Below are 72,089 nucleotides of genomic sequence, written 5' to 3'. Positions count from 1 at the left end.
GTGCGGATAAAATGACGAGCACTTCTGGATAAATTTTAGCAAGCAGAGAGATTCAGCGCCTAGGCTGGGGCGCTAAAGATTTCGGCGCCCAGCTGTGGGCGCTGAAAATTATTTCTTGGCGGATCTTTTTTGGTGCGCTAGATGCTTCTTTTCCTTTTTACACTAACTTTAGAGGCGCATTGCAAAGTTTCCTTTTGTATTATTTACATTTTTTGTACTTTTCATTTGTTTTTTTTTTTTTTTTATATTCGTGACTCAAGACGGTTTGAAAGATGGGTTGAATGAGATAGGATAATTTGTATAGGTATTGGTCAAGCATGAGGATTATATTTGCTAGGGCTCACAATTTGCAGCCTCGAACTAGTGTCATGAGTTTACATCAACTAAGGCCAATGAGTAGCATGGGGACGACTCAAGGGAATATCAACATGATGCATTCAAACAAGTTATATGGTCATTATGCTAACGGTGGTGTAATAATGGGTTTGAGCTTTGGAAATAACGGGTATGACGCATGTGTCAATGGCCGTGTGTGGTTTGCGGTTGACAACAAGTTCAAGAACAAGAGTCGAGGTAATGGTTTCTTGGGTTATGGCAATGAGAACATGGATGGGTTAAATGAGCTGAACAGGGACCCCAGAGCGAAGGCGTTTAAGAGCATAAGGATTGGAAAGGGTAGATATCGTAGAATCTTATGATTTGGATTGGTTGACTCGATTCTTTTCCTTCGTTTACTTGGGTAAATGTTGCACTTTGGGAGGTACGGGATAAGTATTCCATGGCTCGCTCTTTTCGCTCTCCCTTTTCTCTTTCTCTTTTTTCTTTCTTTGCACTTTGGGAGGTACGGGCTAAGTATTTCATGGATCGCTTTTTTCGTTCTCCCTTTTCTTTTTCTCTTTTTTCTTTTTGCTTGGGATTTCTTTGAAGGAAATAATGCCCTTGGTCCAAGTATGCATTCAATGTTAAGTCTAATAAATGCGGTTCAGTATTAATTAACAAGTTAATAATTCAGTGAGATCAAGTGAGCTGAATGCCTAGCTAGAGGCCGCTTCAGTTCAAGTGGAATTAATTATATTAATCCACAGCTTACTCTTGACTGAACCCGTAGGGTCACACAAATAGTACGTAAACGGATCAAGTATTTAATGGCATTAAATACTCCATCTATGGATATTCGGAATCGACGGATCTTGGTTTCAGTGGGAGGTGAGATCGTCACAGGTAAGAAATGAATACTCCGGAAACGATGATATTGCCGGAAACGGAAATATGGATCGTATCGGAAATATAAATATTATCCAAGTCGTAGATGTTGCCGGAAACGGAAACATGGTACGTATCGGAAAATATTATCGGAAATGGAAATATTGCCGGAATCGGAAATATTGCCGGAAACGGAAATATTGTCAGAATCGGAAATATTATCGGAATCGGAAAATAATTCCGGAAACGGAAATATTAAATATTTGTTCGAAACGGAAATTGATTCCGGAATCGGAAATATTGAATATTGTTCGTATCGGAAATGAATTCCGGAATCGGGAAATTAATCAGAAGCGTATCGTACGAATTAGCATCGGACGAGGCCTGCCAGACGAAGGCCCAGCACGAAGTCGGGCCATCGCCCAGCAAGCCAGCGCGCCACAAACGCACCAGCCAAGGCTGCGCCAGGCCCACCGCAAGGCAGGCCCAGCGCGCGCTAAGGCTACGTCAGCGTGTGGGCTTGCGGCAGTGGGCTGCGAGCTCGCGGGCTGCGCGCGCGCATGGCGCCCCTCGTGGGCTGCTGTGCGTGCGTGTGTGTTTGTGTGCTACTCGAATCCTAAAGCTACCGGGATTTGTCATATGATTAAATCTAATCCTAAAAGATTTAGTTTATTTAATTAGAGTCCTAGTAGGATTATAATTAAATAAATTAGTATCCTAATAGGATTCCAAATCCTTTTCCATAACTCTATAAATAGGTGCCTAGGGTCACATATTTACATCGAGCATTCAAGTATTCAAAGTGAGTTTTTAAGAGCAAAATTCAGTCATACAATTGCCTATAAAGTGCCGAAAATTCTAAGTACCTTAAGGGCGATTCTAGTTGGTCAATCTTAAGGCGGATCCGGACGTGCTGTGGACTATCTACGGAGGGACGACACTTGGAGTCCTAAAGACTTGTTCTTGTTCGGTTCAGGCGCAGCTAGGGAAGGCACGCAACAAAGAGTATGCATCTAAACTATGCTAAATGGTTATGTGTAAATAATATGTTTTCCTGGCTTTATGGTTTTTCCGCATGATTTATGAATTGTCATATGTATCATAACCTAACAGTGGTATCACGAGCCTCTTATTATTTTCATAATCTAAAATTGCATGAACATGGTTAAATATTACAAATTTGCAAGAATTAAAAGGGGTGATTAATTTTCGTAATTGTTAATTAATTGCAAATTGCGTTTATTTAATTATACGTACGCAGTTTTTCGGCAGTTTCTTCGTTACTCATCCAAATCGAGTGATTTTTGTGTCAATTCCGCATGTAAAGGGCATTCTAAAATTTTGACAAAATTAGTATTTTTCTGCCGAACCCAGAATTCTCAAATTCGAAGCCTAACTATGACTTTTCGGAGGTTTTAGTTTTTCGAATGCAAAATTTCGTAAATTTAAGATGTTAAATTAAATATTTGCGATTCTTGTTGATAAATCTTGAATTTTTGATTGACCTACTGTATATGTTTAACAAGTTTGAATGCCTAGCCTTGTTAATTATGCAATCTAATTTGTAATTATGATTAATTTGTTGAAAATTAGAATAATTTAGAATTAATTTGATTTTCATAATTAATTATAATTTAATTAGATACCTATGATTAAATACCACCATAAAAATTGTAAATTTATGTTAAATTTTAAATTTTTTATGACCTAGACTTGAATCCATGTTAATCGGAAATCAATTGAATAATAAATTTTCGATTTTTTCGCCCTAAAATTATGAAATTAATATTATTTATTAATTTGTCATTAATTTTAAATATAAATTTTTTAAATTTTATGCGATTCGCTCATATAACTTGCACGCACAAAGCAATGGACGCTACGTGTTACCCTTAAGGGGTGTTGTAAAGTGCGGCCATGTGACGACGAGCAAGGGAGCTCGTCGCCCATGCGGCACGAATGCAATGAGCAAGGCCATGGTGCACGAGCACAAGGCAGCAGCCCTGCCTTGTGTCGTGGGCTGTGAGCAATGGACGAATGGGCAAGGGCGAAAGCAAGGCACAGCAGTCGCGTGTGGGCAGCAAGCGAGCTGCGCCACAGCGCGCACTGCCTCGCGCAAGCGTGCGGAGCCTCGCGCGCAGCGAGCGCAAGCTCGCGTGCCACGAGTGCTACGCCCAGCGTCAATGCCTCGCGCAGCGAGCGATGGCTCGCAAGATCGAGCGCTGGCGAGCGCGCGCAGCGAGCAATGGCCCGCATATAGCGATCGCTGGCGAGCGCGCGCAGCGAGCGCTGGCTCGCATGAAGCGAGCGCAGCGAGCGATGGCTCGCGCGCAGCGAGCACCAGCTCGCGTGATGCCTTGCGAAGGAAAGCAGCAGCAGCGATGCGACGCAGCGCATGGGCTGCGCGCACATGGCCAGCGATGGCTGTGTGCGTGTGGCCCATGGGCGTACGTTGCGTGGGGTTGTTGCGTTGCGATTAGATCGTTTTGAAATTTTAATTTGAAATTTTCAGTTTACGTAATTTTAATTAATTTTAAAATTAATAATTTAAATTATTTTCTTGGATTTTAATTTTGAATATTGTAATTATAATAAATTTTACGGATTTTTCATGAAATACCCCCGAGTTTTGGCGAAATTCACCAAATGCCCCTCGACTTTCAGAAATTCATAAAATACCCCTATTTCAATACTTAATGTACCAAATACCCTTATTTCAAAACTTAATACAACAAATACCTTTAATGACGTCATCATACCTATAATCCACCAATTAACGCCTAATTAACTCAACTAATCCCTAATTAACACCCATAATCAACCCACCCATTAACAAACCTAATTAACCCACCCATTAACAAACCTAATTAACCCACCCATTAACCCACTAACCCACCCATTTTTCTTTTCTTTTCTCTCTCTCCTTCTTCCTTCCTCCTTCCTCCTTCCATCATCTCACCAGCAAATCATGACTACTTTTTTTTCATTGAACCCAAACCAAATTCCATCATATTTAATCACACAAAAAAGTCAAATCAATTGAATGAATTTAACAAATTTCATCAATTTAACAAAGCCCAGAGATTCGAAGATAAATTCGAAGATAAATTTGAAGAATTTTGAAGAAAATTCGAAGAATTGAAACAGAAATTTGAAGAGAAATTCGAAGAGATTCAGAGAAAATTGAAGAACGAAGAATATCAAACAGAACAAGGTTATTTCTCCCTTGAAATTCTCCCCCAAATTGAGCCTCTCTTGTATTGAAGAACGAAAATTGACAAGAAAATTGACAGGAAAATTGAAGAACAAAGAACATCAAACGAACAAGGTTGTTTGATCGATTTTTTTTCCAGATTTACAAAATTTTGCTTTGATTTCCCTAACTGTGTTTTGGTGTTTTGGTGTTTGTTGTTTTCCCGATCAAACGAACTTTGTTTTGGTGTTTGTTGTAGAATTTGAACCACTTACAATGTCGTGGCTTGTGCGGCAAGTAGTCAACAATGGCCGCCTTCAATCTTCTTCGGCAACTCCATCATTCTCTGTAACGAGATTTCACCATGGGGTTGATGGAGTTGGACTTGTCGCAACAGAAGGAGAGAAAATGAGTTGGTGGTGTAGCCGAATACCAAAGAAAATCAGTCGCCGGCCTGCTTCCACCGTCGCTACTGATGTTGTTATTGTTGCTTGGCGGCGATGGTGGCGGCTGGAAAGTCGACCATCCTGGTAGAGGTGGGAGATCCATGGAAGAAACAGGAAGAAAAGGTGGGGGAGAGAGAAAAGAAAAATATGGGTTAATTAGGAGTTTAGTTGATTAATTGGGAAAAAATGGGTTAATGGGTGAGTTAAATGGGTTAATTAGGATTGATGACGTCATAAGGGTACTTGGTGTATTATGTTTTGGAACAGGGGTATTTTATGAATTTCTGAAAGTCGAGGGGCATTTGGTGAATTTCGCCAAAATTCAGGGGTATTTCATGAAAAATCCGTAAATTTTATTTATTGTAATTATTTTACTAAAATTAAAATCATGAATTAATTTAAATACGACTGAAATTAAATTAAATTTTGGATTCAATTATAAATTTATATGAGCTTTAAATTTTAATTAAATTTGTATGTTTCCGGTTAGACTAGAAATACATTTTTATGTTTAAAATTAGTAAAGCATATGAATTTATTGGTTTAAGTGGGAGCTCTTTTTAGTCATATACTCTTGATTAGGTCTACAAATCCGTAAGGTTAAAACAACTTGATTAGAATTAATAAGGACTGAATAATTTGTAGATTATTGGTGCCCTTGATTAATTGCTGCAAATGTTTATGTGATGCATAATGTGTTTTACTAACCAGCTATGTGGGCCATTCATGATAATGAATGGGTGAATGGTATATATTGTATATGTACTGTTTTGCAGGTTATGAAGTGACTAGTATGGCCCAAATAGGATAGAAAATATGGTCTGCGTACCATTAATTTGAATGTAATTGGTCTAAAGTACCAAAGTTGTTTTTCAATTCAAATATGGTCTGCGTACCATCAAATAGTTGTAATTAGTTTTAATTATAGCTTATCCTATTTGAAGAAAATGGTGCCTCCCACGGAGTTTTTCAAGACGGACTTTGAAGTTAAAGCTTCAAGATGAAGTCGGGCCATACTAGATCACATTTATCTTATGCATGTTTTAAGTTATTTATTGCTTTTAAATATGTCTTAAAATGCATGAGATCAAAAGCTTGATTATGTTGCATGATTAAGGATTTTAGTTCACTTAAAATCTAACCAACATAGTAAGAGCCTTAAGTTCCAAACTTAAAAATTGAGTTAAAAGGTGCCATGCCAAAATATACACTTGCTTGGATATCCTTTACATCAATCTAGTAATAGTTTTCGCTCAGCGAGGTGTTACTTATTGGTCCTAAAGGGGCAAGGTACACAAATAATTGTGAGTACATGTTAGTTTTGGTGAAACTCAACGATATAAGTAAGGAGTCCTTTTATGTCGTGGCAAAATCGATAGGTTTACCTAATAAGTTCTTAGACGTACCTATCAACCAAGAATAGTTTCTAGACTATTAGCAAAAGGCTTTTGCTTACCTAAAATGTTTTAGAATTGAGTCGACAAACTGTGCTTAATTCTTCAATGGTTTTAGGATCTTGGAATCATTTTATTCGCACCTGCCGGAACAATAAATTCGAATAAAATGCTAATAACTTGTTTTAATTGCATGATTGCTTTAATTTTCAAGTTATTATTCATGATAAATGTTTAGACTTTGCATGCTTCAATGTATGTTTTAATTATTGTTTATAATTAAATATCTTGCACTGCGGTAAATCCTTTTAGAAAGGTAACAGTAAATTTCTTCGATTGGTAGTGAATCCAAGAAAGATTGACGGAAATGAGAGAAAATGAGCAATTTAAAATGTACGTTTCTTTTAGCGACTTTTATGGTTGTTTTCGAACATCAAAATCGAATGGCGAACCAATTGGTGCTTGTGAAATCAAAATACAATGTAGTTTTGAAATCATGAAGCATTGAGTTTAAACGCTCAGCCTTACCAATCGTTAACAACCTAATATCTTTGTCCATTTAATTCTCGAATGAGTCTAGTCCCTAGACATTCGAATAGATCGATGCTTAGAGAACTTTACAAGCTTCTGGTAAGATCATCTAGTTGAAGCAAAATATTCAACATAAATTAAATGGTAAGAACCTTGTTGGAGTGACATTGGACATGTCTAACAAAGTATAAAAGTCAACACTAAAGAAATCAATTCTTAAGACTATAAGAAATGGTACAAGAAATAGGAAAACGAGGAACAAATGAAAGGAATTTACGATTCCGTTTCTACCTATAAGTTTATGTTTAAAGAGAAGTGACCTAGCAATCAAACTTCCTTGGTATCATATACCGCTTGAGGTTCTTACTTCGATAATAACTCAAACAATGGAAGCTAGGATACACTAATGACCTACAAGTGGGAAATGAAGCATGGCAATGCTACATTAGTTGTAGGGTTATCTAGTTTGTTTTAAGTCCTTTCAAAGGCTGGAACTTAATGGCTATTTTGTTCCATAATCAGCATACCTAAATTTCTGCTTCAAACACAGAAAGACTCACATTTAGAAGAACGAAAACAATGCTTGTTTGTTTGTTTGTTTATTTGAATGAAATGGTCATTTACGGTTTGAGTCAATATGCTTGATTAAAACAAACAACTCTTTAAATAAAAACTTTACTAGGTTCAAATCAAAACCTTGATTTGAGTTCCATTAATCTTTGGCATTGTTGCTTAGACCATATCAACAAGTTAACATTCATAAGCTCTATTTTGATGGACTTTTTGAAAGTTGGTTGATTTCTAGATCAACTTAAGACAAGCTAGTCTTACTTGTTGAAAGTAACAAAGAATATGAACTATTGTTAGAACGCCTAGACGATAGAGTTCAAAGCTAAAGAAAGGTTTTATGACTTTATTTCACATGGATTTGAGTGAATATAGGTTTATTTACTCAAATGTGATATAAGTTGAATCTGTTTGGCTAGTTCAAAGATTCAGAAGTATAAAATCCACTTGGCAAGAAATCATAAAGATCTAGGTTAGATCATGTTGATGATTACTTGAGACCAAATATGATCATCAATGATTGTGTGTTGTAATTTCACAATCTAGGTCCATAAGATATGGCATATCTTAGTTGGAATAATCGAAGTCAATTAGTACTTGATTCGATCAATGATGGATCATAAAGACTTTTCCTATAATTTCTAAAACAAAATGCTCAACTACCACCAAACTAAACCAAATTCGTCAAAGCTATTGAAAAGTAATTTCAGAATAACTTTTCATAAAATATATCTAGAGAGTTGCAAAACTCAGTGGGAGCTTAGTGTTTGTCATTTGACAAACTAAGGCCCAAGTATAGATATATGTTTCATTGTGATTTAATCAAATGAGACACAAGGGTATTGTTTCTACCACGAATTTTTGAGAACATAATGTTTGTTTGCTCGAAATGATGTCCTTTTGGAGATTCGTTTCCAAAATGACAAGTGGGAGAAAATAGACCTCGAAAGTCTTCGAGGCGAACAACAAACATAAACGGACATTCAGGAGCCTTTTCGAAGTTCTTTAGAAAACCCGAACATGTATTCTTTAAGGACTTTAGAAGTGGCTTTAAAGAATAAGACATCTCTTAGAAGACTTTACAAGTGCTTCAAGGAGAACAGAATGTTTAAAGAACTTTCAAGTGGCTATTGATATTCTATTGTTTGATGTTCTATACCCAAGTAGGCATAGAGTTCAAGTCACTAAAACTATGAGATTCTTCTATTAGATAGTGAAGAAACCTACAACTTGCAGTCAAACTATTATCATATAGATTAATGAGTTTGTGACCTGTAAGAAAGCTATGACGAAACCCAAATTCCCTAAAATGGTTAGAGGCCATATATAGACTCAAATGTTTTAATGGTTAGAGGCCATAAAACATACTCAATGTTTTGATGACAAAATTAAAATTTTGTTGATTTGCAAGAATAGTTTCACACCTATTGGTTGCAAGTTTGTTTTAAGGATAAAAACTATCAAACATGAAATTGTGTTCACACACAAAGCTAGATTAGTTGCTAAAGGTTACAAGCAAATTCATGACATGGATTGTGTTGAAACCTCATGCATAATCGTAATGCTCAAGTCTATAAATCAAGCAATGATTGCATATTGGTACATATGGCAATTGGATGACAAAACAATTCCTCAATAAAATGTTGGAATAAACTATGTACATGGTATGTCATAGGATTTGTGGATCCAAATAAATGATTGAAAAGGAAAGCTAGCTTATGAAATCTAAGTACAGATTTAAGCAAGCAATTGGGAATTGGAACTGTATTTTAGTGAAGCTAATAAGCATTTTAGTTTCATAAAATGTACATGATTCTTATAGATATATAAGAAGTTTAGTGGGAGTACGTAAAACTTAATTGGTCCTATGTGTATCACACATATCTCTCTATTGTGAAATAACATTCAAATGCTAATGACTTAGATTTGAAATTATTCATCAATGATGGACCAAGGCGAAACTTAGTACATACTGGGTATTAAGATCTATTTACAAAGATCTTATGATATTGTTTAGTAATGGCATTTACTAAATCAAACACGAAAGACTCCATTGGAGATATTCGATCCATATGAATAAATCTAAGTAATGAATGTTTGAACTATGTATAAGCATTTACTAAGTTAAACATCAAAGAATCTAATGAGATTCTTCACCTATATTATATGTCAAAGAATTTTGTTGGATTCAGTATCTACTGTAACTGAATGAGCTAAAGTTACATGAATAGAATTCAATTGGGAATTATTCTGCAAAAGAATTTATCATGTATATAATATAATATGAGGATCGCCAAAAACGTATAGTATGACTTTAGGCATGACGAACATATACCAATCTCTATTGATCTAAGTGAAGATCAACTAGATTGAGATCAAGAACACTTATGGTACTTGAAAAGGTACATAGGAATAGTTCTTGATTCAAGGAAATAAAGATATGCTAAATATTGATGCTACACGCATAAACACTAGCAAAGGATCAAGCAAGACCCTTTGGAGTTAATCATTGACAAGGACGAGCTAAAGAGCATCGTGTTTTGAAATGGCAACATGGATTGAAGACCATGAGTTGTTGCGTGGGAAATTAAAATAATAATTTCTATGTTCTAAGATATAGTTGGAGAGTCTTCCACATATCTGTGAACTGCTTGGATAAGTAGATCCAAACAAAGCATCACTAGCAACCTATACAGTTGAAGTAAAAGTACTTATTGCCTAAGAAGCAATAAAATAGAGTTGTTTATATTAAAGAGTTCTTCATTGAACTTGGGAAGATCACATGTGTGTTGACTTAATGGTTCTTCATTGCAAAATGCGTAGAACCACTATTGTAGCAAGAAAGACTAGATCATAAAATAAACATACTCAAAAGATCTTATCATCTATCTCGAAGAACATTCGATGAAAAGGATATTAAGATTGGCAAAGAATGATAACTAAACCTATGCAACAAGTGAGAAGCAACACTCACATTGTAGCACTGGAAATCAAGCATAGCTTTGAATTCCATGAACTGTTTTAAAGATGGGTTTTGAGGCCCATGGTTCTTAAACAATGGGGTTGAACATTTATCATATATGAAATGTATTTTCATATTCCATTTAATCTTGGTTTAGTATTAAATGATGAGTCCCTTCAATTTGACGATATATTCAAGATAGACTGTCAGGACCAGTCCTGTGACTAAGAAATGTCTATCAAGTGAACTTGAATGTCAAAGGTTGAAATTGGTCCCTGGTCGGAGTTTTCTATAAAATTGGACGCATAGAAAACGTTAGACGACTAGAATGCAAGATGACTAGTAGTTCGGTTTCTTGAACTATGTGGACATGGCAATGTCATAATCATTTGCATAGATACTTTGGGAAGACTAGTATCGGACAAGACCTATGAAACTTTACTGTAATAGATGAAAATCTGTCATAAGTAAATTTCATTAAAATTATTAGACACTAAATCCTCAATACCTGAGTGATTTGAGATTACTTGTTTGAGAACTGGTTGCTTTGACGTTGACCAACCGTCGCACCGTAAAAGGAGGCTATAAAGGCAACGCTCAGGTAATCACCTATCAAACGAAGTCTAATCTCAAGATCGCAAGATTGGGATTGTCCTCCCATAAATCGGGATGAGATGCTTAAAAGTTGTACAAGGCCACTCGGAGAGCTAGAAACTGTGAAATGCATGGCCGTGCTCGGATGAATCATAGGCTATGATTATCTGTTTATTTGATCAGTTGAACTCTGAAACCGAGAAACACCTCTGGACATAATAAGGATGACAACTCTTACCTTATGTTCAAGAGCAAGCATCGAGCGACAAAGGAATTAGGAAATGCACACTTGTCCCTAAGGACAAGTGGGAGACTGAAGGAAATAATGCCCTTGGTCCAAGTATGCATTCAATGTTAAGTCTAATAAATGCGGTTCAGTATTAATTAACAAGTTAATAATTCAGTGAGATCAAGTGAGCTGATTGCCTAGCTAGAGGCCGCTTCAGTTCAAGTGGAATTAATGATATTAATCCACAGCTTACTCTTGACTGAACCCGTAGGGTCACACAAATAGTACGTAAACGGATCAAGTATTTAATGGCATTAAATACTCCATCTATGGATATTCGGAATCGACGGATCTTGGTTTCAGTGGGAGTTGAGATCGTCACAGGCAAGAAATGAATACTCCGGAAACGATGATATTGCCGGAAACGGAAATATGGATCGTATCGGAAATATAAATATTATCCAAGTCGTAGATGTTGCCGGAAACGGAAACATGGTACGTATCGGAAAATATTATCGGAAATGGAAATATTGCCGGAATCGGAAATATTGCCGGAAACGGAAATATTGTCGGAATGGGAAATATTATCGGAATCGGAAAATAATTCCGGAAACGGAAATATTAAATATTTGTTCGAAACGGAAATTGATTCCGGAATCGGAAATATTGAATATTGTTCGTATCGGAAATGAATTCCGGAATCGGAAAATTAATCGGAAGCGTATCGTACGAATTAGCATCGGACGAGGCCTGCCAGACGAAGGCCCAGCACGAAGCCGGGCCATCGCCCAGCAAGCCAGCGCGCCACAAACGCACCAGCCAAGGCTGCGCCAGGCCCACCGCAAGGCAGGCCCAGCGCGCGCCAAGGCTACGGCAGCGTGTGGGCTTGCGGCAGTGGGCTGCGAGCTCGCGGGCTGCGCGCGCGCATGGCGCCCCTCGTGGGCTGCTGTGCGTGCGTGTGTGTTTGTGTGCTACTCGAAACCTAAAGCTACCGGGATTTGTCATATGATTAAATCTAATCCTAAAAGATTTAGTTTATTTAATTAGAGTCCTAGTAGGATTATAATTAAATAAATTAGTATCCTAATAGGATTCCAAATCCTTTTCCATAACTCTATAAATAGGTGCCTAGGGTCACATATTTACATCGAGTATTCAAGTATTCAAAGTGAGTTTTTGAGAGCAAAATTCAGTCATACAATTGCCTATAAAGTGCCGAAAATTCTAAGTACCTTAAGGGCGAATCTAGTTGGTCAATCTTAAGGCGGATCCGGACGTGCTGTGGACTATCTACGGAGGGACGACACTTGGAGTCCTAAAGACTTGTTCTTGTTCGGTTCAGGCGCAGCTAGGGAAGGCACGCAACAAAGAGTATGCATCTAAACTATGCTAAATGGTTATGTGTAAATAATATGTCTTCCTGGCTTTATGGTTTTTCCGCATGATTTATGAATTGTCATATGTATCATAACCTAACATTCTCCCCAACATAAATCCTTCAAATTTTTTTATTTGGGCTAAAAGGTAGATGGTTGTGGTCTTTGAGTCACGAGGCGAGACTGAGTGAGCCTCGTTTGGTAGGCCTATAGTGGACCTTTAATTTTAGCGGGCCTAGGGTGGACCTTTAGCTTTAGTAGGCCTAGGGTGGACTTTTAAATTGTCTTACTTTGCAAGCGTATTTAGTCGTTTCTTAAAATGTGCAAATAGCGTAGATTCAAAATGTTGTTTTTACCTTATTGAAATTTAACGAAAGAATTACATCGAAAATAATTTTTTGTTTCTTTTCAGATTCCGGTTTTACGGGATTTAATTGGAAGTTGTGATTTAGACTCAAACTTTCATTAATCTTTCTGATTATAACCCGGGTATGAATATAAGGAGGTGGCCTAGACTCAAAATAATGACGTGGCGTAAGCCTATAATACTTGACCCAGCGACTCTAAGACTTAGGCTAATTGGACCATAACTTTCGTTGGTTGACACTTTAGATTTTAACCCTTGGGTGTTCATTTGTCATGCGCCATTTTGCTTAATGTTGGCAAGGTAGTTAGTTGGGGAGATCGAATTTTCATTTTTGCAAAACTAGAATCATTAGTGCGGCTTCCCTCTTAGTGTGTATTGCTTTACCCCCATGGTAGCTTTATGGCATGTCGATTTGGGTATTTTCATGGTTCGTCATGTTGTATTCATGGAAAATCCTTTTAGTCCGTATTTAGGGGTACTTCAAGGAGCGAGTGACTCGAGAGGACTATGATAGTCGTGACCCAATGTGATCTTGAGCCTTGAGGCCATTAATTTTTTGTGCTAATGGTATTGACACCTTAGGTTCACTTTGGGGGTTGTGCGACCATGAGGAATGATTTTCAGAATGTGACTGTTTCCATTTTGCAAATACTATAATATATTATTTTTATTGGTGAGAGAGCGTATTGAGGCCGTAGATTCTTAGCAAGGGATGACAATTACATATGGGTGCTTATTGATTTAAATGTTAGAAAGGGAGACTCAATATGGTTTAACCTTTTAACTTGCAGAACGACGCCAAGCATTAGGACCGATTCTATGGATAAGACAACTGAGACTTAGGATTTAGATTGTACTTTGGCATAGCCTAATCTAGACTCGGATTTATTTTTTTTCGAACATTATTTTTCTTGAAAACTTCATTTGAACATTATTTTTTTTTTGAATACTTTGCCCATGTGACATTCAAGGTTATTTCAATTAGCGTGCTCGATTTTGGTGCGGAACATCGTCGTCGTAGGAGGCCTAACAACGACACAAAGAGTTATTTATTTTTTATTTTTTACTCGCTTTTAGAATCGAGTGCCTTTTCATACGCCCTTGCAGCAATTTTTACGAAAAGTTTTTTTTCCTGCGTATTTTCTTTATGCGCGGGCATCGAGGCTGCTGTGCCTGACCAAAAGGCCAGGCAGCAACTTCAGCGCCCAGCGTAGGGCGTGAGAAATATCGGCGCCCAGCCAGGGGCGTTGAAAATGCGTCCCTGGCAGGTTCTCGTTTTCTGTTTTGTCTACTTTTGTTTTTGCGACTTCGATTTTGCGTGCTTGCCTAATAATGTCCTTTACGCGTTACAGCGTTTGTGGGATTCGTTACAGGCCATCCCGAGCGTCGCTTTATTTTTGTGGCGATCGTTCGGGTTTGCGGAACACGTATTTTGGTATAACTCTTTGGCCAATTGGTTTATGAATGTTTGGCCAATTTTTAAGGTCGTTGGTTTTCTAGCATTATTTGTCTAGCATTATTCGTACGTACAATCATAACATAGTCACATAGTTCGCTACACATAACTACATTATAAACATGGATTTGAAAATTAAATATGTCACGTAGTTTATGATAGGCTTCTATGGGTAGTTATTTGCGCCTGGCTTGCTACCGCTTCTATCGTAGATCCAACACATGCCCCGGTCGAGGTAGTGTCTTCAGCAGACGAATTTTGCTAAAGAGGCCAAGGGGGCATGCAGGCGAGAGGGACCTAATGAGCGAGCGATTGGGTTTGGGACGGGTGTACTACTAGCGAAAGTGCCGAGTGGACAACATTCGAAGCGTATGCACCCCCCGGTTGGCGATGGGTATCCTTAGTCCCAACTCCCAAGATGAAACACCAAGGGAGCCAAGATTCGTTTTGCGGTTCTGTCCGTTCACATTAATATGCTGATTTTTAGGACGTCCCAACTTGATTGGGAAATAAACGCGGGGTAGGATCGTTTCACCCTTCGGCTATTTTGATTACCTACAAGCACGAGTATTTCCTTCACTATCCCCAGTGGAGTCGCCACTGTGAGGGGGTCGAAAAAGCACGAGGCTAATGCGTGACCTCGTCCCTCGTGGGTGTGACGCGTCTTTTTGTCAAATCAAGTGTAATTGGATTTCCTGTGAGTTTACACCCAATTCACTAGTAATATAGGAGTCGTCATTCAGTTTTTAACGACAATGTGAAAAACTGACAAAACCCGGTTATCGTGACATAAAGGGAGTGCAATTATGTTTGACCACGACGGCCGTAGGTTCCCTTGTGATCCCTTGTGGTGGGGATCGCAAAACGTACACCCGCAAGGTAGAGATTGAGGGTTCGGGGGACTGTAACTACCGAGAGGAGTACTCGCTCTTCGATAACTCCAGAGGCAGGATATCCTTACTAGCTCAGCATAAATAATTGAAGGGACATGCGTTAACTATTAAACTAATCTGAGTTGATTTTATCAATATGCAACATATAGTACTAGATCGAGCGCGATTATCTGATTTAGATTGTTTTAAGGGACCTAGCATGATAATCCAATTTCCCAAAAATATCATATTTATTAAGCGTGATCGAACAATCAGATTTTATTTAGTTTAACAGTTCATAAAAGGGCGAGGAAAGCAATTAAACCATGGGAAAGGGACACATTACCACGCACCCTTGAGAGGTGCGTCACGGTTCTCAGAAAACTAACCACTTTGACTTTGCTATTTCTCCTTTTATTTAACGAATCTCAAATTAAGGGACGGGATACGTTCTGTTCGATTTATGGATCGATTGCGACAGAACGCGTGATCAGTTTTGCAGCGTGAGGCTTAGGCTTAGGGGTTTAGAGTCAATACTCAGAATATAATTGTGTGTTGTGTGTCCTTTTCACGTCGAACTTAAGGCCCTATTTATAGAAAAGAGTTCGTGGAAAGATAGAATTGCAGAACTCTAATCCACGAGGAATTAGGAAAAAACACGTACCAGGTATTTTCAGTGCCCAGGCCTGGGCGCCGAAGATTTCGGCGCCCAGAGCCAGGTGTTGAAAATAGGGTCTGGGCTGTTTGTCTTAGTCAGATTCGGATTCCTAGAATCTGGAGTATTTGAGATTTAATTGAGTCCTTTAATGCGTATTAACCTTGTGACGGGATGCGTCTGGGCCCGTTACGAACTCTAGGGTGGTTAGGATTTTAATTAATACGTGACTCTTACTTTCGAATCATATTAGGATTAGGATTCTCTCGCAATTTCTATCTCATTTAGGATTTATGTTGGAGTGCAACACCTAATTCTGACAGGTTTCTATCTTTTATGACTTGCCACTTTTAACAACTACCCATTACGGTAGTTACTATTTTTAGCAGGTTTCCATAAATAGCAGGTTTCCATAAATAGCAGGTTTCTATAAATAGCAGGTTTTCGGGTAAAATGAAAAGGGGTAATGAGATTCGTTATTTTATAGGAGATGCGTTGTCAAGTGGAGATTTACGTTTTCATCATCGAACCTTCCCTTTCGGGAATGGGGACAAAAGTAGGTGTCTACAATAGGTACGTCTAAGAACTTATTAGGTAAACCTATCGATTTTTCCACGACATAAAAGGACTCCTTACTTATATCGTTGAGTTTCACCAAAACTAACATGTACTCACAATTATTTGTGTACCTTACCCCTTTAGGATCAATAAGTAACACCTCGCTGAGCGTAATCTATTACTAGATTGATGTAAAGGTTATCCAAGTAAGTGTTATTTTGGCATGGCACCTTTTAACTCGATTTTTTTAAGTTTGAAACATAAGGCTCTTACTATGTTGGTTAGATTTTAAGTGAACTAAAATCCTTAATCATGCAACATAATCAAGCTTCAATCTCATGCATATTTAAGACATATTTAAAAGCAATAAATAACTTAAAGCATGCATAAGATAAATGTGATCTAGTATGGCCCGACTTCATCTTGAAGCTTCAACTTCAAAGTCCGTCTTGAAAATGGTTGGAAACTTCGTCTTGAATTTCACCGTGGGAGGCTCCATTTTCTTCAAACAGGATAAGCTATAATTAAACTAATTAAAACTATTTGATGGTACGCAGACCATATTTGAATTGAAAAAAAAAATTGGTGCATTAGACCAATTACAATCAAATTAATGGTACGCAGACCATATTTTCTATCCTATTTGGGCCATACTAGTCACTTCATAACCTGCAAAACAGTACATATACAATATATACCATTCACCCATTCATTATCATGAATGGCCCACATAGCTGGTTAGTAAAAACACATTGTATGCATCACATAAATATTTGCAGCAATTAATCAAGGGCACCAATAATCTACCAATTATTCAGTCCTTATTAATTCTAATCAAGTTGTTTAACCTTAAAGGGTTTGTACACCTAATCAAGAGTTTATGAATAAAATTGCTCCCACTTAAACCAATAACTTTTTATGCTTTACTAATTTTAAACATATAAATGTATTTCTAGTCTAACCGGAAACATACAAGTTTAATTAAAATTTAAAGCTCATATAAAATTATAATTGAATCCATTTATTTAATTTATTTTTCAGTTGAATTAAATGAATTTAAATTAATTCAAGGTATAATTTGAGTAAAATAATTAGTATAAATAAAAATTTATAAAAATTATAATATTCAAAATTAAATATGAGAAAAAAATTTAAATAATTAATTTTAAAATTAATTAAAATTATTCCCGAACTGAAAATTTCAAAATTAAAACGAAACGCATCAATAGTTTGCAAGACGAGGCACTTGGGCTTGCGCCCAAGCCCCATCAAGCTACGAGGCCCATGCCCCGCGCCATTGATCGTAGCACACGACCCGCACAACCATACGCACACACGCCCCATGCCACGAGCACAAGCAGCCTTGCGGGCTACGCTGCGCGCAACTTCGTGTTGCTTCGTGGCTGCGGCCCCTGGGCGAGCTTCGTGCGTCGTGGCGCAGCGCACTGCTGCCCACACGCATCGCGCTCGTGCTGTGTGCCTATGCCCTCGCCCATCGCCCTGCACGCACGCCTAGGCTCAGGGCCTTGCGTGCCGCATAGCCCGTTGCTCACTGCATTTGTACAGCACGGGCGACGAGCTCCCTTGCTCGTCGTCGCGTGCCCGCACTATACAACACCCCTTAAGGGTAACACGTAGCTTCCATTGCTTTGTGCGTGCAACATTTATGGGCGTTTTCATAAAAATTAATTTAAAATTAATGACAAATTAATAAATCATATTAATTTCATAATTTTAGGGCGAAAAATTGAAAATTTGTTAATTAATTAATTTCCGATTAACATGGATTCAAATCTAGGTCATAAAAATTAAAAATTTAACATAAATTAACAATTTTTATGGTGGATTTTAATCATGGATACCTAATTAAATTATTAATTAATTATGAAAAACAAATCAATTCTAAATTATTCGAATTTCAACAAATTCATCATAATTACAAATTAGGTTGTATAATTAACAAGTCTAGGCATTCATAATTGTTAAACATATACTGTAGGTCAATAAAAAACATAAGATTTATCAACAAGAATCGTAAATATTCAATTTAAAATCTTAAATTTAAAAACTTTTGCGTTCGAAAAACTTAAACCTCCGAAAAGTCATAGTTAGGCTTCGATTTTGGGAATTCAAAATTTTAGAATGCCTTTTACATGCGAAATTGACACAAAAATCACTTGATTTGGTTGAGTAACGAATATTCTGCCGAAAAACTGCGTACATATAATTAAATAAACGCAATTTGCAATTAATTACGAAAACAAATCACCCCTTTAATTCCTTGCAAATTTGTAAAATTTAACCATGTTATATGCAATTTAGATTATGAAAATATCTACTTCTTCTTAGTCCCTGTGAATTGGAAAATAAGTGTGAGCCACAACCTGTATCTAATACCCAAGAAGTTGAATTAGCAAGTATACAGTCTATAACGAAAATATCTGAAGATGGAACGACCGTTCCATTCTTCTGATCTTCCTTAAGCTTCAAGAAATCTCTCTTCCAATGCCCCTTCTTCTTACAGTAAAAGCATTCAGATTCAGAAGTGGGTTGGCTCACCTTCTTCTTTTCAGACTTGGTGCCGCCAGCTTGCTAAGTTGGGTTGGCCTTCTTGCCACCTTTCTTAGCATTCCTCTTCTTACCAGATTTCTTGAACTTGCCCCCACGCACCATAAGCACATCTTGCTTATCACTTTTGAGCGTCTTTTCAGCGGTCTTCAGCATACCGTGAAGCTCAGTGAGCGTTTTGTCCAGACTATTCATACTGTAGTTCAGTTTGAACTGATCATACCCGCTATGAAGAGAATGGAGGATGGTGTCTACAGCCATTTCCTGAGAGAACTGTTGATCCAGCCGACTCATATTCTCAATGAATCCAATCATTTTGAGAACATGTGGACTTACGGGCTCGCCTTTCTTAAGCTTGGTCTCAAGAATTTTCCTATGAGTCTCGAATCTTTCGACTCGAGCCAGATCTTGGAACATGTTATTTAACTCACTTATGATTGTGAAAGCATATGAGTTGATGAACGTTTTCTGTAGATCTGCACTCATGGTTGCAAGCATTAGACATTTTACATCCTTGTTGGCATCAATCCAACGATTGAGGGCTGCCTGAGTGACCCCGTCGCCACCGGCTTCGGGCATCGCCTCTTCCAGGACATACTCCTTTTCTTCCTGCATAAGAATTACTTGCAAGTTCCTTTGCCAGTCAAGGAAGTTTTTCCCGCTCAACTTCTCCTTTTCGAGAATTGATCGGATGTTGAAAGAATTGTTGTTTGCAATAGTTAAAACTACAATTGAAAAAGAATAAACAAATAAATAACCTATCACAGTTTCTCTTAATAAACTTAAATTCTAGCATGCATGCATAATTCAATATTTATTAAGCATTTTATTCAAGTTATGTGTTCGGACAGGTGTGAATAAAATGATTCCAAGATCCTTAAATCATTGAAGAATTAAGCACATTATGTATTTAGACTCAATTCTAAAATATTTTAGGTAAGCATAACCTTTGCTAATAGTCTAGAAACTACTCTTGGTTGATAGGTACGTCTAAGGTCTTATTAGGTAAACCTATCTGTTTTGCCACGACATAAATGGGCTAATTACTTATATCGTTGAGTTTCACCAAAACTAACATGTACTCACAATTATTTGTGTACCTTACCCCTTTAGGATCAATAAGTAACACCTCGCTATGGCGGAAAACTATAACTAAGATTGATGTAAAGGTTATCCAAGTAAGTGTTAGTTTGGCATGGCACCTTTTAACTCAATTTTAAAGTTTGGAACTTAAGGCTCTTACTATGTTGGTTAGATTTTAAGTGAACTAAAATTCTTAATCATGCAACATAATCAAGCCACAATCTCATGCATAATTAAGACATATTTAAAGCAATAAATAACTTAAAGCATGCATAAGATATAAATGTGATCTAGTATGGCCCGACTTAATTTTGAACCTTCAACTTCAAACTTCGTCTTGAAAATGGATTGGAAACTCCGTCTTGAATTTCACCATGGGGGGCGCCATTTTCTTTAAATAGGATAAGCTATAATTGAAACTAATTACAACTATTTGATGGTACGCATACCATATTTAAATTAAGAAACTTTGGTGCATTAGACCAATTTTACATTCAAATTAATAGTAAGCAGACAATATTTTCTATCCTATTTGGGTCATACTAGTCACTTTCCATAACTTGTAAAACAGTACATTTACAATATACCATTCACCCATTCATTTATCAATGAATGACCCACATAGCTGGTTAGTAGAACATATTATGCATCACATAAATATCTGCATCAATTAATCAAGGCTTCCAATAATCTATAAATTATTCAATCCTTATTAATTTTAATCGAGTTGTGTTAACCTTAAAGGAATGTAGACCTAATCAAGAGTTTATGACTAAAACACTCCCACCAAAACCAAGAATTTTACATGCTTTACGAATTTTAAACATAAAATTGTATTTCCTAGTCCAACCGGAAACCTACAAATTCAATTAAAATTTAAAGCTCAAATAAAATATTATTTAAATCCTTTAATTCATTTTTAGTTGATTAAATTAATTAATTTAAATTTAATCAAGGTTTTAATTTTATTAAAATAATTAGTATAAATAAATTTATAATAATTAAATTATTCAATAATAAATTACGAGAAAAAAATAAATTACGAATTTAAATTTACTTAAAATCGTTTTCAACCGAAAAATTAAAATTAAAACGGCCCCTACATACAAAGGCAAGGCCTTAGACCGAAGCCCAAGCCTCGCCCAAGCACAACACAGCCGCAGCGCCGTGGGCCGCATGCACGAAGCAGCGTCCAGGCCTGCAATGCGTGTGGCCGAGTGATGCCCATCGCTGCGGGCTGTGCTCGCTGCCCTTGCGGCTTCTTGCTTGCTCGCTGATGGCTGCCAGCGCTGGGCAGTGGCATGCGCAGCGCATGCGAGCTCCCTTGCTCGTATGCTGCTGCCTTGCCTCGTGCCTGGCGCTACGTTGCATCGATGCCCTTCATTGATCGACCCCACACGGTACACACGGCACATCACCCTTGCTGCCGCGCATGCCTCGTTTCTCGTCGCATTGTACCGCATGGGAGAAGAGCTCCCTTGCTCGTCGTCGCATGCCCGCACAATGCAACACCCTTAAGGGTAACATTTAGCTTCCATTGCTTCGTGCGTGCAACATTGGTGATCAATTTTATAAAAAATTAATAATTTTTATATTTTAATTTAATTGACGAATTAATAAACCATATTAATTTCATTAAATTCGGCCACAAATCGAAAATTTATTATTCAAATTAATTTCCGATTATTTTTATTTTCATGGATTCAAATCTAGGTCATAAACTTTTAAAACTTTTCAATTTTAATAAATTTTTTGGTGGTTTTTAATCATAGCATCCTAATTAAATTGCTAATTAATTATGAAAATCAAATCAAATTCTAAATTATTCGAATTTCAGCAAATTAATTACAATTACAAATTAGGTTATATAATTAACAAGCTTAGGCATTAAAATTGTTAAACATATACAGTAGGTCAATCATAGATTCAAGATTTACATACAAGATTCGCAAATATTTTATTTATCATCTTAAAAATTATAAATTTTGCGTTCGAAAAACTAAAACCTACGGAAAGTCATAGTTAGGCTTCGAATTTGGGAATTCTGGGTTCGGCATCAAATCTATGATTTTAGTCAAAATTTTAAAACGTCGTTTACATGCGAAATTCACTATAATATTATACGATTCAGACCATTATTGACTAAACTGCCGAAAATCCTGCGAACATATAATTAAATAATCGCACAAATTTGCAATTAATGACAAAAATCGAAATTAATCACCCCTTGAATTCATTACAAATTTATAAAATTTAACCATGTTAACTATAATTGATTATGGAATTAATTAGAGGCTCGTGATACCACTGTTAGGTTATGACAAATATAAAGCATATATTTCATGCGGAAAAACCATAAAGCCAGGAATCCAAATTAATTGCCACATAGTCAATTAGCATAATCTAGGATACATACATGTGACGCTTGCCTTCCCTAGCTGCTCCCGAACCGAACAAGAACAAGTTTAGGACTCCAAGTGTCGTCCTTCCGTAGATAGTTCACAGCACGTTCGGATCCGCCTTAGATTCAGTTAACTAGAATATAGTCTATGGTTTTAATGTTATTCGTACTTAATTATTTTGCAAATTAATAAGCTTAGTTTAATCTTAAAACTATATGAATACTGGATAATATGATGTATAAATTGTAATTATTCATCACCTATTTATAGGGTGGGATTATCGGACTTAGAAATCCACTAGGATTAAATTTATCTAATTCAATTAGAATTAGACTTAAATTAAACCTTTGTTTTTAGTGTTTAGTTAAACGACTAACTCTAGTGAATTTAGGAAAATAATCTAACCGGACAAATCCTAAGCGCCTAAGGATTCGAAGCATGCACGAACACAACGACACGCACGAACAACCCACAAGGGAAGCTGTCCGCGCGCGCGGCCCAGTTGCGCTGGCACGCGGCCCAACCGTGGGCGCTGCCAGCCTGCTACCTCGCCTTGGTTGGGCCTGGCCTCGCCATGCGCTTGGCAGGGCCTACCTTGGTGGGGCGCGGGCTTGCTTCTTCCTTTGCTCGCTTTGCGCGGGCTTTGCTAGGCGCGGGCCTAGTTTCGTGCCAGGCCTTGCGTCTAGCAAGCTCGTCCAACGTTTATTTCGTACGTCGCGCTTCTGATTCATTTTCCGATTCCGGAATTCATTTCCGATTCGAACAATATTTAATATATCCGATTCCGAAATTAATTTCCGTTTCGAACAAATATTTAATATTTCCGATTCCGTAATTTATTTCCGTTTCCGGCTATATTTCCGATTCCAGCAATATTTCCGTTTCCGATAATATTTTCCGATACGTACCATGTTTCCGTTTCCGGCAACATCTACGACTTGGACAATATTTATTTTTCCGATACGATCCATATTTCCGTTTCCGGCAATATCATCGTTTCCAGAGTATTCATAATTTGCCTTTTGAGGATTTCAGCTCCCACTGGAACCAAGATCCGTCGATTCCGAATATCCATAAATGGAGTATTTAATTCACTTAAATACTTGATCCGTTCACGTACTAGTTGTGTGACCCTACGGGTTCAGTCAAGAGTAAGCTGTGGATTAATATTATTAATTCCACTTGAACTGAAGCGGCCCTAGCTAGGCATACAATTCACTTGATCTCACTGAATTATTAACTTGCATAATTAATTAATACTGAACCGCATTTATTAGACTTAGCATTTAATGCATACTTGGACCAAGGGCATTATTTCCTTCAGATCGGACTTACGCAACCTTGCCCCTGCAATTGCAGAGAGGTTGTTTCCAATTGACCCAGAAGCGTCAACGGGACGACCATCTTCTACTTCATGGAAAGGAAGAGAAGAGGTTTTAAGAGATATTTTGATTTATTCCATTACATCCCACAACCAAAAGAACAAATGAATCATTGGCTCCATAGTAAATGGACATCAGAAAAAAAAAAGCATCGTAAGAAAAATAATTCATCCATCTAAGAAGACGCACGCTATTAATTGTCGTATGTGACCAGCGGCAATCATATTGATTGATTGACTTGCATTTGCGTCAATAAATGTACAAATAGACACAAATGAGAAGTATGCAAGTAAAAAAATGCCTAAAAACAAAGAAACACCAGCAAGTGACATTGCTACTTTATATCAGAAGTGTCAATTTTTAATGTTTACTTTATCAAAATTTGAGAAAGTTGATGTATTTTGGTGTTTTCTAATTATGAGATTCCTTTGTGAAAATCCAAAAATAAGGTAACATTTTTATTGTTTGATAATGAAAGAGGGGGTGAGGACTATGTTTAAACTAATTTGATCGTGAAAAAAATAGAGTTTGGTATGGACAATTTTCACTTCAGGATGACCTTAGCATTTATAAGGATTGATGATTTGGTATTGTAAAAATGGTCTTGCATTTGAGACCCATTACTTCTCTTGGAGGTCTGGGGTAAAGAGTTGTTCTGCATTCAGCATGGGATGCTTCAGATGCACTTTTTCCTGTGAGTAATAATGTCTTGGAATTTGTAAAGAATATGCCTACAACATATTGTTTTAATTTGTGCTTTTTTAATTCATCAAGCATCTAGCTGAACTATATCCTGCGGTTTTTCAGAGTTAGCCTCTCTAATAAGAGTAGGTTTTGGGACTTTGTACCTCTGAACATCTCCATACTCAATCTGGATCTTTTTATGGGATTTATGCTAGATATTTTTCTAGTTATCTAGTCGAGTAGTGGCTGAAACCGAAAGAGTCAGTCTTCTGTTTAATGTGTTTATTTGATTAATTGCTTTTGCATTTCAAACAAATGAGAGAGAGAGAAATGGCAGAGGTCAACAAGAAGAGACGCTCAAGCCTTAATCCACTATCTCCGTTCTTCTTATGCCGCCACTACGACTAATCTCAAGGTTATCCCTTTCGCTCTCTTCACTTGTAATTAACATTCTTTCTCTATTTTTATTTCCTGAATTTTTCTTTGCAGTGGTTGTTCTACAAATCATCGACCTATACAATGTTTATTAATTCTACTCTAGTACTCTAATTCAAGTACTTCTCTTGTAGATCTGCTTATTCTAATGCTTTGGTTGTTTTGAATTTTATTGCATTTTAATGGATTCGATGTACTTGTCAATCGAATTGGCAGTTTGTAATTTAAGGTTATATGGTTGATTGGAATGAAGTCATGAATTATGTAGTTTTACTTATGGTGTTTTGGGTTTTATTTATGTATGCAAGGGAGGAGGATTTTTCCTATGAGGTAGCTCAATCATTTCCGTGCATAAATTTAATGGAAGGTTTTGAAACATCCTCATGTAAATATGCAATGGCTCTTTTAGGTATTGTGCGTGTTAGAACTATAGAATTGAAACTTGTATATAGCATAGTATGTGTCCCTCTGTTGTGTCTAGAAAATGTTTACATATTTTATTTTTCCTTCAATTGCTTTCACCATATGCATATTAGTGTAGATATAATTATGCACTCCGAGTAGTTTAACTTCATTGGAGTTGACTTGTTCTTTTTTCACTTGTCAACTTTTCATTTATATTCTATATAAATTGTTGAATTCTGCACAGGATGTATGCACCTGCTGAAACTTCAGGCTCAAGTGAAAGTGGAAGCATTTAGCACCTCTTGGTATATATAATTCCACACCAAATTCGAGGATCACTCTCTCAATTTTCGCTGATGACACTTGTTGGTCATGCGTCAAACATCTGCACGGCCTGTAGTGGAACTATAAGTTATACTGACTATCACACAATGAATTTTATTCCCCTCATTTGTTTGGGTGGTTTGTTCTCTCCATTCGATACCTGAGGTTAGGACTGTCAACACATTTGCTAATAGATAGTCATTCCTTTAGATGATTACATCTACGTATTTAGTTGCATTTTTTCATGCGATATATTTTGAATGCTTGTAAATTTTGAGATGAACGAATTTAAATGTGAAAATCTCATATTTTGTGCAACAAAAACATTAATTAACAGCGCCTAATTAATAGCGCTTATCAAAAAGTGCAAATATTTAAATAAAATAACAACACTTTATTTTATACTGCTGATAAAATAAGTAGCCTTAATTTCCACCTTAATATAATACATCGCTTTTCTGTAAACACTGTGATTCATAGCTATAGTAATTTAAAAACAAACAAAAAACCTATAGTAATACATCTTTGACACCTGCCGCGCCAAAACCAAATTAAAGAAACAAAACCCTTCCCCGGATCAGCACCACCACCGCCTAAGTATTTCCCCACGTTCTCCATCCTTTTTCCTTCTCCCACCACGGCTTCCACAGTTAAGATTGAGTTCCCAATTGAACTCAAGAACTCAAGAGTTCAATCCCAATCTAAGTTGACTCAAATCGAAATTTCCCAAATCCAAAATTACAGAGTTCTCTTCAATCCAGATCTAGATATTTCCGTATGTATCTTCTTCTCCGGCGAACGTTGGCGGCATTTTCTGGCGAACATATTTCCCCGATGCGTGTGATTGAATTATCAATTGTGAGTTTCTTGAAAATTAGCTATTCAATTGGTTTTTCAAATTTTCAATTGTAAATTTGCAGTTTTATAGCAATTTGATATGGCTGTTTATCACCCAGTTATACTGGATGTTGGGGTTTATTAGAAATTTTTGATTCTGTGAATGTTAGAAACTTTCTGATTCTGGAAATTTTAAAAATATTGTTTTTGGAATTAGGAGTTACAGCGTCGTTATTGTTCTTTTTGATTCTCATGGTCTTCATCTGAAGTTGGAACATACTTTTGATATTTAAAGGTTGCAGGCTTATGATATTACTTGGGATTATTGGATGTATGAGTAGTTCAACACTGGTAGTTCATTCTTTCGTTTCATAGGTGTACTTTTAATGGACCATTAGATGTATGAGGTTGGGTTCTGTTGAGGATTTGCTGGACTTGAGTATTTGAAACTCCCACGAGACCTATCTGTTAAGCCTGTCTTCGTAGTCGCACCTTCTTGGCCTTGTGTTCCTGTCTTCCCTGTGAGCTTGTTAGCCCGCATAGTACTATTCGAACCCCTGGATTACTGCCCCATGTACTGTTGCTGCTAGTACTACTGCGACCACTTTGACTGCCATAGCCTCTACTACTTCCAGCCCGTAGAGATGCAAGAATACTCCGTAGCAAGCTCTTCTCCTTGCTTAGATTTTGGTTCCTCATCATCAATGGCCATGATTAACAGCCTGTTTTCTAATCTCAAGGGCCCTTGTTTAGATACAGAACAGAAGCTAAATTGAACCAAACCATGTCAGTTGCATTTTACTTATGAGATATCAGACCCTAATCAAATGCATACATCTTGTTTAGGTCAGAAATAGAATCCTCCATGCTACCCTCTAATTTATTTTTATCCAAATTTACTATCTACACTAATAAGAGTTATCTTTACAAACCATTTCCTGCAAGTAGCATTGATTCATTACGGAGTTCAACAATATTCCAAATTGTTTCTCCCTGTGACCCTATTTCCACCACATATTTTAACAGTTTCCTTGCAAATGATCAAGCTAGGAATATCACCACCATGATTTTTCCTTGTGAGTTTGGAGAAGAAGAAAGTAATTAAACGAGTACTTGAAAAATGCGAACCTGCACCTGCTGGATAATTCAATTCAAGTTCAAAGAAGTTCTTTGTTGAGCATCTTGAGCAGTTGGGTCAGCTCCAGCAGCAAGTAATAACCACACCAATTCTCTTCCCTCTACAGCACAGATAATTCAAATCAAGTTAGAGCGTCTCCCATTCCTTATAAGGCCCTCCAAAAGAATAGCAGAAACAAAACCATGTCCCATATTTTATGACGAAACTTACAGTCTTAGAAGCCCTGAGTTCATAATCATATATTGGCTGATTTTAGGGTAGCCAAAATTGAGATAACCCAGTTTAGGTAGCGCATTTATATGTGTATTTTACAGCTAAGAAGAGCTTCATGATGAGTGTTTGAGTGCCTCACATTCAGTTGTTACTCTCTAGATTACTATTCTTAGTTTCTTCTCTTATAATTGTTTTTAATGTTCGTCTCTCATTTGTGATTGCATCTCTTGTTTATCTGCTTTGGCGTATTTCATATTTCCATTGCATTAGGTACCAATGCATTCTCTATACATTTTCTAAAAACTTGCAGATAACTAATAAAAGACTGATGACAGGGAAATTATTACTTCTTTACTCAAAATTTAGATATACTTTTAACCATTGTGAATAATTTGATTTCGTTTGATTAATACTTTACTACAGATAACATTTAGGGTTAGCAAGAGAGAGAAATCCTGGTTTCTAAAGAAAGGAGGGCAGTGTTGGAGTAACTTCAAATCTGATAATATCAAGAAATTGGTTGTTTGATCAAGATGGGAAGTTGCGAGAAAAGCCCCTAAGAAATATGACTTTATTGATAGCATCCATTGGAAATTCTTTGTCAAAAGTCGTCTTTCTGATGAATTTCAGGTACATTTTCCCTCTCTAGTTGATTTCAGACCCTTAGTATATGATAATTAGTTCAGATTTTGTATGATCAAACTTACTATTCTTGATGTGTTGCCATTATTAATGCTTAATTGCTTGACTAGGAAAAAAGTGAGGCTAGTCGAGAGTGTGCAAGTGATAATCACTATCTTCAAGCGAAAGGACGAAGAGGTTGTGCTAGATTTGAACAAAATGTGGTGTGTATTAAAGTTATTATATTTACATTATACGATGTTGTTTATTTTCTGGATCCTCTGAACAATGAAAAGTACAAGGACACAGGAAAAGGAGTTCAAGATGATTTGTGTAAGATTGTAGACAGGTAAGTGACTCCTTTCTCCTTTGTTGAATATTATTTTGTTTTTGGCATTCCACATTTTTGTTGGTTGTTTTGTTCTGTTAGAGAGACGAGTTGTCAACTTAGCTCTTGGCTGACTTTTGGGGGATGGATGTCTGGATTCTGCAGTTAGGTGTGGGTAGGGTGCTGCTTCTGTCTTGCTTGTGGCTAGTCCGTGTAGGATTGTCTTGAGGCTTGGCCAGTTAGTTGGGGATATCTTGATATATTGTTTGCACACCAACCTGAATGTGGTATACTTCAAAAAGTTAACGAATGTCTAAATGATGAACATTAAACTAAAGGTAAAAAGTTGAGGAGAGCAAGATGGGTTTGCAAACATAACTAACCAACCAAGGTATTCATTTACAAAGATTCTAGTTTGTTAAACTTGATTGCACCATAACAATGAAGAATAGAGGGCCTTGATCTTGAAAGATCGAGGGTGTGCAGTTTATCTGTATAGTATCTGTCCTGTGTGAAACACATATCTTTTCCCCTCCCCAATATTAGTATATGTCCTGCATCTAGTCACTGCTCAGGTTAAGCCGGAGACTTTAAACATCAGGATCATATTTATAGGAGGAGTAACATAAATTATTCAAAAAAAAAACAATTAGAAAAGGAGTGAAAATTACATTTTCAGAAGACATAAGGAGGAGAGGGGGAGAGAGAGAGAGAGAGAGAGAGAGAGAGAGAGAGAGAGAGAGAGAGAGAGAGATAGTAGGCTGCGAAGAGTAGGGAGTACTAGGGTGTGCAGAACACTACATACAGTACACTAGGACTTATCAGGATTTTTCTTTGTGCGTTTGTTCCATGTCCAGTTTTTAACTAGTTATGAGTCTTCTGTATTGTGGAGGAGATTACCAAGTGTCTTCTGTTGATACATGTATTATCAAGGATATTTCTCCCAATATTTAACGAACTGTTAACATCAGATACAAGTTGAATACTCCAAATCTGAAGTCATGGACTCTCATACATGATCTCTACTTTCAGGATTATACAGAAAATTGGACATTGGTCAAAGCATATGTCCCACTTCGCCTAGCAAGGATCCTTACACCGATGAGACAGTTGTATGTATCACCGTAGTTTCAGCATATACACGATCTGGAACTCGACCTGTGAAATTATACACAAATTTGCCAAGAATATTTGGGTAAACAGGAGCTGTGTTGTGCTATATTTTGACACTTTAGATCAAGCACTTGTGTATCAATGTAACTCTGTAAGTATATATTTCATCTTCAATGTACATAAATCATAATGACCATACAGTCATGCTTCTAATCAATACTAAGCTTACTGTTAGTAACTAATCTATCTCAAAACTGTCAACCTGCTCGTTTAACAATTTCTTTCACAATTTGAAAATCTAGCCATATTATTATTTAATCATTTCCTTTTAACTAACTTTGGTCCCCCCTTAGACTTTGTTGCTCTCTATTATTGTTGACCTGCTTCTGCTTGTACGTTTGCTGCATGAAAACACTTGGTAACTCTCCTCCAGATTATACACTCTAATTCAACACTGAAGTATAGATGTATAATATATGTTGTCTTACAGTGTGCAGACGCAACTTCTAGTTGAGCTAAACTCCCATTTCTGGCACTAGAACTAAGTCTCTATATAGATGTATAATATATGTTGGTTTTGTTTGCAGAGCACTTTTTGGTTTTCGAACCGAAAAAGGATTGTTGAAGAAAATTAAAATGAGCACCAAGTGGATACAGATACAAGTATGCCCTATGATTTATGTTTATTGGAATTTTTATTTGTTTTTTTAAAGTATTCAAAGTAATTGATTGTATTTTGCCTGTGTAGTGTCCTCGGCAAAAGAATGTCATGGATTCTGGATATTATGTCATGAGATACATGAAAGAGATCATCGACTATAAGCAAACTCGAATATTTGAAGATGTATGTATTTTTCTTTGTTTAATTAAGCGTAGACATTATTATATGCATTGTCACTAATTATGTTAATTTCTCATTTTGTAGTACTTTCATGATTGCAATGTTCCGAATTACGATCAAGGAGAAATTGATGAAGTCAGAGCTCAATGGACGCTTGATGTTCTTCTCATGTGAATATTGTGATGTCTTAATTATGTTTTTCGACTAGAATTTTTCTGGAACGTTTTAATTTTTTTTATTGGTTTGAAATTAAAAGAAGTACTATATGACAAGGATACTTCTTTCTGTTTTGTAGTGTATTTTTATTCTACTGTGTATTTAGGCATATATGATTTTAAGTTATGTACGAGACATCAAGACGTTTATTTGATATGATAGAAATGAAGTTCGATGTTATATGTATTCAATTTGATTACTTATTGTAAGCTCTAAAATGTTTTTGTATTTTATTACAGGTATTTAATAATTAAAAATTAAAATTTAAAAAGAGCCCGACAAAAATTAAAAAATGCACCTAAACAACATAAAATTAATTAATTTAAATTAAATTAATCATAAAATTTCCCGCCATACTGAAGCTTTAATATCGCTTATATATTGAATGCTATTAAATGAGGAAAAAATGACAGCGCTTTTTAAAAGCGCTGTCATTCTTTTAACAACGCTGGTAATTAACAGTGTCTTTCATTGAAAAAAGCGCTATTAAAAGCTTATTTTGTTGTAGTGGTGATTGGAAATCAATCACAAGCTTGATTCGTGTCGGTGTGGTTTGGTCAATTCATAAGAATATCATAGATTTGTGGCTCTTAAGTGGATGATTTAGGGACTAAGATGTTTGATAAAATAAAAATAAAATAAAAAACTGCTTAAAGAAATGTTCTTTTATGAAGATTTATTTGATTTATGCTCATTAGCTCTGAGAATTTCTTTTAAGTATAGTATTGGTGTTCAAAGGTAGGATGTCTGTTAATTAATGCATTACATATTACATCACCCAAACTTAATTAATCTAACTAGTCTGCCAATAAGATTTGTTCTTTATTGATGTTAGGCCAATGATCCGTTTCTGTATGGTGATAATAGTTGCTGAAATGGTTGGTTTGGCTGGGGTTTTTCTTAATTGCAAATGATTGAAAATTACCATAAATGCTGCTGAAACTTGAGCAATCAGTACAAATTTCGCAAAATCACTGCAACATTTACAACTAATTTGTAAAAGAGTGCTAGTTGCTTGATTACTTCATTTTATTGGTAAGTCTGGTTGATTCAATGTAGCTAGCTGCATTTTATGTTACTAAGACTTGTCTAGAAGTGTTTAGAGTATACGTGTTCAAGTGTCTTACATGGCTGTCGAAGGAATGTTACTTCTATAATTTAATTAAAGATTGTGCATTTAAAACTAATGCCATCTGAAATGGTATTGCAGGACAAGGTGGTGGTGTCATACAGAGAACTGCTAACCCTCACCATTTTGCTCTCTTACTTTGGCGATTTTGTTCTTGATTCTTCTTCTACAAGAAATTCTTCTGTTTTCAAGACTTCTTCTAGCTACAATCCAAGTACCCAGGTGCGGTTTCATCTACATTCTTTGTTTTCTTATTCTGGGTTTCTTTCCTTGTGGATTTTGTGTGATTAATTTTGAATTTGAGATTTTAATATATGCTTAATCATGCTGATTCTTATGGGTTTTCTTGATTAAATTTTAAGTCCTAAGTTAATTAGCTAATTTAATTAGGTGAGAACAAATAAACAATCAGGGTATTTTTCCATTTTGTTTTTTAACCTTAAAAACCAGCAAAGTTGGGGTATAATTTGACTTGTGATTGAGGGGAATTACTGACCCATTCTCCATAATAGTCTGAATTGAGTGTTTGTAGAATGTTGGTATTTGTTGGGGAAAGGAAGAAAGGTGGAGATAAACTTCTAGAATAAACTAATTTTTCACCGTTGAAAGGTTGTTACTATTTAATGAGGGTTTCGATTCCGTAAATCGTGATGTTGGTCGAACATCGGTAAGATGTGGTTGATAAGCGAAATATAGATATTAGTATAGAGGGCAAGGAGTATATTGGTTTTTTTTTGGCGTCTTTTTGAAGGAAAAAATTCCCTTGGTCCAAGTATGCATTCAATGTTAAGTCTAATAAATGCGGTTCAGTATTAATTAATTAAACAAGTTATAATTCAGTGAGATCAAGTGAGCTGAATGCCTAACTAGATGTCGCTTCAGTTCAAGTGGAATTAATAATATTAATCCACAACTTACACTTGACTGAACCCGTAGGGTCACACAAATAGTACGTGAACGGATCACGTATTTAAGTTAATTAAATACTCTATTTATGAATATTCGGAATCGACGGATCTCGGTTCCAGTGGGAGCTGAAATCGTCAAAAGGCAAAATATGAATACTCCGGAAATGATGATATTGCCGGAAACGGAAATATGGATCATAACGGAAATATAAATATTATCCAAGTCGTAGATGTTGCCAGAAACGGAAACATGGTACGTATCAGAAAATATTATCGGAAATAAAAATATTGCCGTAATCGGAAATATTGTCGGAAACGGAAATATTACCGGAATCGGAAATATTGTCGGAATCGGAAATAAATTCCTGAATCGGAAATATTAAATATTTGTTCGAATCGGAAATATTAAATGTTGTTCCAATCGGAAATGAATTCCGGAATCGGAAAACGAATCGGAAAACGAATCGGAAGCGCGACGTACGAAACGATCGACGGATGAGCTTGCTAGACGCAAGGCCCAGCGCGCACGAAGCCAGGCCCGCGCCTAGCGAAGCTCGTACGCGCAGCGAGCAGCAAGGTAGGCCCAGTGCGCGAGCACCGAGCAAGGTTGGCCTAGCGCGCGCAGCAAGCGAGCAAGGCAAGGCCCAACAGCAACGCCCACGATGGGCCGCGTGCTGCCAGCTCCCAGCCTTGGGCCGAGCCGCGCACCAACCCCCCTTGTGGGCTGCGTGGTTGCGATGCTATGTACGCCAGAGTCCTTGGTCGTTTAGGATTGCTTGCTTAATATCGTTTTCCTAATTCTACTTGAATTGAATGTTTTTGTGTTTGATTAAACATTAAATTCTAATGGATTAATTAACTAGAATCCTAATGGATTTAGTTATTTGAATCCTAGTATAAATCTAAGTATGTTATTTCCTCACTATAAATACGTGGTTCATAATCACAATTTATATACAACAATTCAATAAGTATTCATATATTTTATGTTCAAGTGGGAATTTAATAATTTGTCTAAATTAATAATTGACCTTTCCAAATAAACATAATACCTTTGAGAATATCCTAGTTGGTTGAATCTTAGGCGGATCCGAACGTGCTGTGGACTATCTACGGAGGGGCGACATTTGGAGTCCTAAACATGTTCTTGTTCGGTTCGGGAGCAGGTAGGGAAGGCACGCATCACATGTGCGTATCCTAAATTATGTTAATTGACTATGTGGCAATTAATTTAGATTTCGGGCTTTATGGTTTTTCCGCATGAAATATATGATTTATATTTGTCATAACCTAACAGTGGTATCACGAGCCTCTAATTAATTTCATAATCAATTATAGTTAACATGGTTAAATTTTATAAATTTGCAATGAATTAAAGGGTTGATTAATTTCCTTGTATGTAATTAATTGCAAATTCGTGCGATTATTTGATTATATGTTCGCAACATTTTTCGGCAGTTTTGTCAATAATGGTCGGAATCGTATAATTTTGTAGTGAATTTCGCATGTAAACAACGTTTTAAAATTTTGAAAAAAATCAAAGATTTGTCGCCGAACCCAGAATTCTCAAATTCGAAGCCTAACTATGACTTTTCGGAGGTTTTAGTTTTTCGAACGCAAAATTTGTAATTTTTTTGATGTTAAATTAAATATTTGTGAATCTTGTATGTAAATCTTGAATTTATGATTGACCTACTGTATATGTTAACAATTTTAAAACCTAATCTTTTTAATTATACAACCTAATTTGTAATTGTAATTAATTTGTTGAAATTCGAATAATTTAGAATTTGTTTTGATTTTCATAATTAATTAGCAATTTAATTAGGATCCTATGATTAAAAACCATCATAAAATTTGTTGAAATTGAAAAGTTTTAAAATTTGATGACCTAGATTTGAATCCATGAAAATAAATATAATCGGAAATTAATTTGAATAATAAATTTCGATTTTTCGCCTAAATTAATGAAATTAATATGAGCAATTTGTCAATAAATTTAATTATAAAATTTTTGATTTTTATGAAATCGTTCACGAATCTTGCACGCACGAAGCAATGGAAGCTAAGTGTTACCCTTAAGGGGTGTTGCAATAGTGCGGGCATGCGACGACGAGCAAGGGAGCTCGTCGCCCATGCGGTACTAGGCAGCGAGCAAGGAACGGGCACGCGCGAGGGGGGCTACGCTCCTTTGCGGTGTGTGCTGTGTGCATGTGAGTGAGTGACGAGACGAAAGCAATGAGCAACACAGGCCGCGCGCGCGAGCAGCGAGTGCTTGTACGCTCCAGCGAGCGCTGGCTCGTCCCAGCGAGCGATGCTTGCTGCGTGCTATGCATGGCCTGCTCGACGCCTGTGCTACGACCATCGCAAGTAGCAGGCCATGGGCGCTGCACTCGTCCACGCGGTCCATGGGCGCTGCTGCTACAAGGCTTCGACGAGGCATGGCCGCAAGCCTGTGTCTTTGTCTTAGCCTGTTGGTTCGTTTTAATTTTTCGGCTGAAAACGATTTTAATTAAGTTTAATTTCGTAATTTAATTTTTTCTCGGAATTTAATTTTTATTAATTTAATTATTATAAATTTATTTATACTAATTATTTTACTAAAATAAAAACCTTGATAAAATTTAAATTAATTAATTGTAATCAACTGAAAATAAAATAAAGGGATTTAAATAATATTTTATATGAGCTTTAAATTTTAATTAAATTTGTAATTTTCCGGTTGGACTAGGAAATACAATTTTATGTTTAAAATTTGTAAAGCATGCAAATTTCTTTGTTTTAGTGGGAGCATTTTAGTCGTTGAACTCTTGATTAGGTCTCCATTCCTTTAAGGTTAAAACAACTCGATTAGAACTAATAAGGATTGAATAATTTATAGTTAATTGGAACCCTTGATTAGTTGTTGCAAATGTTTATGTGATGCATAATATGTTCTACTAACTTGCTATGTGGGCCATTAATTGATAAATGAATGGGTGAATGGTATATTGTAAATGTACTGTTTTGCAGGTTATGGAAAGTGACTCCAGATGCATATAAGTTATACCCAGTTAGCTTAACAGCTCAATTAAGACTAGTCAACTTGATCTTCTCTTATCGTACGTGGTTACATACCCAACCCTGTAATTTTGATCTAAAAAAAAAATTCTCATTAAGAATAAAATATAAAATGATGTATGAATACACAATCTAATCGTATCAAAATATATATCATTTATATTATTTCATCTGAGTCAAAGAATAATCTTACACTTTTAAATTCAAACATACTCTTTACAGAAACCATGTAGATATCAAATGAAATAATTTAATAAACATTGAGCTATTAAGCTAACTGCGTATAACTTATATGCATCTGGAGTAACTTATAAGTGAGATTTTCGGGTTATCATACTCGAAGTTATTAAGGTTTCCTATTATAATAAGGGATTGAGTTCATTATAATATTGTGACTATTGGTTGGAGTAATTTGAAAGGGTGATCTTTGTGCTACAAACTAAATATGTGCGTTTTGAGATTGAGAATTTATCAATGGATTAATATTGGGGTTATTACTTTGAATTCGTGAGTATAATTCCTGACAAGTTTAAGGATTTCGGTTATACCTTGGATTTAAACTGTATGCGAGTGCTTTCAAGCGAACTGAATTACATATAGGTGCTGAGGTTATCTTATTTTTAAGATTTATGTATACAAAGTTTGTGAAAAGCTTTGGATAAGCTATTACGATTTTTTTAAGCAAATATTTTGGATGGATTTTTCAATTTGAATAAGTATCATTGTGACAACATTTTCAACTGTGTTTAATTGTGTTTAATTTAGATGTGAATTGGTTTGTGATACAAGCCTTTGGAGACATATGTTTATAAATTTCTTAAATTTATAAGATGAGTTTTCACATGTGTTTTAGTGGGGAAGAAGCCGTTAACAACGGCCATGAACAACACTTATGTATATGTGTGTCATATGTGTAAATGCACATATGTGCATCTGTGTAAATGTACATACGCACATCTGTGTGGGGACATGTCCTAAAAGTCTTGCAAGCATGTGTGAAAAGATGGGTGACGTCCCCTAAAAGTTTGGAGACAGTGGTTCTATAACCCGTCTCTATTCGTGTTCTCTTCCCCGATTAGTATATATGTTTAAAAGATAAAATATGTTTGATTTTACTACAAGTAGCAAATATTGTGAAGCTTGTCAATGTGTGCGATTTGAAATGTAAGTGATTTGCTAGAAAAAGCAAATATCCCTTAAATCATTGATTTTGTGCAAGCTTTGAATTTTTAAGGATTTCTAAAAAAATACATTCTATATATTACTATTTGATATTATTTCCAAAATAAATTATCGAGGGCAATCCGTATTTGAGTTCGTTGTTTCCAAAAGGAATATACATGTGTGATTTGGATGTGAGCCTCAACATGAAGATTTTGTTCATATTATATTGGGAAGTGAAGAATTATTCTTAGTTAAGTCGTGTTAATTGTTTAATCTCAGGTAGACTTTGAGATACGAGTTGAGAATATGTTATGGATTCATTCTCAAAGCATATGTGATTAGTTACATTGAAAATGGATTTGAAGACTTCTGAAAATATAAATCGTACGATCTTTGGGAAACACCTGGTGACTGAATGCAAACCTTTGCTTGATTTATTTATCAATTATAAACATCAAAGTTGTGTTCAATGTTTCATGTGCTTTAAATTATTGCAATTTGATTACTGAGTTTAATTGAATATGATTTAATTCATATTGACTAAGTTTTATCTTTGAGATAAATGAAACACAAAATTATATTTTAAGCCACTAACATGAGTTTCAGGTTGGGCAATGTGTACTCGATTTCCCTGACGTTGTTCTTTGAACCTGTCCTGGTGGGGGTAGAGTCCTTTTTAGTAATTTTGCAGGTATTGTGCAAGCTCGGATGTGGATTCCAGATGTGATTGAGGAAGGAATAATTCTGCTGAAATGTTATGAGGCCATCAAAGATTATGATAGGTTAAGATCTCTTGTGTATTCATAGTTGATTATAAGGGTTAATTCAGGTTTTGTTTCGTAAATTGAATTATAAGTGTAATTAGCCAGAAATAAGTAATTCTAAATAGCAGCTCAAAAGTGCGGGCTGTTACAAAAACGCTCACTGATTTTCACGGTATGTTGAAGACCGCTGAAAAGATGCTCAAAAGTGATAAGCAAGATGTGCTTATGGTGCGTGGGGGAAAGTTTAAGAAATCTGGAAAGAAGAGGAATGCTAAGAAAGGTGGAAAGAAGGCCAGCCCAACTAAGCAAGCTGGCGGCACCAAGTCTGAAAAGAAGAAGGTGAGCCAACCCACTTCTGAATCTGAATGCTTCTACTGCAAGAAGAAGGGGCATTGGAAGAGAGATTTCTTGAAACTTAAGGAAGATCAGAAGAACGGAACAGTCGTTCTATCTTCAGGTATTTTCGTTATAGACTGTATTTTTGCAAATTTAACTTCTTGGGTATTAGATACAGGTTGTGGCTCACACTTATGCTCCAATTCACAGGGACCAAGAAGAAGTAGAAGATTAGCAAGGGTGAAGTCGACCTACGAGTGGGAAATGGAGCACGGATTGCTGCATTAGCTGTAGGAACTTATTATTTTTCGTTTCTCTCTAGGCAAGTTTTGGAACTGGAAGAGTGTTTCCATGTTCCAAGTCTTACTAAAAACATCATTTCTGTTTCTTTCTTAGATGCTAAAGGAATTTCCTTTTTAATAAAAGACAATAGTTGCTCGTTTTATTTTAAAGAGATGTTTTGTAGATCTGCTAGATTAATCAATGGACTTTATTTACTAGATCACGAAAAACAAGTTTATAACATAAATACCAAAAAGAATGATTCCGATCTCACCTATCTGTCGCATTGTCGATTAGGCCATATTAACATGAAGCGCATAGAAAGACTTCAAAAGGAAGCTGGCATTCTAGAACCATTTGACTTAAAGGATTATGGTAAGTGAGAATCATGCTTACTTGGCAAAATGACAAAGCAACCTTTCTCTAAAGTTGGAGAAAGAGCAACTGAACTATTGGGTTTAATCCATACTGATGTATGTGGACCAATGAGTACAAATGCTAGAGGTGGTTTCAGCTACTTTATCACTTTCACTGATGACTTCAGTAGATATGGTTATGTCTACCTAATGAAGCATAAGTCTGAATTCTTTGACAAATTCAAGGAATTTCAGAGTAAAGTAGAGAATAAGTTAGGGAAGAAGATTAAAGCACCGTGGTCTGATAGAGGCGGTGAATATCTGAGCTATCAATTTGATGACCATCTGAAAGAATGTGGAATTCTATCAGAATTGACTCCTCCCGGAACACCTCAATGAAACGGTGTGTCACAACGGAGGAACAAGACCTTGCTAGACATGGTTAGATCAATGATGGGTCAGGCCGAACTTCCAATAGAATTTTTGGGACATGCACTAAATACAGCTGCACTCACACTAAATAGAGCTCCGTCTAAACTGTCGAAAAGACTCCATATGAGTTATGGTTTGGAAAGCCTCCAAATGTGTATTTTCTTAAGATTTGGGGTTGTGAAGTATATGTCAAACGATTAATTTCAGACAAACTTCAACCAAAATCTGACAAATGTATCCTTGTGGACTATCCAAAGGAAACAAAGGGGTATTACTTCTACAATCCATCTGAGAACAAGGTGTTTGTTGCTCGAGATTGTATCTTTTTGGAAAGAGATCTCATTTTCCAAAATGACAAGTGGGAGAAAAGTAGACCTCGAAGAAATTCGAGTCGAACAACAAACTCTAGAGAATGCTCAAGATGACATTCAGGTTGAAACTCAGAGATCTTTAGAAGTATGTGGTGAGAATCAAGAACCAACTAGAAATGTAACCCCCCGTAGATCGCAGAGATATAGGTCTCAACCGGAAAGATACTTAGGTATTTTGACGAACGAGAGCCATGAAGTTCTATTGCTAGAAAGCGATGAACCTGCGACTTACAAACAATGGAAAGAAGCCATGCAATCTGAATTAGACTCCATGTCTGAAAACCAAGTTTGGGATTTGGTCGATTTGCCAGATGGCTACCAAGCCATAGGAAGCAAATCTGTTTTCAAACTGAAAAAGGACAGGATGGGAAACTAGAAGTTTTCAAAGCTAGATTGGTTGCAAAAGTTTACAGGCAAGTCCACGGTGTGGATTACGATGAAACCTTTTCACCAGTTGCAATGCTAAAGTCTATTCGGATAATGTTAGCAATCGTTGCATATTTCGATTACGAAATATGGCAGATGGATGTCAAAACCGCTGTCTTAAACGGCGTTTTAACAGAAACTGTGTTTATGACACAGCCTGAGGGTTTCGAGGATCCAATGATTGCTAAAAAGGTATGCAAGCTCAAGAAATCCATTTATGGATTAAAGCAAGCATCAAGGAGCTGGAATATACGTTTTGATGAAGCAGTCAGTGACTTTCGCTTTGTCAAGAACACAGACGAATCTTGTGTATATAAGAAGGTCAGTGGGAGAAAAGTTGATTTTCTAGTATTATACGTGGACTACATATTACTTATCAGAAATGACATTCCTATGTTGAACTCTGTCAAGAATTGGCTTGGGAAATGTTTTTCGATGAATGATCTAGGAGAAGCACAATACATACTAGGCATGAAGATTTACAGAGATAGATCAAAAAGGATGATTGGATTTAGTCAAAGCACTTATATCAATAAGGTGCTTGAAAGGTTCAAGATGGAAGACTCCAAGCGAGGCTACCTACCCTTGTCTCATGGAATGACTCTAAGCAAGACTCAGTGCCCAAAAACACTGGATGAGCGTAGACAAATGAGTGGGATTCCATATGCATCATTGATTGTTTCAATAATGTATGATATGATATGTACACGCTCGGATGTTGCGTACGCACTCAGTGCTACAAGAAGATACCAGTCAGACCCAGGAAAGGCGCATTGGACTGCCGCCAAGAATATTTTGAAGTACCTGAAAAGGCACAAAGATGATTTCGTGGTCTATGGTGGAGATGATGAATTAATTGTTAAAGGCTATACGGACGCAAGTTTCCAAACGACAATGATGATTTCAAATCACAGTCTGGGTTTGCCTTCTGCCTCAACGGAGGAGCTGTAAGCTGGAAAAGTGCCAAGCAGAGCACCATTGCGGATTCTACAACTGAAGCGGAGTACATTGCTGCACATGAAGCAGGAAAAGAAGCTATTTGGCTAAGGAAGTTCATAGGTGAACTTGGTGTAGTCCCCTCCATTAAAGAACCAATAGCTCTATATTGTGACAATAATGGAGTTATTGCACAGGCAAAGGAGCCTACACACTACCAGAGAGTCAAACATGTAATTCGTAGATTTCACCTTCTACGTGAGTTCATTGAAAGAAAGGAAGTCGAGATAAGCAAGATTGGAACTGACGAAAATATCTCAGATCCATTAACTAAACCTCTGCCGCAAGCGAAGCACAACTCGCACACTGCAGCTATGGGAATCAAGCATGTTGGAGAATGGCTTTGATGTCCTTAATTAATGTTTTAATGTTTTAGAGTTAAATACTTTGTAAAGCGTTTTGGTAAACCATTCATATAAATGAATAGAATTCATTTTTCCATTTAATTTTGTGGTTTATTAAATGATGTGTCCCTTCAAATTTGATGATATATTCAAGATAGACTGCCAGGACCAGTCCTTTGACTAAGAAATGTCTATCAAGTGAACTTGAATGTCAAAAGTTGAAAATGGTCCCTGGTCGGAAGTTTTCTATAAAGGTGGACGCATAGAAAACGCTAGACGACTAGAATGTAAGATGACTAGTAGTTATGTTTCTTGAACTATGTGGACATGGTAATGTCGTAATCATTTGCATAGATACTTACTTTGAGAAAACTAGTATCGGAAAGACCTATGAAACTTTACTGTAAGAGATGAAAATCTTCCATTAGTAAATTTCATTACATTATTAGACACTAATCCTCAATACTTGAGTGATTTGAGATTACTTGTTTGAGAATTGGTTAATTTGACATTGTCAACCGTCGCACCGTAAAAGGAGACCATAACGGCAACGCTCAGGTAATCACCTATCAAACGAAGTCTAACCTCAAGATCACAAGATTTTGATTGTCCTCCCATAAATCGGGATGAGATGCTGAAAGTTGTACAAGGCCACTCGGAGAGCTAGAAACTGAAAAATGCATGGTCGTGCTCAGATGAATCATAGGCTATGATTATCTGTTTATTTGATAAGTTGAACTCTGAAACCGAGAAATACCTCTGGACATAATAAGGATGACTACTCTTACCTTATGTTAATTAGCAAGCATCATGCGACAAAGGAATTAGGCAATGCACACTTGTCCCTAAGGACAAGTGGGAGACTGAAGGAAATAATTCCCTTGGTCCAAGTATGCATTCAATGCTAAGTCTTATAAATGCGGTTCAGTATTAATTAATTAAACAAGTTAATAATTCAGTGAGATCAAGTGAGCTGAATGCCTAGCTAGAGGCCGCTTCAGTTCAAGTGGAATGAACAATATTAATCCACAACTTACTCTTGACTGAACCCGTAGGGTCACACAAATAGTACGTGAACGGATCAAGTATTTAAGTAAATTAAATACTCTATTTATGAATATTCGGGATCGACGGATCTCGGTTCCAGTGGGAGCTGAAATCGTCAAAAGGCAAAATATGAATTCTCTGGAAATGATGATATTGCCGGAAACGGAAATATGGATCATAACGGAAATATAAATATTATCCAAGTCGTATATGTTGCCGGAAACGGAAACATGGTACGCATCGGAAAATATTATTGGAAATAGAAATATTGCCGCAATCGGAAATATTGTCGGAAACAGAAATATTACCGGAATCGGAAATAAATTCTAGAATCGGGAATATTAAATATTTGTTCGAATCGGAAATAAATTTCGGAATCGGAAATATTAAATGTTGTTCGAATCAGAAATGAATTCCGGTATCGGAAAACGAATCGGAAGCACGACGTACGAAACGATCGACGGACGAGCTTGCTAGACGCAAGGCCCAGCACGAAGCCAGGACCCGAACCAACGCCCCTTGTGGGCTGCATGGCTGCGATGCTACGTGCGACCGAGTCCTTGGTCGTTTAGGATTGCTTGCTTAATATCGTTTTCCTAATTCTACTTGAATTGAATGTTTTTGTGTTTGATTAAACATTAAATTCTAATGGATTAATTTAACTAGAATCCTTGTGGAGTTAGTTATTTGAATCCTAGTAGAAATCTAAGTCCGTTATTTCCTCCCTATAAATACGTGGTTCATAATCACAATTTATATACAAAAATTCAATAAGTATTCTTATAGTTTAAGTTCAAGTGGGAATTTAATAATTTGTCTAAATTAATAATTAACCTTTCCGAATAAACATAATACCTTAGAGAATATCCTAGTTGGTTGAATCTAAGGCGGATCCGAACGTCTTGTGGACTATCTACGGAGGGGCGACATTTGGAGTCCTAAACTTGTTCTTGGTCGGTTCGGGAGAAGCTAGGGAAGGCACGCATCACATGTATGTATCCTAAATTATGCTACTTAACTATGTGGCAATTAATTTGGATTCCTGGATTTATATTTTTAAACCTTGGTGGTTTAAACTATTATTTTTTCTTTACATGCTATTTTGGCTTGGTAATAGATTTGTCTCTTGATTTGCCTTTGGTTTTATAAAGATTATATAAATATTGTTCTGTAAAAGAGAAATGAACGAACATTCAATTCACATGTATATCTTGGTTAATATATAGTTTTTTTTTTAAGTTCAGGTGAATATGAAATCCTACACTACGTATTAACACAAACTTGAATAGTGATGCCTTTATTTTTACTTCCATATGTGTTAGCAGATTGTTATTCCATGGTTGGGATGGAGGTGGCTTCTTGCTCTGTCTGCAATGCCTGCTTTTCTTTTGCTGGTGTTTTATTTTTTGGTTCCTGAATCTCCAAGGTACTTGGTTCTGAAAGGCGAAAAACAGAGCACCCATGCGAATTTTGGAGAAGATATCCAGAGTTAATAAAACAGAGTTCCCATCTGGTGATCTTTGCTCTAATATTGAAATTGAGCAGTTAAGTGGTGTTCCTCCAAAACGTAAACTATTGTTACAAAGTGTACAAGCAGGAGTTGCACCTCCTCCTAATCTCACATGGGGATGCTTGAATCATTGTCAATGCTTCTTTTACCAAAATTAATTAGGTCAACCTTGCTTTTGTGGGTAGTATTTTTCTGAAATGCCTTGTGCTGTTGACCACGGAGTAAAACAAGACTGACAATACATGCCATCTAAGACAAATTGGTTAACAAGAGTCTTCCAATGTCAATTACCGAAATTGGTTCTAGTTTTAGCATTATAAGCTGGCAATTCTAGTTTATAGAACCTATTGGAAAATCCTTTTCGCTCCGCACCCTATTCCCCTCACATCAGCATGGTAGTGGTGCTTTGTATTTTGCATCAATTTTTGTAAAAGAACATGTTAACATGTTGTTTGACAATCATGTCTCTAGTTGTGATGTGGGTTATGGGGTAGGCGAAGCATGATGGAAGTTTTCGTAATATGATATCCTGTATTGTTTATCAGTGGGGAGGGTGTTGACTAGTGTCTTTTAGATATATGATCATGCATGGGGATCTCCCTGGATATTTTTATGTCAGGTTATAGAGTGATTTCATTGCTACTTACATTTCTTCTTAGCTTTGATAAAATTCTTTGTCCTCTCACTCTATAATATATTGCTTTCTTAGTAATGAAATTTACCTTCTCTGGAACATAAAAAGAGGTCTGCAATATATTTTAGGAGGTTGGGGGTTGGGGAACTCATTGATACTACTGTACATGTTTCCTGGGTAATTGATGTTTTTTGGGAGATGTTTTTCGTTCAAAGATTGTAAGTTCATTCTTTTATGATGTTAAGTTGTCATGTATTCAGGAACTTCACCTGGCTAAATCTAATAAATGTGGTTCAGTAGTAATTATACAAGTTAATAATTCAGTGAGATCAAGTGAGCTGAATGCCTAGCTAGAGGTCGTTTCAGTTCAAGTGGAATTAATAATATTAATCCACAACTTACTCTTGACTGAACCCGTAGGGTCACACAAATAGTACGTGAACGGATCAAGTATTTAAGTGAATTAAATACTCTATTTATGGATATTCGGAATCAACGGATCTCGGTTCCAGTGGGAGCTAAAATCGTCAAAAGGCAAAATATGAATACTCCGGATATGATGATATTGCCGGAAATGGAAAATATAAATATTATCCAAGTCGTAGATGTTGCCGGAAACGGAAACATGGTACGTATCGGTAAATATTATTGGAAATAGAAATATTACAGGAATCGCAAATATTGCCGGAAACAGAAATATTACCGGAATCGGAAATAAATTCCGGAAATATTTGTTCGAAACGAAAATAAATTCCGGAATCGGAAATATTAAATATTGTTCGAATCGCAAATGAATTCCGGAATCGGAAAACGAATTGGAAGCGCGACGTAGGAAACGATCGTCGGACGAGCTTGCTAGACGCAAGGCCAATCACGAAGCCAGGCCCGCGCCTAGCGTAGGCCGCGCGCAGCAAGGCCAGCGAGGCCCGCAAGCAGCGAGCAAGGCAAAGCCAAGCCCGCAGCAAGCGAGCCAGGCAAGGCCCAGCAGCAGCGCCCACAGATGGGCCGCATGCTGTCAGCGCCTGCCTTGGGCCGAGCCGCGCACTATGCCTTGTGGGATGCGTGTGTGTGCAATGCTACGTACGACCAAACTCCTGGGTCGTTTAGGATTGCTTGATTAATCGTTTTCCTAATTCCACAAGAATTAAATGTTTTTGTGTTTAATTAAACATTAAATTCTAATGGATTAATTTAACTAGAAATCTGATAGAATTAGTTATTTGAATCCTAGTGGAAATCTAAGTCCGATATTTCCTTCCTATAAATACGTGGTTCATAATCACAATTTATACACTACAATCAATAAGTATTCATATAGTTTAAGTTTAAGAACGAATTTAATAATTTGCCTAAAACTAATAACTAAGCTTTCGAATAAAACATAACACCTTAGAGAAAATTCTAGTTATTTGAATCTAAGGCGGATCCGAGCGTGCCGTTGACTATATACGGAGGGGAGACATTTGGAGTCCTAAACTTGTTCTTGTTCGGTTCGGGAGCAGCTAGGGAAGGCACGCATCACATGTATGTATCCTAAATTATGCTAATTGACTATGTGGCAATTAATTTGGATTCCTCGCTTTATGGTTTTTCCGCATGAAATATATGTTTTATATTTGTCACAACCTAACAGTGGTATCAGATCCTCTAATTAATTCCATAATCAATTATAGTTAACATGGTTAAATTTTATAAATTTTCAATGAATTAAAGGGGTGATTAATTTCGTTGTATGTAATTAATTGCAAATTCGTGCGATTATTTGATAATATGTTCGCAGGATCTTTCGGCACTAAACGCCGTAAACGATAATACCTTTTAAAATTTTGACAAAAATCAGAGACTTGTCGCCGAACCCAGAATTCCCAAATTCGAAGCCTAACTATGACATTTCGGAGCTTTTAGTTTTTCGAACGCAAAATTTATAATTTTTATGATGTTAAATTAAATATTTGCGAATCTTGTATGTAAATCTTGAATCTATGATTGACCTACTGTATATGTTTAACAATTTTAAAGCATAATCTTGTTAATTATACAAGCCTAATCAAGATGAAGTCGGGCCATACTAGATCACATTTATATCTTATGCATGCTTTAAGTTATTTATTTCTTTAAATATGTCTTAATAATGCATCAGATTATGGCTTGATTATATTGCATGATTAAGGATTTTAGTTCACTTAAAATCTAACCAACGTAACGCTTACTTGGGTAACCTTTACAACAATCTAAGTAATAGTTTTCCGCCATAGCGAGGTGTTACTTGTTAATTCTAAAGGGGTAAGGTACATAAATAATTGTAAGTACATGTTAGTTTTGGTAAAACTCAACGATATAAGTAAGGAGTCCTTTTATGTCGTGGAAAATGGGATAGGTTTACTTAATAAGTTCTTAGACGTAACTATCAACCAAGAGTAGTTTCTAGACTATTAGCAAAGGATTTGCTTACCTAAAATATTTTAGAATTGAGTCTAAATACATAATGTGCTTAATTCTTCAATGATTTTGAGGAATTTGGATTCATTTTATTCACACATGCTGGAACATATTTCGAATAAAATGCCAATGACTTGTTTAAATTGCATGATTCCTTTAATTTTCAAGTTATTACTCATGATAAATGTTTAGACTTTGCATGCTTCAATGTATGTTTTAATTATTGTTTATAATTAAATATCTTGCACTGCAGTAAATCCTTTTAGAAAGGTAACAATAAATTTCCACGATTGGAAGTGAATCAAAGAACGATTCACGTAAGTGAGAGAAGTGAGCAATTTAAAATGTACGTTTCTTTTAGAGACTTTTATGGTTGTTTTCGAGTATCAAAGTCGAACGGAAAACCGATTCATGCTTGTGAATTTAAAATACAATGTAGTTTTGAGATCATAAAGCATTGGTTTTAATCGCTCAGCTTTACCAATGGTTAACAACCTAGTATCTTTGTCCATTTAATTCTCGGATGAGTCTAGTCCTTAGACATTCGAATAGATTGATGCTTAGAGAACTTTAGAAGCTTCTGGTAAGATCATCTAGTTGAAACAGAATATTCATCATAAATAAAATGGCAAGAACTTTGTTGGAGTGACATTGGACATGTATAACAAAGTATAAAAGTCAACACTAGAGAAGTCAATTCTTAACACTATAAGAAAGGGTACAAGAAATAGGAAAACAAGGAACAAATGAAAGGAATTTACGATTCCATTTCTACATATAAGTTTATGTTTAAAGAGAAGTGACCTAGCAATCAAACTTCCTTGGTATCATATACCGCTTGTGGTTCTTACTTCGGTAATAACTCAAATGATGGAAGCTAGGATAAAATAATGATCTACAAGTGGGAAATAAAGCATGGAATCGCTACATTAGTTGTAGGGTCATCTAGTTTGTTTTAAGTCCTTTCAAGGCTAGAACTTAATGGCTATTTAATCAGCATACCTAAATTTCTGCTTCAAACACAGAAAGACTCACATTCAAGAAAAAGAAAAACAATGTTTGTTTGTTTATTTGAATGAAATGTTCATTTACGGGCTGAGTCATGTATGCTTGATTAAAACAAACAACTCTTTAACAATAAGAACTTTACTAGGTTCAACTTAATCTCTTGATTTGAGTTCCACAAACCTTTAGCATTGTTGCATAGACCATGTCAACAAGTCAACATTCACAACCACTATTTTGATGGACTTTTGAAAGTAGATTGATTTCTAAATCAATTCAAGACAAGCTAGTCTTGTTGAAAGTAACAAAAGATATGAACTATTGTTAGAAGACCTAGACAATAGAGTTTAAAGCTAAAGAAAGATTTTATGACTTTATTATTTCACCTAGATTTGAGTGAATATTGGTTTATTTACTCAAAGTGATATAAATTTGAATCTGTTTGGCTAGTTCAAAGATTCAGAAGTATAAAATCCACTTGACAAGAAATCATAAAGATCTAGGTAAGATCATGACGATGATTACTTTAAGACCAAAACTAATCATTAATGATTGTATGTTGTAATTTCACGATCTAGCTCCATAAGATATGGCATATCTAAGTTGGAATGATCAAAGTCAATTAGTACTTGATTCGATCAATGATGAATCATAAAGACTTTTCCTATAATTTCTAAAACCAAATGCTCAACTACCACCAAACTAAACCAAATTCGTCAAAGCTATTGAAAAGTAATTTCAGAATATCTTTTTATAATATATATCTAAAGAGTTCCTAAACTCAGTGGGAGCTTAGTATTTGTTATTCGACAAACTAAGCCCCAAGCATAGATATATGTTTCATTGTGATTTATTCAAATGAGACACAAGGGTATTGTTTCTACCACGAATTTTTGAGAACATAATGTTTGTTTTCTCGAAATAGTGTCCTTTTGTAGATTCGTTTCCAAAATGACAAGTGGGATAAAATAGACCTCAAAAGTCTTCAAGGCGAACAAAAAACATACACCGGCGTTCCAGAGGCTTTTCGAAGTTGTTCAGAAAATCCGAACACTTATTCTTTAAGGACTTTAGAAGTAGCTTTAAAGAATAGACATCTCTTAAAAGACTTTACAAGTGCTTCAAGGAGAACAGAATATTCAAAGGACTTTTAAGTGGATATTGATATTCTATTGTTTGATGTTCTAAACCCATGTAGGCATAGAGTTCGGGTCACTGACACTATGTGATTCTTCTATTAGATAGTGAAGAAACCTACAACTTGTAGTCAAACTATTATCATGTAGATTAATGAGTTTGTGACTTGTAAGAAAGCTATAACGAAACCCAGATTCCCTAAAATGGTTAGAGGCTATATATAGACTCAAATGTTTTAGATGGTTAAAGGCCATAAAATATAATCAATATTTTGATAACAAAATTGAAATTTTTTTGATTTGCAAGAATAGGTTAACACCTAATGGTTGCAAATTGGTTTTAAGGATAAAAACTATCAAACATGGAAGTGTGTCTTCACACAAAGCTAGATTGGTTGCTAAAGGGTACAAGCAAATTCATGGCTTGGATTGTGTTGAAACCTCATGCATAATCGTAATGCTCAAGTCTATAAATCAAGAAATGATTGCATATTGGTACATATGACAATTGGATGACAAAACGTATTCCTCAATAAAATGTTGGAAGAAACTATGTATATGGTATGTCATAGGATTTGTGGATCCAAATAATGCTTAAAATCAATGCTAGCTAATAAAATTCGGGTATGGATTTAAGCAAGCAATTGGGAATTGGAACTGCATTGTAGTGAAGCTAATAAGTATTTTAGTTTCATAAAATGTACAAAATTCATATAGATACATAAGAAGTTTAGTGGGAGTACGTAAAACTTAATTGGTCCTATGTGTATCACACACATATCACTCTATTGTGAAATAACATTCAAATGCTAATGACTTAGATTTGAAATTATTCATCAATGATGGACCAAGGCGAAATTTAGTACATATTGGGTATTAAGATATATTTACAAAGATCTTATAATATTGCATGTTTTAGATTCAGTAATGGCATTTACTAAATCAAACACGAAAGTCTCCATTAGAGATATTCGACCCATATGAATAAATCTAAGTAATGAATGTTTGAACCATGTATAAGCATTTACTAAGTTAAACATCAAAGAATCTAATGAGATTCTTCACCTATATTATATGTCAAAGAATTTAGTTGGATTCAGTATCTACTGAAATTGGATAGCTAAAGTTACATAGAATTTAATTGAGAGTAATTATGAAAAAGAACTTATCATGTATGATATAATATGAGGATCGCCAAAAATGTATTGTATGGCTTTAGGCACGACGAACATATACCAATCTCTATTGGTCTTAAGAAAAACTTATGGTACTTGAAAAGGTACATAGGAATATTTCTACATTCAAGGAAATGAAGATATGCTAAATATTGATGCTACACGCATAAACACTGGCAAAGGATCAAGCAAGATCCCTATGGAGTTAACCAATTGCAAGGACGAGCTACAGAGCATCGTGTTTTGAAATGGCAACATGGATTGAAGACCATGAGTTGTTGCGTGGGAAATTAAACATTAATTTCTATGTTCAGAGGTACTTATGGAAAATTTTCCACATATTTGTGAACTGCTTGGATAAGTAAATCCAAACAAAGCATCACTAGCAACCTAAACAATTGAATTAATAGAACTTATTGCCTAAGAGGCAATGAAACAGAGTTCTTTACGTTAAAGAGTTCTTCTCTGAACTTGGGTGGATCACATGTCTGCTGGCTTGATGGTTCTTCATTGCAAAATGCGTAGAACCACTCTTGAAGCAAGAAAGACTAAATCACAAAAATAAACATACTCAAAAGATCTTATTATCCTATCCACTACTACAAATCCCGCCTCTTGAAGACGCTTTTTTAACCATTTTACGACGCCTTAAAGCGTCGCTAATTTAGACCTCGACGCTTTCTAGAAGCGTCGAGAAAATGACAGTCGAGAATTTTCTCGACGCTTTTAGGCGTCAAGAATGACAACGCCATTTGCAGACCCCAATTTTTGTTCGGCGTCGAGAACCTCGACGCTTTTCTTCGTCTAGACTTTTGATATTGGTGTCGACAACATTATTTTCCCGCTATGCCCACCTTTTAACTATTTTATTTTCTCGACGCCAATAAGCGTCCAGAAATTTCGGTTGTCGACGATTAAAAGCGTCAAGAAGTTGGCGTGAATTTTAATCTTAATGCTTACGATAACACGATTCCAAAAAGCGTCCACATTTATTTGTAGAAGGTTTTTTTTCACGTATTCTGTATTGCATATAAGCTCTTTTTATTACTCGTACCTATTCATGTATCATATATATATATATATATATATATATATATATAATAAAACATTACTCATCACAATTATAAATTTAAAAATAAAGTGCAACACAAGATCAATGAAACTTAAATTGTGAATAACTGGTCTTCAATTAACAATAAAATTAACTTAAGTAGTTAAAATTCATAGTACGTACACGTATGTTACTAACCAGAATCCAAACATACACGCATCAATATTACTAACCAAAATCCTAACCAACAGTAAAAAACAACATCATAAATCAAACCCAAGAAATTAAAACTAAAACTTAGAAAAGCTAACTAGCTAGGATATACTGTATATACTACATATAGATGATCGATGGTAGTAGCTCATATGAAGCTCAACTGTCTTGGCCTTCATGCTGCTTTTGCACCTTATCACGTTGGACGACCTTCAAAGAAAAATACAATTAAAATATAATAAGTACATAATAAGTCGGAAACCAAAACCACGAAGGAAATTAAATACAACATGAGGAGAATTTCATATAAATATTTTAATCACGCAAATTGTTTACCTATCTTTTGGACTTTAGCCTATTAGTTTTTCATGTAGGTTCATTATTTCGTATTCATCATGACTGCAGAAGGAATTCATTACCTTGGTTAATTAGAAGAACGGTTTTTCTAGTGCAACTTTAGGAAGATCAATAGGTTAAACCTATGGCCCTTCTTACTCTTAGGAAGATCAGTAGGTTACTCTGTTTCATTTGATTCTAAAGCCTGAATTTCTTTGTCTACGGAATCAACCCGACCTGGACGATCTTTAGCTTTCTTATAGGATGATGGCTCAAGATAAACCATCACATTTGAGATGAAAGAACAAAAAGTAGGATTTGAGTTTAAAAAAACATAAAATGAATGAGAAGAGGAAGAAAATGTCTTCTGGTATTTGTATTTATCTAAGTCTTACGACAGGTATAGAGTGGACAAAATCATTATGTTTGGAAGGTAGTTTAGGAACACAGGAAGAATAACAGGTACAAAAATAGGTAAGTTTGAGTTGGAAGATGAGGAAAGGGTGTGATGTGGACAGGAAACAATAGGAGAAGAGACATTCAAATAAATGTCTTGGGTGAACACCTATCCTTCTGTGCTCCTGTGAACACCTCTACCTTACCCTATCCTAGGAACACCTATGCTCCTGTGATTCACAATGTCCTTACCTAAAAAAAGAGACCCACGCTGATGATGAAATATTCGGTTCCATAATCAAGATCTAAAATAGTTTACTTTCTTGTGAAGTGTCTCATCATGCTCCAAAAAATCTAAAATAGATTATAACACCGGAAACTTGCTAGGCAACAAGTCAGTCCAAATAGTATGTATAACTTTGATCTAACAACCAATATCTTGTTAGTAGTGTGGTCCTCAAATAAGCATTCTGTGGAATTGAATGTCATCACTCATTACTTATTATTAACATCTCTCATTATCAACAACCCCTTTCCACTCCATACATCACCTATCTCCCTAACAAATCAGAGACTGACCGTCACAAGAGCAGTCATTGTTATTTTAGAATAGATACGATCAGTAACTTAGTCAATGATCTAATTGCTAGTATGCACATTACTTGTTTGCACTAGAATAAGTAGGGAGAGTTGGTAATGAACTTCATGCACGTTACTTACTTGTTAGTATAAATACAAATTGGTATAAACACAAATACAAATTAGTATAAACAAAGATCTGGCATGGAAAATCAGTTATAAACCAATGGCAATAGGAAAGCATAACGAATAGTCCCAACTGCTTATCATTACAAGCCATGAACAAAAAAATTATTTACCTGTGTGTAACCAAAAATTTTGAGCAACCTGAGAGACCAGCAACTGTCTGCAATTAATCCTAGTGTCTCGTCTGTAAGGAGGCGACACCATGAAAGATCCAAGAACTCGAGATTTTTGCAACGCCTGGCAAGATAAATGGTGGTATTCTGGCCAACCTACAGAAAATAGCATACTCTGAGAATCCAACTATAGATGGCTCCACCGTTCAGGCTTCCCAAGAACAGCAGGAGAAAGACAGACAACAGGCATCAGAAAGAAGTTAGATTGATACCTTGGAGATGTTATTAAGATATAATTCTTCCAAAGATTCTCCAGAACTTTCAAGGAGTGCAGCAATAGCATCATCACTGTCACAGAAAGGATGCTGAAATCAGGGGGATTCCCTCGTGATCAACCAAAAATGCTATTTTTCAGTTCATGAATTTTATTTGATTCCCAAACATCAAAACCATACAATCCATGAAAACCTAAATTCGATTCAATTTTTAACCCCCTAAATTCGATAGAATTTTGTAACCCCCTAAATTCCATTAAATTTTTACCCAGAAAGTCAATTTAAACCTAGATTGTATCACCAGAAAACCAAAAAGAAAAAAACAATTTAATGGGTTCGAAATTGAAATCAAAATGAACATGAGTATCATTTATCTATTGTTGAATACCATTGAAACCACATAGATGATTGACATAGTCAAGAAGTTCATACTGTAAGAATGAATATTAATTATGGATTAATATTAATTTCATTAGTTATAAAGAGCAGTAAGAGTATTTATTTGCAATTTATATAATATGACCATACTTTATATTGTAAGAATGAATATGTATGTTGAGAGAAGCAATCTAACCTATATCAGAAGCACACATTGGAGAACCAGACAATGTGATATGATGATATTATCAAAGGGTTCTTCGTCGTACACGCAATAGAGAGCTCACTGCAACTACACTTGGCGCGAAAGCTACAAAAGAGAAAGAAAGGGACAAATAAAGAGATTAGTCACATCACTTAATTTGTGAAAATAAATTTCTTCTTTTCTTTTTACTCATTTGGACAAGAAAAAATTGATAAAGTGACACATTAGAGATTAGACATACTTGTCAAAAAGCACCAAAACTGTGTAACCTTTATTGTATCCCTAGCTTCAGCACAGATCCTGTCCAACGTTTGCTCCAAGCCTTTCCTGCCCAGGGTCTTGGGATAAGTGATATGAATTACGTTGCTACGCCAACCTCTTAATTCAATCTTTTTAATGGATAAAATAGGCCCCATCAGTGAGAGACGATGACACTGCTCCTCACTCATTTCTGTGAGATCACCTCCAGGACCAATCATGCACTCTATGGATGACACAATTTTCTCCCTGATAGGATCAATGGGAGGGTTTGTAACTTGAGCAAACAGCTTCTTGAAGTACTGGAAAGTGATTTTCTCTCTATTTGACATCATGGCCAAGGGAGTATGGAACAAGGGCCTAAGTTTAGGCTTTGCCTAACAGAACAGAATACCTATAAAAATAAACCTCAGGTTAAGTTGTTAACGCTGCAAGAAAAATAGAACAAACATGTTTCAAGAGTAGCGAATAAACCATGAATACCCATGTTCGGCATGTCTTCCTCCTGATTAGACACCTATAATAGACGAAAACAGAACCGCATCAGATCATCTCAATGGTAAAAAAAAAAAGAAACTGATGCAAAGATTAAGAAAAGGTGAAAGTTGTCAGCAGTATCATCTCTAAGTGAAGAATAATAAGGTAGAGCCAATAGAAAACACAGGATGTAGGCTGGATTCCTGATGCTCGTGATTTCAGATTACTTTCATGTCGAGTTAAGAACCCGCAATTTAGCTAGAACAACAATGCTCCAATAATTTACTCTAATTATTTCTCCAAAACTTTTCAAACTACTTCGAACTATAGTTATTAACTGGGTAACATCTCCAACTTTGAAAAAGCCCAAAATTTTATTAAAAATCTCTAGTAACATCATACCCTCCAAACCCCAAAAATTTTATTAAAAATCTCTAGCAGCACGTAAGAAAGAGATGACCAACATCCATCTCAAATTTTAACCTATTGTAACATCAAATCCCTGTATATTCCCTATATCGTTAACAAGACTTATTAAATCATATAAACATGTACTCCGAAATTGACAATGAAGGTAAGATAGAAAGAAAGAGAAGGGGTGAAAAACCCTTTAATTTGCAAGGAAATTTTTACCCATAACTAAAACGAGTGAGCTATTTGCAAATTCATTCCACTTGCATTCTGACTTGATACAAGCCATAGAAGCCTTTCCGCAGTGGATTAGTGTAAAGGAGTGAGAGGGAAGTAAGACAACTCAACTAATAAAGGGGAACAACCATATAACTTAAATTAACAAGCGTCCCTTCACTAATCCAACAAAGCTTAGGTATACACAGCTCAAAATTAATTTTTAATAGTGAATAATCAATTTTGTGTACTTGATTTCTTTTGTTTGAACAAAGCACAGAGCAACACTGGATGAAGAAGATGTAGTTAGTAGAAAAAAATAATCATACCATTTAATAGAGGATCAAGATACTAGATCAAGTTGTTCACCTCAAGATGAGAATCAACTAGGGCCACATGAGAGATTACAATTACCATTACCAGTCAAATTAGTGCTTCATTCTAACAAGGCCACCGACTAAGACAGAGTTGAAGGGGCAATAATATTTCCATAAGACCAGGAGAAAAAGATGGCTTAACCCACCTCACAATATTAAAAAAGAATCACTCTTGAACTTGGTCTTTCAACCTTCCATTACCTTCTCAAGTATTTCATTTCTCAACCTTCCATTACCTTCTCAACCTTTCATTTTTCATTTCTCAGCCTCACAATAAAAGGTTGCAGACGCAAGAAGCAAAACTTCAATCACATTCATCAAAATCAGTCCAAGTAAACTCCAATACCTAATTAAAGCAACAATAGTAACGCCAATTCCCTGAACATTAATCCCCTCTTAACGTACAAACTAAATAACTAGTAACTATTGTATCTTGCAAGACAACAGAAGCATAGTGATTGGTGACCGGGTACATGGATGTTTGGAAAAACAAGGACAACAATCTAAACCAATAATAAGGAGAAGTCTGGTCACCAGTAGCCAAACAAAACTTCTTGACATGAGAGCATCAGGTTTTGAAGAGGGTCAAGATAAAGGAGATAACAAGGAAGATGTCCAAGTACTCCCTATTGATTTCACTGAATTTTATATAATACAATTCCCACAGAATACACTTCACAAATCCCAGCATTTCACAAATTAATCACAAAACTAAATCAGCACATTAACATCATCGTCAACCCAATCAAGCATATACCGATTCATTTGACTAAGAACAAACAACTTTAAATTCGGATCTACACAATAAGTTGTATTATTTTCTGCCAAATTTCCTATACTTAAACTGAATTGAAAAAAAACAAATTATAAACCCAATTGGACATAGCAGAATCGAATGATACCAAATATTAAAAGCGTAGACATATAATAATGTACCCAAATGATAACTCAACATTAATCGAATATGAAGTCAGGAGAAAGAAAGATGAGAGAAATCTACAGAATGACAAAGAAAGGACGAACATGACACTATTTCATTGTCGACAGACTTCAATTCATAGACTAGAACAAGATCTAGCACAAAAAGTTCAACTTGAACAAAAACCTAAAATACCCAACAAATTCAGAACATGGGAGACAAAATAATACCTTCAATTTTAAACCTCCAATCTTCGTTCAAACCTCCACTCTTCGTGAAAAAGGGAAAATAAACCTAAAAAATACACAAATAACAAAAAATAAGTTACTCAAATCAAACAACTAATCAAAGAATTTGGAAATTGAGAAGAATCGAGAAAATGAAAAGGGTGCAAACGAAATCGGAATCAAGAACTGGAATAGCAAGACACGAAAATAAAATTGATTCGAGATGAATAATTAAATGAAAACACTAGAAATTCTGAAATTTAGAGGAAAGAAACTATCTAAAATTCATTATATGAGCAAGAAAGTTAACGAAATTACAAAATCACAAAAAAATAGAACATTGCAAGAAATTAACCAGGGGAATATGACATGAAATAGTTTAATTGGTACCTCCGAAATTCAAGTAGCACAAGGAAGGGAAATTGAGTACACAATTCATCCAAAATTATGGGGTTAATCGTAGCTCTAACCCGTGTGGGAGATGATGAATTTTTAGGGTTTGAAAGTTATGGTGGTACGGGGTATGAAGGAGGCGGTTTTTTAAGTTTTATTTTTCATTGATGTGGACAAGAAGGGAAAGCTCATACTCCGTATTCCAACTAAAGGGTGAACTGACATGTACACGTGTAAGGCACATGTTTCCGCGACGCTTTAAGCTGTCTAAACACACCTCGACTCCGAATAGCGTCGAGAAAAAGCGGGAGGGAATTTTTCTACTCAACGCCTGTACTCAAGCGTCGAGCTCTTGGCGTCTAAAAACCAAGGCTTTTGTAGTAGTGATCTCGAAAGGAATTCGATGAAAAAGGATATTATAGATTGGCAAAACGTGATAACTAAACCTATGCAAAGAGTGAGAAACAACATTCACATTGTGGCACTGTAAATCAAGCATAGTTTTGAATTCAACTAATTGTTTTAAAAATGTGTTCGAGGCCCATGGTTGGAAACCATTAGGGTTGAACATTTAGCATATATGAAATGTATTTTGATATTCCATTTAATCTTGGTTTAGTATTAAATGATGAGTCCTTTCAATTTGACAATATATTCTATATAGACTATCAGGACCAGTCCTATGACTAAGAAATGTTTATCAAGTGAACTTGAATATCAAAAGTTGAAGATGGTCCCTGGTCGAAAGTTTTCTATAAAGGCGGACGCATAGAAAACGCTAGAGTGCAAGATGACTAGTAGTTCTGTTTCTAGAACTTTATGGACATGGCAATGTCGCAATCATTTGCATAGATACTTACTTGAAAAGATTAGTATCGGACAGACCTATGAAAATTTACTGTAAGAGATGAAAATCTTCCATAAGTAAAGTTCATTACATTATTAGACACTAATCCTCAATACCTGAGTGATTTGAGATTACTTGTTTGAGAACTGGTTACTTTGATGTTGTCAAGCGTCGCACCGTAAAAGGAGACTATAATGGCATCGCTCAGATAATCACCTATCAAACGAAGTCTAACCACATGATCACAAGATTGGGATTGTCCTCCCATAAATCGAGATGAGACGCTGCAAGTTGTACAAGGCCACTCGGAGAGTTAGAAACTGAAAAATGCATGGTCGTGCTCAGATGAATCAAAGGCTATGATTATCTGTTTATTTGATCAGTTGAACTCTGAAACGGAGAAATACCTCTGGACATAATAAGGATGACTACTCTTACCTTATGTTCATGAGCAGGCATCAAGCGACAAAGGAATTAGGAAATGCACACTTGTCCGTAAGGACAAGTGGGAGACTGAAGGAAATAATGCCCTTGGTCCAAGTATGCATTTAATTCTAAGTCTAATAAATGCGGTTTAGTATTAATTAACAAGTTAATAAATTCAGTGAGATCAAGTGAACTGAATGCCTAGCTAGAGGTCGCTTCAGTTCATGTGGAATTAATAATATTAATCTGTGAGGGGGTCGAAAAAGCACGAGGCTAATGCGTGACCTCGTCCCTCGTGGGTGTGACGCTTCTTTTTGTCAAATCAAGTGTAATTGGATTTCCTGTGAGTTTACACCCAATTGACTAGTAATATAGGAGTCGCCATTCAGTTTTTAACGACAATGAGAAAAACTGACAAAACCCGGTTATCGTGACATAAAGGGAGTGCAATTATGTTTGACCACGACGGCCGTAGGTTCCCTTGTGATCCCTAGTGGTGGGGATCGCTCAACGTACACCCGCAGGGTAGAGATTGAGGGTTCGAGGGACTGTAACTACCGAGAGGAGTACTCGCTCTTCGATAACTCCAGAGGCAGGATATCCTTACTAGCTCAGCATAAATAATTGAAGGGACATGCGTTGATTTTAACAATATGCAACATATAGTACTAGATCGAACGCGATTATCTGATTTAGATTGTTTTAAGGGACCTAGCATGATAATCCAATTTCCCAAAAATATCATATTTATTAAGCGTGATCGAACAATCAGATTTTAGTTAGTTTAACCGTTCATAAAAGGGCGAGGAAAGCAATTAAACCATGGAAAAGGGACACATTACGACGCACCCTTGAGAGGTGCGTCACGGTTCTCAGAAAACTAACCACTTTGACTTTTCTATTTCTCCTTTTATTTAAGGAATCTCAAATTATGGGCCAGGATACGTTCTGTTCGATTTATGGATCGATTGCGACAGAACGCGTGATCAGTTTTGCAGCGTGAGGCTTAGGCTTAGGGGTTTAGAGTCAATACTCAGAATATTAATTGTGTGTTGTTGTGTTCTTTTCACGTCGAACTTAAGGCCCTATTTATAGAAAAGAGTTCGTGGAAATATAGAATTGCAGAACTCTAATCCACGAGGAATTAGGAAAAAAACACGTACCAGGTATTTTCAGCGCCCAGGCCCGGGCGCCGAAGATTTCAGCGCCCAGGCCCGGGCGCCGAAGATTTCGGCGCCTAGAGCCAGGCGTTGAAAATAGGGTCTGGGCTGTTTTTCTTAGTCATATTCGGATTCCTAGAATCCGGAGTATTTGAGATTTAATTGAGTCTTTTAGTGCGTATTAAACTTGTGACGGGATGCGTCTGGGCCCGTTACGAACTCTAGGCTCGTTAGGATTTTAATTAATACGTAACTCTTATTTTCGAATCGTATTAGGAATAGGATTCTCTCGAAATTTCTATCTCATTTAGGATTTATGTTGGAGTGCAACACCTAATTCTGACAGGTTTCTATCTTTTATGATTTTCCACTTTTAACAACTACCCATTACGGCATTTACTATTTTTAGCAGGTTTCCATAAATAGCAGGTTTCTATAAATAGCAGGTTTCGGGTGAAATGAAAAGGGGAATTGAGATTCGTTATTTTATAAGAGATGCATTGTCAAGTGGAGATTTACGTTTTCATCATCGAACCTTCCCTTTCGGGAATCGGGACAAAAGTAGGTGTCTACAGTTAGCCCCCACTTTGACTGAGTCTTGGAGTAAGACGATGGTTAAAGTATTAGACGGAGTACGTCGCACAAGCCATGGTGACCTGTTTTGCGAGGGTCTCACGAGCCCCCGAGTGATAACATTTGACTTAAGGGTCATCACTTGAAGTGTCGACATATCCCTCACGTGTCATTGGGATTTGTCAACGGATAGTATAGAAACTTCCTCACTTTGTCATTGGAAGGATCTAAAGAAGTGTAGAAACTCCATCACTTTGTCATTGGGAGTAGCTACAGATGTTTTCGAAATCAAAGCTATAAAGTGTAATTGGGCCTGGCCAAGCCCAACCACGAGGTAAAAATGTTTTTAAAGATTCTCATTTTCAGGGCTAGTTAAACGAGAAAACCCCCTTGTTTTTATGGGACGTAAAACGAAGGAAAATCCAGCACATCGCTCTTTTTTGGAAAACACGGAAAACCAATCCTTTTAATTTTTGGAAAAGGGAAAACCAGAAAAAGTTATCGCTGCAGCGACTAAGGACCTACGCGGCTTGTGACGTAGACCCCGCCGGCCAAAGATGGCGAGCCTGTCCGCTAAGGGGGGACGCCCCGTCCGAAAAAGTGGACGAATCTTGTTTTTGAAATTTGAAAATAAGGACCTACGCGGCTTGTGACGTAGACCCCGCCGGCTAAAGATGGCGAACCTGTCCGCTAAGGGTGGACACCCCGTCCGATAGAAGTGGATAAATCTATTTTAAAATTTGTTTTGTGTTATTTTTTTTTTTTAAATGAGGACCTACGTGGTTTGTGCCGTAGACCCCGCCGGCTGAAGATGGCGAGCCTGTTTCATTTTGAATTTTGAAAATTTCATTTTTTGAAAACTGAGGACCTGTGCGGCTAGTGACGCAGACCCCGCCCGCTGAGGGTGGGCGAGCCCATTTTGAATTTCTTACTTTCCTTATTTTGCCTGTGTAGAAGGGCTTTTGTGATTACAACCTGTTGGTGGGTCGCAATTTTTCCTGATTAGGTGTGTCCTATAAGTGGGTCCACACTGTGTATATTTTTTGTTAACGATATTGCAAAATACCGCTTTTGGGAAAGAAATGTCCAGATAACGGATGTTTTACACAAATAGGGATTGCACGTGCCCGACAGCGAATATTCGCTGTTTGGGAATCACTTTCAGCGCCCAGCTCTGGGCGCGAGAATTTCTAACGCCCAGAGCTGGGCGTTGAAAATGCGAAGGCGAGACTGGCCTTTAAATACGCGGACCGTCTCCTTCCTTTCCCATTTCCGCCATTTTCGCTCAAACTCCTCACCTCTTTCTACTTATTTTTGCTCGTTTTCTTAACTTTTCTTCACGAATTCTACTCTAAATCACTTCCTAATCTTCCCAATGTAAGTAATTTTCAGTAATTTTGACCTTTTTTCTCAATTTCAGTATTTTTGTCAAGTATTTTTATGCATGAAATTGATTGGGGGTTTTTTATTTTGTGCCCCTTTCCTTCAATTAGATAGTTGGAAATGTTCTACATAACATGTTAATTAGTTTGTGCATGTTAATTTTCGCAAGTATGTTGATTCTTGTTGAATTTGGGCATTTTTATACTAGCCCCCAAGTATACCTACGACTCTAGTGTTTTCTTATGATGTAGGTGTTTTTGGTATATTGCTTGCGTTCCTCACAATTCATGAATGACAAATTATGGAAGAATTTTGATTCTGTAGGAGTTAATTAATTTTTTTTACTTAGGGAATTTTTGCTCAATATGAACTTAGTATCATGTTTTAGGGAACAAAAATTGTATGACTCCATTTTATGAGTGGAATGCACTCCTTTAGTGATTGGTGTGAGTGCCAATTTTGTTAAAGGTATAATGCCTTGTTGTATTATTGATCAGCATGCCTGATCACCTCCTTCTGGTGGCCACGAGGAGCGTGGCATGACGCGTCAGTCTACTGGCGCGGGACCCCTATTGGTGGGTACTGAGATCTACGACGGTCGGGACCTGCAATACGACCTAGAGCACCACGTGACTACCCGCCTTCACGCGAGGAGGAAGACTACGGCTCGCGGCTACGGTGCAGTGACGAGCGAGACTGTTTTTGGTTTCCTGAGCCCGGACGCCCAGGCTTTGGTGAGGACGAGCTCACTGTTTCCGGTGGTCGAGACCTTCTGGGAGATACTGCAGCTTAACATCTCCCTGTCCTTTCTGCGGTCGTTCATGAGGTGGTGGTGGGATACCACCAACACTTTCCATTTTCCTTGGGGTGAGATAACGATCACTCCCGAGGACTACACGGCTTTGACGGGCTTGACCTTTACAGGGAACCCCGTTCGCCTGAGGTCGGATGGCCTACCGCCGACCGTTGCTGAGGGTACCAGGCTCCTGGGCTCGTGGATGGGCATGAGATTGCCTTTGTACCAGCCTCGTGGGATACCTTTCGCTGACCTGATGTGGGCCCAAGAGCATGGGGTGGAGGAGTCGTCTTCGAGACAGGCCCGACTGTTCTACCTCCATTTCATTACTTCCACTTTTCTATCGGGTCCGACTGACACCTTTGACCCGAGGTGGATAGGCATGGTGGAGGACGTGTCTACACTGGGTGACTATTGCTGGGGCGATTTGGGCTATGCGACGCTCGTCGGCCAGATGAGTTTGGCGGTGCGCGACTCGGACCCGAGTAGACGTCACTTTGTCATTACATTGGCGGGAGTGCCGCGTTTGATCGAGGTATGTGTCTAGACTTTCTTTTGTTTTCTCGCTTTTACCGGGCCTCTTTTTTTTTGACGTATTATTGTCTTTTCCTTTTGTAGCTGTGGGCCTTTGAGCACTTACCTTGGCTGGCTTCCCGAAAGGGGCTGAGGCCTTTGGAGTACCGTGCCGGTCGTCGTTGGGGTTGGAAGAAGAAGCTGACTGTGCGTCCACCGCCCGATACCGTGTGGGATCTCATTCGGGACGGGAATCCTGAGCATGTGCAGAATCTTATCCTCTATTTCGTATTTCGCCATTCTTTTTATTTTCTATGTGCGAGATCTGACCGTGTTTGTACAAAACAGGTGGTTTGGACCCCATGGCTCTCTTTTAGGGGTATTTATGCTTCGGTCAGGGATAGTTATGCCCTGAGCCAGATGCGGGTCTTGTTCGTTGGCCGTCGGGACCCTGTCTGGTACCTGGGAGAGCGGGTACGTATGCAGACGGTCGGGGCTTTTTCGGTGCCTAAGCCTCCGCCTGCGACCATGCTATCTACTCGTTCGATAGGCGAGTCGTGGAGGGTCCACTCGAGGACTGGCGTGCAGGCGACGGAGTTGGTGATAGCGGGAGCTAGCTATTATCAGTTTATCTAGGATTCTCTTCGTCTCCCGGAGCTTGGCGATGTGAGTTGCCCTCTATTTTTGTATTGATCTTAGTGTTTTCATGCTCGTGCCCATGTGTTTATGTTTACTGTGTTATGTGCAGGAGTATCCTGACCCTTCATTAGGGGGATGGGTGCTTCCCGATGCTCGGATCTCGTATACCGGAGAGAGTGGATCCGAGATTGTGGAGACTTTCCCGGAAGACCGGGTTTTCCATGCTCCGCTCCCTGAGGGAGTACAGGCAGTATGCACCTTTTATTTGTGCACTCTTCTTATATCTTTCTTTTTTCTTTTGTTACTAACATTCTTGTTTCAGGTTTCGGCCCGTACGGCCAACGCGATGGTGGGGGTGATCAACCAGTTGAAGTCCGCGTTGGTTCGGGCCCGATCTGCGCTTTCTTGAAGGAGCCCCCACTCCACTCGGGTAATGTGCCCTCCTTTTTCCTTTTGATGTGTACCTTTTGTTTGGCTTTCCGTTACTTACCCTCCTTTTTGTTTTTGCAGACGGGGGCTGGACGAGCCGGGGCCGATGACGCAGGTCCCTCGGGTGGGGGACGGGGTCGTGAGGGGAGAGAGAGGGAACGACACTCGCCCCTACGGCATCGCCGTTCCGATGTGGGGGTGAGTTCTTCCGGGGAGAGGTCCGAGCCGGAGCGTAGGCGACGTTCCGTGTCGGTGGCTCGAGAGCCTAGCCCCGAGTTGCAGCCACAGCCTCATTTTTGGGGTGATTCTGGCTGGGGGTCCTCATACCACGGGGAGTGGAGTGGATGGACCGGCGAGGCTTGGAGACATAAGGTTGGTGACGAGTCTTAGGCTTGCCCCCTGTTTTGTATATATTCATTCTTGTATTTCGCATGTATATATATTTTATTTTTTGCGAATTTTTGGTGCAAGAATGTTTTGAGCCTTCCATGGGCTTTGCCTCAACATATTATAGCAATATTAGCTTTCTAAACCAACGACGAATTTTGAAAAGAGAAAGAATTCCATAAAAATAATGAGTTCATACAAGAGTGCACACATATTTTTAGACTAGCCGACTACTTGGGGTATTACATATGCATGTTCACTATTTTTCGTTTTTTGCCGACTCGTGCCATACTCCTTTGTTGGGCTTGTTCCTGAAAATTCTTGTGTCTTTGTTTTCATTCTATTTGGCCTTGCCCGTGCATGGGTTGGGGTATAGTGCCCTTTGTAATATCCTTTTGTCTTGGTGTGCTCCATGACTTTAGTATTTTTTAATTTTTATTGGACCGAATCCTTGATAAGGATTGCCTACGTATCTTGTCTGAATCAGGTCGCGCGTAGTTCTAGCCATGATTTTTGAAATTTTTGAAAGGGGCGTTCATTACACATCTGCTACCCCCCAAGTGTCCGTGGTTCTTTTGATGATCCGAAAAAAGGAGTACGAGCACTTGCAGAAGCGGGAGGATAAGTGGCGAGAGAGAATGACGCCCGAATTCGGGCGTAGGAAATATCGGCGCCCAGGCCTGGGCGTGAAAAATAACAGCGCCCAGTCCTGGGCGTTGAAGTTTTGTCCTTCGCTTTTTCTACTTTATCGAGTTTTATGCCGTTTGCTTAGAGTAATGCGCAAAATGCTTGCTTATGAGTCTTAATGTGTTTTATTAGATGCCTTAACTTCGGACTGAATTTTATTAAATATAGTACTTTTTCAATTGGTCTAAGTTCGTAAGGTTAGCGAATTCCGCTCCATCTATGTCGGGTAGTTGGACTGCTCCGCCAGGTAGGATGGTCTTTAGAAAATATGGTCATGTCCAGTTAGGCCGGAATTTCCCTCGAGGGTCCGTAGTAGGTGCGCGGACTTCTTTTAACACAAAATCGCCTTCTTTGATATTTCGAGGTTTGACTCTTTTGTTGAATTGCCTTGCGATGCACTTTTGATACACTTGCACGTGATGTAAAGCTCTCAACCTCCGTTCGTCTAAAAGGACGAGCTCGTCGTACCTAGCTTGAACCCAATCGGCCTCGGGCACCTTGCTTTCTAGGACGATCCGGAGGGAGGGAATTTCCAACTCGATCGGTTGAACTGCTTCCATTCCGTATACCAAGGAGTAGGGTGTTACTCCAATGGAGGTGCGAATTGAGGTTCGATAGCCCCATAATGCGAAGTGTAATTTGTTGGGCCAATCCTTATAATTTTCGGCCATTTTTTCGATTATGACTTTAATATTTTTGTTGGCCGCCTCTACCAAGCCGTTCATTTGCGGCTTGTAGGGAGAGGATTTATGATGTTTGGCATGATATTTTTCGAGCAGGTCTTGGACTTCGGCCCTAAACTGGGAACCTTGGTCACTTATGATTTCATGTGGAACCCCGTATCGACAGAATATGTTCTTTTCTAAGAATCGAGCGACATGTTTGGCCGTTAATTTTGCATAGGAGACTGCCTCTACCCATTTAGTGAAGTAATCAATTGCGACTAAAACGTACTCGTGTCCCCCTACGCCTGTTGGTGTTACCTTGCCGATTAAATCTATACCCCAGGTGGAAAAGGGCCATGGAGAAGTGAAGGTGTATAGTTCTGAGGGAGGCAAGTGGTTAAGGTTACTGAAGATTTGGCATTTTGGGCAAGTTTTTACAAAGTGATGGCAATCGGTTTCCATAGTGGTCCAATAGTACCCTGAGCGGGATATTTTTCGGGATAGCATTTTTCCGTTCATGTGGGGTCCGCACACGCCGTTATGGTATTCTTCCATTAGTCTTTGGGCTTGGTTTTGGTGGACACAAAGTAACTTGATTTTATTCGGCGTGTATTTGTATAGTTCCCCCAGAATTATGCTATATTGTGAAGCGAGGAGGCGTAGGGCCTTTTGTGCTCGCAGGGAGGTGTTTGGGGGGAATTCCCCATTTGTTTTGTAACGAAGGATGTCATTATACCATGGTTCTTCTTCAGTGTTTTCAGGTTCGGAGTCTATGGCACAGCAATAAGCCGGCTCTTTCCTTCGTTCGACCCGAAGGGTCATTCCGTCCCATTCATTCGGGATGTTGAGCATTGAAGCTAGCTTTGCTAGTGCATCCGCGAATTGGTTGTCGTCTCTTGGTAAGTACGTATACTCGATTTTTTCAAATTGCTCGACTATTTGGTCTAAGTGAGCTTGATATTTTGAGAGACTAGTGCTTCGGACCTTCCATCTTTTGGATATATGGTTGATTATTAGGGAAGAATCCCCGAAGACTTGCAGATACTTGACTCCGAGGCTAACTGCGGCCTCTAGCCCAACTATGCAGGCTTCATATTCGGCGGCGTTGTTTGTGGCCTCGAAGTCAAGTTTGACGGAAATTGGTATATGGGCCCCTTCGGGACTGACTAGGACGCGCCATCGAAGTATAGCGTCCAATAGTCATCTCGTATCATCAGAAGTTCCTCGTCAGGGAGGAGGTAAGCTTCCGTGGTTTCCTCATTCGTGGCATGCTCGGCCAGGAATTCGGCTACCGCTCTTCCTTTGATTATTTTTTCTGGCATGAATTTTAGGTCGAATTCTGAGAGCATGACTAGCCACCTGGACAGGAGACCATTTAGGGCGGGCTTTTCGAACATTTATTTTAAGGGGTCTAGTTGTGACACTATATGAACAGTGTGGGCCAATAGGTAATGTCTGAATTTTTTGGATGCCCAGACGAGGGCGAGGCAGGTTTTCACAAGTTCTGTGTATCTCGTCTCGTACTGTATGAACTTCTTGCTCAAGTAGTAAATGGCTCGCTCAGATCCATGTACACACTGTGAGAGCATAGCTCCTGCTGCAGTATCCGTGACGGTTAGGTATAGGCGTAAAGGGATTCCGGGCAAAGGCGGGGAAAGGACAGGTGGTTTGCTTAGATATTCTTTGATTTTATCGAAGGCAATTTGGCATTGTTCATCCCATTCGGCTTTTTCTTCTTTTCTTAATTTTTTGAATATTGGCTCGCAAGTCATAGTAAGCTTGGAAATGAACCTACTAATGTATTGCAGCTTTCCTAGGAAGCCCCTTATCTGTTTTTCAGTTTTCGGTGGGGGCATTTCGGTAATGGCTTTGATCTTGGATGGGTCAACCTCGATTCCTCGCGTACTAACAACATATCCTAGCAACTTTCCAGAGGTTACCCCGAACACACATTTTTGTGGATTTAGTCTCATGTTATATTTCAAGATTCGGGTGAAGAACTTTCTAAGTGCCGGGAGGTGACCGTGCCGGTCTTTAGATTTGACGATCATGTCGTCTACATAGACCTCGATTTCTTTGTGTATCATGTCATGGAGTAACGTGGTGGCTGTTCTTTGATAGGTGGCCCCGACGTTTTTCAAACCAAAAGGCATTACAGTGTAACAATTTGTACCCCAAGGGGTAATGAAGGTTGTTTTTTCCATGTCTTCTTCTGCCATAAGTATTTGGTTATATCCGGCGTACCCGTCCATAAAGGAGAGAAGCGCGTGTTCTGCGGTGTTGTCTACTAGTATGTCAATGTGAGGTAGAGGGAAGTCATCTTTGGGACTGGCTTTGTTGAGGTCTCGAAAGTCTACGCACATTCGCACTCGTCCATCTTTTTTAGCTACGGGGACAATATTGGCCACCCATTCTGGGTAGTTGGAGACTTTTATGAAGCCGGCGTCTAATTGTTTAGTGACTTCTTCTTTTATTTTCAAGGCTATCTCTGGTTTGAGCCGCCGTAGCTTTTGTTTTACTGGCGTCATTTTGGGATCTAGCGGAATTTTATGCTCAGCGATTTCTCGATCTATTCCTGGCATGTCTTTGTAGGACCAAGCAAAGACACCCTCGAATTCCCGCAAAGTGGAGATTAGATCGGCCTTTTCAGTGGGAGTTAAGGTGAGGCCAATTTTAATGATTTTAGGATTTTCTTCTGTTCCAATATTTACCGTTTCTGTGTCCTCAATTATAGGAGTTTTGATTTCTTGTTCATTTACAGCTTTTATTAGTTCGGTATATTCCTCTTCTGGCTCTTTTTCGCGCTCATTAATGGCGAGACATTCTGCATTATTACTCGGATTTTTAAGCGGCATATACTCAAAAGTTTTGTTTATCTTATCAAAGTCATGAAGCATTACATCAAAAAGATCTCCCGGAGTAGATATTTCCGGGTCTAAACTATTTTTGGGAGGGGTTAAAATTTTGCTAGGTTCGGACTCGGAGTCAGACTCGGATTCAGACTCTAATTCTTCGTACATCGGACCCTCTCCCGCGGATATCTTGAACTTCATCCCACGAGCATTAGTCCATTTGAAAGTCTTGCGCCACCCTCGTTGGATTTGGTCATCTTTTGAGGGTGATGGAGCGATCAATTTAGTAGGATCGAACAATTCATCTTGAAGAGCTAATGCCATAATTTCTGTTTCATTCTTCGCTCTTTTCTTTTATATCCCAAACAATAGCCCGAAAGCATGTGAGTTGGGGAGCGTTTTTGGCATAGCACGATTCTTTGAGGCGAGTGGCCTTTGAGAACGTAAAGGGTCGTGTTCCAGAGCATGCATCTCTTGGGTTTGTGCGACCTCTAGGTATAGATGTTCGGGATATGCTTCTTCCATCTCGTTCCTTGATGGCTATCACGGGTAGGTATTAAGGGGCCCTACATTATTGTTGTGGAGTAGGATACACATTAGTTTGTTTCGTGAGTCGGTTTTTAGACATTTTATGACTACCCTTAAGTCGGACTAGTATATTTGGACTGCTATGCGTGCACTTTGAACTCTTTATATTTTCGAAAATCTTTGCCCGTGTGACATTCATAGTTACTAGCATGTTCGGTTTTGGTGTCGAACATTGTCGTCGTACGAGGCCTATCAACGACACAAAGAGTTATTTTATTTTTTTTAAGTCGCTTCTAGAATCGAGTGCTTTTTCTTACGCCCTCGTAGCAATTTTTTTTACGAACGGTTTTCTGCTACGTGTTTTCTTTTTGCGAGCACCGAGGCTACTGCGCCTGACCAGAAGGTCAAACAGCAACTTCAGCGCCCAGCGTCGGGCGTGAGAAATTCTAGCGCCCAGCCAGGGGCGTTGAAAATGCGTCCCTGGCTGCTTCTCGTTTTCTGTTTGCGTCTACTTTTGTTTATGCGACTTTGATTTTACGTACTTGCCTAATAACGTCCTTTACGCGTTGTGCAGCGTTTGTGGGATTCGTTACAGGCCATCCCGAGCGTCGCTTATTTTTGTGGCGATCGTTCGGGTTTGCGGAACATGTATTTCGGTATAACTCTTTGGCAAATTGGTTTATGAATGTTTGGGCAGTTTTTAAGGTCGTTGGTTTTTCTAGAATAGTTTGTCACACACAATCATATATTTCGCTGCACATAACTAACATTCCATCATGAGGCAATAATAATATGTCATGTAGTTTATGATAGGCTTCTATGGCTTGGTACCGCTTCTATCGTAGATCCAACACATGCCCCGGTCGAGGTAGTGTCTTCAACAGACGAATTTCGCTCAAGAGGCCAACCCGCAAGTGCAAGCCAATGGGGCATGCAGGCGAGAGGAACCTAATGGGCGAGCGATTGGGTTTGGGACGAGTGTACTACTAGCGAAAGTGCCGAGTGGACAACATTCGAAGCGTATGCACCCCCCGGTTGGCGATGGGTATCCTTAGTCCCAACTCCCGGGATGAAACACCAAGGGAGCCAAGATTCGTTATGCGGTTCTGCCCGTTCACATTAATATGCTGATTTTCAGGTCGTCCCAACTTGATGGGGAAATAAACGCGGGGTAGGATCGTTTCACCCTTCGGCTATTTTGATTACCTGCAAGCACGAGTATTTTCTTCACTTTCCCCAGTGGAGTCGCCACTGTGCGGGGGTCGAAAAAAGCACGAGGCTAATGCGTGACCTCGTCCCTCGTGGGTGTGACGCTTCTTTTTGTCAAATCAAGTGTAATTGGATTTCCTGTGAGTTTACACCCAATTGACTAGTAATATAGGAGTCGCCATTCAGTTTTTAACGACAATGAGAAAAACTGACAAAACCCGGTTATCGTGACATAAAGGGAGTGCAATTATATTTGACCACGACGGCCGTAGGTTCCCTTGTGATCCCTGGTGGTGGGATCGCTCAACGTACACCCGCAGGGTAGAGATTGAGGGTTCGGGGGACTGTAACTACCGAGAGGAGTACTCGCTCTTCGATAACTCCAGAGGCAGGATATCCTTACTAGCTCAGCATAAATAATTGAAGGGACATGCGTTAACTATTAAACTAATCTGAGTTGATTTTAACAATATGCAACATATAGTACTAGATCGAACGCGATTATCTGATTTAGATTGTTTTAAGGGACCTAGCATGATAATCCAATTTCCCAAAAATATCATATTTATTAAGCGTGATCGAACAATCAGATTTTAGTTAGTTTAACAGTTCATAAAAGGGCGAGGAAAGCAATTAAACCATGGAAAAGGGACACATTACGACGCACCCTTGAGAGGTGCGTCACGGTTCTCAGAAAACTAACCACTTTGACTTTGCTATTTCTCCTTTTATTTAAGGAATCTCAAATTATGGGCCAGGATACGTTCTGTTCGATTTATGGATCGATTGCGACAGAACGCGTGATCAGTTTTGGAGCGTGAGGCTTAGGCTTAGGGGTTTAGAGTCAATACTCAGAATATTAATTGTGTGTTGTTGTGTTCTTTTCACGTCGAACTTAAGGCCCTATTTATAGAAAAGAGTTCGTGGAAAGATAGAATTGCAGAACTCTAATCCACGAGGAATTTGGAAAAAACACGTACCAGGTATTTTCAGCGCCCAGGCCCGGGCGCCGAAGATTTCGGCGCCCAGAGCCAGGCGTTGAAAATAGGGTCTGGGCTGTTTTTCTTAGTCAGATTCGGATTCCTAGAATCCGGAGTATTTGAGATTTAATTGAGTCTTTTAGTGAGTATTAACCTTGTGACGGGATGCGTCTGGGCCCGTTACGAACTCTAGGCTCGTTAGGATTTTAATTAATACGTAACTCTTATTTTCGAATCGTATTAGGAATAGGATTCTCTCGCAATTTCTATCTCATTTAGGATTTATGTTGGAGTGTAACACCTAATTCTGACAGGTTTCTATCTTTTATGACTTGCCACTTTTAACAACTACCCATTACGACAGTTACTATTTTTAGCAGGTTTCCATAAATAGCAGGTTTCTATAAATAGCAGGTTTCGGGTGAAATGAAAAGGGGAATTGAGATTCGTTATTTTATAGGAGATGCGTTGTCAAGTGGAGATTTACGTTTTCATCAT

At 37.6% G+C, this 72,089-nt stretch overlaps 4 long non-coding RNA genes across 6 annotated transcripts; 1 reads left to right on the top strand and 3 right to left on the bottom strand.

Moving 5' to 3' along the window:
• The first annotated feature begins 26,194 nt into the window (after positions 1-26,194).
• LOC110797381 (uncharacterized) lies at positions 26,195-31,173 on the top strand. 2 transcript variants are annotated; one of them, XR_002535830.2, is made up of 7 exons: positions 26,195-26,544; positions 28,298-28,504; positions 28,635-28,844; positions 29,856-30,087; positions 30,524-30,599; positions 30,685-30,780; positions 30,862-31,173. It is a non-coding gene; the product is annotated as an uncharacterized lncRNA (long non-coding RNA). The 2 variants fall into 2 exon arrangements; XR_002535829.2 differs by having other exon boundaries at positions 26,197-26,544; positions 28,627-28,844.
• A 20,603-nt stretch (positions 31,174-51,776) lies between these two features.
• On the bottom strand, positions 51,777-53,672 carry LOC130463818 (uncharacterized). Its single transcript, XR_008923983.1, has 3 exons — positions 53,654-53,672; positions 53,382-53,537; positions 51,777-51,981 (listed from the first exon to the last, which is right to left on the bottom strand). It is a non-coding gene; the product is annotated as an uncharacterized lncRNA (long non-coding RNA).
• Positions 53,673-53,681: 9 nt separating this feature from the next.
• LOC130463817 (uncharacterized) lies at positions 53,682-54,821 on the bottom strand. The gene is made up of 3 exons (XR_008923982.1): positions 54,481-54,821; positions 54,231-54,344; positions 53,682-53,729 (listed from the first exon to the last, which is right to left on the bottom strand). It is a non-coding gene; the product is annotated as an uncharacterized lncRNA (long non-coding RNA).
• LOC130463816 (uncharacterized) lies at positions 54,822-57,701 on the bottom strand. 2 transcript variants are annotated; one of them, XR_008923981.1, is made up of 4 exons: positions 57,515-57,701; positions 57,128-57,191; positions 54,972-55,014; positions 54,822-54,891 (listed from the first exon to the last, which is right to left on the bottom strand). It is a non-coding gene; the product is annotated as an uncharacterized lncRNA (long non-coding RNA). The 2 variants fall into 2 exon arrangements; XR_008923980.1 differs by having other exon boundaries at positions 54,839-55,014; positions 57,515-57,700.
• Positions 57,702-72,089: the final 14,388 nt, after the last annotated feature.

Source organism: Spinacia oleracea, chromosome 6 (genome assembly GCF_020520425.1).
Source record: "Spinacia oleracea cultivar Varoflay chromosome 6, BTI_SOV_V1, whole genome shotgun sequence".
Classification (NCBI taxonomy): domain Eukaryota; kingdom Viridiplantae; phylum Streptophyta; class Magnoliopsida; order Caryophyllales; family Amaranthaceae; genus Spinacia; species Spinacia oleracea.
The sequence above is the reverse complement of the archived record's forward strand: the minus strand, read 5'-3'. Positions and strand labels throughout refer to the sequence as shown.